This window comes from Lytechinus pictus, chromosome 17, assembly GCF_037042905.1.
Source record: "Lytechinus pictus isolate F3 Inbred chromosome 17, Lp3.0, whole genome shotgun sequence".
In the NCBI taxonomy this organism is placed as follows: Eukaryota; Metazoa; Echinodermata; class Echinoidea; order Temnopleuroida; family Toxopneustidae; genus Lytechinus; species Lytechinus pictus.
The window spans coordinates 19,579,197-19,651,285 of record NC_087261.1 but is presented as its reverse complement, the minus strand read 5'-3'; the positions used below and the strand labels follow the sequence as shown (position 1 = coordinate 19,651,285).

The 72,089-nt window shown below is 36.3% G+C and overlaps 2 protein-coding genes across 2 annotated transcripts in view; one reads left to right on the top strand and one right to left on the bottom strand.

The window, feature by feature from the left end:
• The first annotated feature begins 15,942 nt into the window (after positions 1–15,942).
• Positions 15,943–63,255, top strand: LOC129280711 (uncharacterized). Its single transcript, XM_064111755.1, has 4 exons — positions 15,943–16,082; positions 38,303–38,673; positions 46,750–50,737; positions 58,992–63,255. Exon 3 carries the CDS (start codon positions 46,791–46,793, stop codon positions 50,706–50,708), a length of 3,918 nt encoding a protein of 1,305 aa, XP_063967825.1. The 5' UTR covers positions 15,943–16,082; positions 38,303–38,673; positions 46,750–46,790; the 3' UTR covers positions 50,709–50,737; positions 58,992–63,255.
• Positions 63,256–67,909: 4,654 nt separating this feature from the next.
• Positions 67,910–72,089, bottom strand: part of LOC129279942 (small ribosomal subunit protein eS21-like) — a 9,591-nt gene continuing 5,411 nt past the window's right edge. The window contains exons 3-6 of the mRNA XM_054916003.2: positions 71,522–71,585; positions 70,363–70,434; positions 69,482–69,537; positions 67,910–68,090 (exon numbers count right to left, since the gene is read on the bottom strand). Coding sequence (XP_054771978.2) covers positions 68,081–68,090; positions 69,482–69,537; positions 70,363–70,434; positions 71,522–71,585 — 202 coding nt within the window. The 3' untranslated portion in view covers positions 67,910–68,080. The remainder of the gene's footprint in view (positions 68,091–69,481; positions 69,538–70,362; positions 70,435–71,521; positions 71,586–72,089) is intronic.

Below are 72,089 nucleotides of genomic sequence, written 5' to 3'. Positions count from 1 at the left end.
TCGAGGCTCGTAATGATAATGAGAGGTTAACGGATGGCTGAAGCTTATAACTCTACAGATTATGTGTATAAAATGAGAGTATAAAACACGAAGGTAAAATTGAATAGTTTGTCATAAAACACATATGACGAAAACACTGAAACTTATTTTTTTTAATATGGCGGGGGAATGTTAAGGTTCAAGATTCTTTTATTGGTCAATGTATACATACAAATGCATTTGTTTTCCAGTTGCTTTAATAATAAGTATACATAAAGATTAAAAAATACAGTATATCATAATACTGAAAATTGTACATACATGCAAACAAATTAAATTATGAATAACTCTCTGCAATTACTATTTTACACTCCGAAAATTTCATAATGCATGTGTATGATAGAAGGTCGGTATGCGGCTATAACACCAGAACACCGCAAGGCACCTTGAACACAATGCCATTAATCTCAACTGTCTATTTTATATGAAAAAGGGATGATTCAAACAACAATAGAATATTGCTATCAGTCCACAATGACATTTTGCAGTTGAGTTTAAACAAGCATAACATTGTCATTTTTCTCAAAATAAGATGTAGTATAAGAAAATTATTGCATTTTAAAGATTCGATTATTTTTGAAATACGGTGATATTCAAATGATGGGCAGTAGGTCTATATGAATAAAGAATTATTATAAAAAAAATGATCTTCTTTATGTTATTTTTTTTAAAGTCTTTGAATTAATTAACATGTCTATATCTATAATATCTACAATTATTTCACAACTTCAGGTATTGGCATCAATGAGTACAAAATAGTGGTGACAGTTACTGCGTCTTTGCCAATAAAACACTCATTAATCTCTAATTTTCGACGTCCTACTTCTTTGTCAGGATAGGTTTATTACGATATCCTGAAGTAGAAGCATAGCCTTTACATGTATTGGAAAATTCACCATTTTGAAGCCCCCATTGAAGCAAAAAGGAGTTTCTACTATGTCGAAAATTTGAGATCAATAAAATGTGTTATTGGCAAGACACATATACTGTCACCTCTATTTCATAAATTACAATTATGTACATTTGAATGGCGGTTCGGTTGTTTCATAGCAGCTTGGATTCGTTGGTGTGACTGCATCAATAGCGATTTTTCGCAACTGTAACGGAGACGGATTCAAGAACACAGTAAATGTATTGAAAATGCTCTCAAAATTCAATGAACAGCTGTGAGGACTTTGTCGAAAATTTATAAAACAGAACAACACTTCCGTCCTAAATTTCGGAGCTGACGAAAAATTGCAAATACGTCAGAGTTCAGGATGAAATTGCTGTTTCACCAATTTTCGACAAAGGCTTATTGGTGGTGCTTTATCATGAAGGGAATTGGCAATACATATTCTATGTTCTCTGAGGCGTCCTTGAAGCGAAAATCGCCTACTGCTTTGATTGTTTAAACAGTGAAATTGATAGCAGTTATCAATTTTACTCTAAATCACGTGACTTACCTGGTCTGGTACAAGCATAATATGTCCCTCCCCCTGCCCCTTCGGGAACAACAAAATTTGCCAGCATCTCAGGGACGAAGGTGGTCAATTTCGCGACGTACTGTATGACGTTGCCATTGACTTCAACACTTGGGCAGGACGGTGTTAGGTGCGGGCATGACCCTAGTCTCTCCGATGCACCTGTCGTGATTAAATAAATAAATAAATAAAAACATCACTAAATGATAAACAAATTAATTAAAAAAAAACGTTTGGTAACTTTTATCGAATACAAAACTCTACTCTCTCCTTTTGAGCCAATTAAAGAGGAATAATTATGCAAACGAGGGTAAATGTACGTTAAAAAATGTTTCATTATGATGTTATATATTATGTGTACTTTTGTGTAGTATATTTCTATGTTATTTCCCATTTTTTGTTATTGAATTGCCTTGCTATCATATATATTAAGTGCATTAGATTCGTACTTTATCTTTCTCTTGCTGATGATTTATTCTTGTTATTGAGACAGTTTACAAACGATATGTAACTTTGGAGAGCAATTGTTTTCATCAAGACCATATATGATCACCTTTATGACTTTTATCACACAGGCGATTAGCATCATGATCATTATGATGATGATCCACAGTAGTTATATTGCGCCATATTTCTGCTAAAATATTAATAGGCTCATCCAATATTAAGTTAATTACTACCCATCTCGTGGGTGTTTCAGGAAGCTTTTAGCAAGTTATGAGCGACTTTACGTACAACTAGTGATCCTTTCTTTGGCGCTAAATCAACATCAATAAAGTTTGGTGTATAGGATAACCATGTCGTTCGTTAAGTTCGCTCACAACTTACGAGCACCTGAATGCAATTCCCACCTGCTGGAATAAATGAGATTTGAGGGAATGTTTAAAGAGTTCAATGCTGTCAATTTCACGGAGCAAAGAAGGGAGGAAATTCCGAACTTATCACCACCATCATCATAATCAACATCATTATCATCATCTTCAATGTTATCATTTTGGTATCCCCAGCACCAACACCACCATCATTATCATCATCATCACCATATTTTCATACATTTATATATATTATTACACCCTACCTGTTACATGTGGCGTGCTGCAGATGAACACAATGATATAGAAAAACATCTGCAGAAAAAACATGCGAGACAAAAAAAAAACAATGCTAGTAATAGATCATAAACATTATAAACGAGCTGATATGAACTACTTGATGTATGTACATTATCATGTTTATGTAAGATAAGTTATTTTCATGGACCATTATATAAGAGAAAGATCTCACCAGTCATTAATAATTTAAGCACAAATTGAATTTCAACATAAATCTGATATTATTCTTCGACCATTATTATCGATTGCAATGTCTTTAGACTGTTTATATTTCTCATAGTGATTGCATGTCTTTTTCACTTCCTTGGCATGACTGGGGAAAGTAATTTTATAAAACTTTATTTTGTAAATCAAAAGTGCACGAATATGGGTTTTGTAGATAACAAAAATTGGCATTTTCTATTTCCATGAGACGAATCGAAAATCATCATCATTATCATTCTTCTTTTTCTTCTTCTTCTCCTTCTTCTTCTACTTCTACTTCTTCTTCATCATCATTTTCTTCTTCTTTTTCTTCTTCTTCTTCTTTTTTTTCTTCTTCTTCTTCTTTTCTTCTTCTTCTTCTCTTTCTTCTTCTCCTTCTTCTTTTTTTTTCTCCTCTTCTTCTTTTTTTTTTCATTTTCTTCTTCTTCTTTGTCTTCTACTCCGTCTTCTTCTTTTTCTTCTTCTTCTTCTTTTCTTCTTCTTCTTCTCTTTCTTCTTCTTCTTCTTCTTCTTTTTTTTTTCCTCTTCTTCTTCTTCTTTTTATTTTCTTCTACTCCGTCTTCTTCTTTTTCTTCTTTTTCTTTGCATTGACGCCATCAATGGCGACAATGCCTTGTCATGCTTGTTGTTCCGTATTCCCATTCCGTCGTCTTCTTCTTCTTCTTCCACAAATTCCCATTTCGTTTAACACGTGGTGTGAGTCATGCCCAGGCTCCGTCCCTTATCTAAATTCTCCCAAATTTGGTACACATGTTGTCCATGACCGATTGTAGTGCACCTCTTATTTCATTTTCCAAAATCACTCATGCATGACCGTGCAGGCGCCGTTTTGTCCATTTCAAGTCCATTTGCTTACCATTTTTTATTCTTTCATATCTCCGTTATCCTGCATGCTACAGACTTCTAACAAATTGCTATAGACAGGCAAATTCATGCCCTAAATTCAAATCCGAAATAGTTTTCCTTCAAAAACTTCATATTTATTGAAATGTAAAGTCAGAAAAACGTAAAATGGCCATAAATTTCATGTGTTTATTCATTTCGATCTCATATTTACAGGAATTGTTCATTGCATTATCATACATGCTAGTCAGTTTTTACGCATCAATGATTTTCCGTTATTGAGATAGCGCCCTCTAATATTTATTTGATTAGTCGTCATTGCGTTATAGATGGTCAAATCCGTACCCTTTCTTGGATTTAGGTACTTCAAGATATGCCCTTTCAAGCCATTAAAAAATATATACCTTACTGCTGACAAAATATCTGAAAAATGCTCGCGAATATCACCAAAATTATTGAAGCTAATTCTTTCCAACTTGGCAAATATCAGTATTGATATATACTACAATCGTTCATCAACCGAGCTGAATTTTTTTTGTATACTGACCTGAAAGCAGGAAAAAGTAGCTGTTAATTGTTTGTAGTAACTCATGAGGAGGATACATATCCCACTACACAGATAATGCGAGTGCCGAGAGCGAGCTGAAATTTCATTATGTTCTGACCTGAAAGCTTGATATTTTAAGCATTTTTGGTACCAATGGTTAAGATGGGTATTTAAAAGAACAACAGATGCCAGCGCGAAGCGCGAGCTGAAAATTTGATATTTCGGTCTGAAAATTTTTGAGTTTAATGGACTTTTTAATAAAGAACAAGATATATAAAAAGTTTATTGCAAATCGCAGCGGGATTTCTTTTGAGGTTTAGAACTGAAAACGGGACATTATATTCACCTATTTAATCGTGAAAAGTATGGGTTTTTGCTACAGAAATGATGCGAGCGCGAAGCGCGAGTTAAAAGATTTTAAATAAAGAACGAGTTGTGTATTTCAATCTCGCTTGCTGATTTCTGTGTAACATTACAATCTTATTTTATTTTTGCACATGCGGAATTATTGGGGGGGGGGGGGGGGAAACGATATGTTTGCTTCCCCCCCCCCCCCCAATATTTTCATTGGTGGGGCGATCCTTATAGTTGATCCCTAACCAGGCCTAGAACTTTTGTATATTCTTTTGTAAAAAAAAACGAAAGAGAAAAAAAAAACATACAAGAATTACATGTGTATTGCACTTGGTATAGCCTATGAACATAATTATGAATAATTTATAAAAGGATGTGGGAGTAAGAGTAAAAAAGCATGATTATCTTACCCTTTGTCGATGGCCATCCATTCTGTAGATATTGTTACAACATATGACAGTACATGTTAAAATTAATTTTCTGTCTGTGTAGCCCCAGAGCGGATCCCTGTCGCTGCTGAGTTGAATCTATAACACCATGAATGTTTCATGCACTTAAAAAAATGAAGTGTACTATAGTAATTACAATCACCATGGATTAAGTCACGTGCGTGGCAGACTTTGCGCAGTAAACGGCCCGTCCATTATTTTTTTTCAATTTTATTAAAGCATTCCCATGTATATTCCTATATTTTTGTCAAAGTTTATTTCAAAATGTCATGAAAAATTAGATTGATTAATTTTTTAATGTCTCGAGAGGAAGAATACGTTTTATGATATAGAACACAATGATAAGTTGCGGCCAAGAATACAAAACGTATACCTTTCAGTTCTATGGATCCCAAAGGATCTGATCTGGTTTCGATGTTGTTAAAGGGATGGTCCGGGCTGAAAATATTTATATCTTAATACATAAAGTAGAATTCACTGAGCAAAATGCCAAAAATTTCATCAAAATCGGATAACAAATTATAAAATTATAAAAGTTTAAAGTTTGGCAATATTTTGTGAAAACAGTCGCCATGTATATTCATTAGGTGGGCTGATGATGTCACATCTCCACTTTCCGTTTTCTTATGTTATTACATAAAATCATGTTTTTTTATTATTTCATACTCGTGTGAATAATATGTCTCCCTTATAATGAAATAAGTTGCAGCAATAAATATCCAATGCACTAAATCAGTTGTCAATCCAATTTTTCTAGTTCTTGGAGGAAAAAATTTGAATAAACCTAATTTCATATAATGAAATACAAAAGAACAAGTGGAGATGTGACATCCTCAGCCCACCTAATTAATATTCATGACGACTGTTTTCACAAAATATTGCTAAACTTTAAAATTCAATAACTTTGTTATTTGTTATCCGATTTTGATGAAATTTTTCGACATTTTGCTCAGTGAATTCTACTCTATTTATTAAGATATAAATAGTTTCAGCCCGGACCATCCCTTTAATATTGTTCTAGTTTGCCTATTAAGTTTATCGGTCAAATAACATATGCCGATGTCATTGTTTTAACTTATTTGCAGACATGCATGTCCAGAAAGAATTAAAGGAAAATCAAACCTTTGGAACAAGATAGCTTGTGTGAAAACAGAAAAATCAAAGAAACAAATCAACGAAAGTTTGAGAAAAATCGGACAAATAAAATGAGAAAGTTATGAGCTTTTGAATATTGCGATCACTAATGGTATGGAGATCCTCCTATTGGCAATGCGACAAAGATGTGTGATGTCACTTGTGAACAACTCTACTTTAGTGTATATTCCACTTAAGGACGTTCCACAGTTGAAATGAAGTCCATGTCATTTTCACCAAATTTTGCAGAGAGTTACTTTGGTATCTATGCATTATGAAAATGCAAAAAATAATATAGCTTCATGTGCTTATTTTTTTTATACGGGTCTTCAAAGTTGCCGTATTTGAATGATATGCAATCTTCCGCAATCAAAAGAATTTTGCCTCTCTTAGACCTCACGAATTCGCCAAATGAGTTTAAATCATCTTTACTCAGTGGATATCGCATCAAGCTTCATCAAATTTTCAAGATATATAACAAAGTGTATACCAAAGTAAAAGAAAGCCTTTTAATCAGTAAAACTATATCTATTTGGAGTCAGCAGCGCCCTCATTTGGCAAGAATGGTGCAAAAACTCGGAAAAAGCAAATCTTCAAAGACGTGAATCTACTCAAAAATTAAAAAAGTATTTTGTAAGATGCACTTTTTTCAAAATCCATGTCATTTTCATCAAATTCTGCTAATTTGTAGAGGAATGCATATCGAAGTTGTAGGGAAGTTAAAAATATGGGGTCCATGTGCTCGTTTTTTAACTATGAGTGTCCAAAGTGATGCGAGTTGGCATGAAAATCGCCGAAAATGCGCCCAAAACGTGCAAAAGTCTAATCGTCTAAAATGCGAATGAACCGTAGTTTTGCCCCCGAACATTCAAAATCCATGTCATTTTTTATCATACACTCTAGATTTGTAGAAGAATATATTCTAGAGACATTAAAGTATTAAAAATATGGGGTCCATGTGCTCGTTTTTTAACTATCGGTGTCCCAAATGTTGCAAGTTGGCTTGAAAATCGCCTAAAAAGCGCCGAAAGCATGCATGCAAAAGTCTCTTAATACCCTCTAAAATGCAAATGGTTCCATATTTCGCTCCCAAACATTCAAAATCCATGTCATATTCATCATACTCTCTAGATTTGTAGAGGAATATATTCTAAAGGCATTAAAATATTAAAAATATGGGGTTCATATGCTCGTTTTTAAACTATCAGTGTCCAAAGTGTTGCAAGTTGGCTTGAAAATATGAAATCCACCTAAAATGCACCGAAAACGTGCAAAAGTCTATACCCTCTAAAATGCAAATGATTCCGTAGTTTTGCTCCCTAACATTCAAAATCCATGTCATTTTCATCATACTCTCTAGATTTGTAGAGGAATATATTCTAAAGGCATTAGAATATTAAATATATGGGGTCCATGTGCTCCTTTTTAAACTATCAGTGTCCAAAGCGTTGCGAGTTGACTTGAAAATATTGAAATCCACCTAAAATGCGCCGAAAACGTGCAGAAGTCTATATACCCTCTAAAATGCAAATGGTTCCGTAATTTTGCTCCCTAACATTCAAAATCCATGTCATTTTCACCATACTCTCTAGATTTGTAGAGGAATATATTTTAAAGGCATTGAAATATCAAAAAATATGGGGTCCATGTGCTCCTTTTTAAACTATCAGTGTCCAAAGCGTTGCGAGTTGACTTGAAAATATTGAAATCCACCTAAAATGCGCCGAAAACGTGCAGAAGTCTATATACCCTCTAAAATGCAAATGGTTCCGTAATTTTGCTCCCTAACATTCAAAATCCCTTTCATTTTCATCATACTCTCTAGATTTTTAGAGGAATATATTCTAAAGACATTAAGATATTTAAACTATGGGGTCCATGTGCTCATTTTCAAATTATCAGTGTCCAAAGCATTGCGGGTTGGTTTGAAACAGCCCAAAATGCGCCGAAAACAAGCAAAAGTCTGTAAATACCGTCTAAAATGCGAATGGTTCCGTAGTTTTGCTCCCAAACATTGAAAATCCATGTCATTTTCATCATACTCTCTAGATTTTTAGAGGAATATATTCTAAAGGCATTAAAATATTAAATATATGGGGTCCATGTGCTCCTTTTTAAACTATCAGTGTCCAAAGCGTTGCGAGTTGACTTGAAAATATTGAAATCCACCTAAAATGCGCCGAAAACGTGCAGAAGTCTATATACCCTCTAAAATGCAAATGGTTCCGTAATTTTGCTCCCTAACATTCAAAATCCCTTTCATTTTCACCATACTCTCTAGATTTGTAGAGGAATATATTTTAAAGGCATTGAAATATAAAAAAATATGGGGTCCATGTGCTCGTTTTTAAACTATCAGTGTCCAAAGTGTTGCAAGTTGGCTTGAAAATATTGAAATGCACCTAAAATTCGCCGAAAATGTGCAGAAGTCTATACCCTCCAAAATGCAAATGGTTCCGTAGTTTTGCTCCCTAACATTCAAAATCCATGTCATTTTCATCATACTCTCTAGATTTTTAGAGGAATATATTCTAAAGACATTAGAATATTAAAAATATGGGGTCCATGTGCTCGTTTTTAAACTATCGGTGTCCAAATTGTTGCAAGTTGGCTTGAAAATCGCCTAAAATGCGCCGAAAACGTGCAAAAGTCTAATAATATCGTCTAAAATGCAAATGGTTCCGTAGTTTTGCTCCCTAACATTCAAAATCCCTTTCATTTTCATCATACTCTCTAGATTTGTATAGGAATATATTCTAAAGACATTAAGACATTTAAACTATGGGGTCCATGTGCTCATTTTCAAATTATCAGTGTCCAAAGCATTGCGGGTTGGTTTGAAACAGCCCAAAATGCGCCGAAAACAAGCAAAAGTCTGTAAATACCGTCTAAAATGCGAATGGTTCCGTAGTTTTGCTCCCAAACATTGAAAATCCATGTCATTTTTATCATACTTTGCACATAGATACTTTAGCACCTGAATATTTCAAATATACAAAAATTTACATGGGCCCATGTGCTTGATTTTTTGCTATAGAGCTTCAAAGGTAACCCAAAATGGATGATGTTCTTAAGAATTGCGCATCCAAAAGAATTTGGCATTTTTAGACCTCACAAGATCACAACAATGAGTTTAAAGCTCTATTAATCAGTCAAAATCTATAAAGATTTCATCAAATTTTGCAATATGATTAATAATAGTATCCGTAAGATGGATAATTGATTTATATTGCTGTCAGTTGTTTGCTCATTGAAGTCTAACAACACTCTCAGTTCTTAGAAATTGTGGGAAAGATACTCAACCTCAAAAATTTCAAATTTCAATAACAAACTTTAGAAGTAAAAGAAACGCTGCACTTTAGTCATAACCCATGTCATTTTCACCAAACTTTGCAAAGTTGTAGAGGAAGGTATACCTAAGAGGTGCAAACATTAAAATATATGGGTTCATGTGCTTGTTTTCAAACTATCAACACTCTTATTAGAGCAAATTTGCTTCTTAAAACAACCGAAAACGCGCCAAAAGCTTTGTATCTATGTGAGGAAAAATTCCGAACCACTTTTCCATTTATTCAAACTCAGGGTCATATTCATCATACTTTGCGGCACTACAGAGAAACTATTTTGAAATTGTAGAGGAATAAAAAAATGGTCCATGGAAAAATTCAAGTTTATTAGCTTCAAAAATAATACATCGGATCTGTAGTTAGTGCAGATAAGGAGAAAAATCAGCTCATAATTATTACCTACAGCTGATTAATCACCGGGGTTCATCCATTGTGACGTCAGCGCGCAGAGTGTAAAATATGCGCAGATCATGATGCGCACAAACATAACTGTGGAACATCCTTAAGGCATGCTTACATAATATCTTGCTTTGAAATCTGCCTATCATAATGAAAGAATTAAATGAAAGGTCATTTGACCAAAATTGTCCATGAAGTAACTACGAACTGGTCTATCAAAGGTAAACGAGATGTTTAGCTTTAAGGACGTTCCACAGTTAAAGTGAAATCCATGTCATTTTCACCAAACTTTGCACATAGATACTTTAGAACCTTAATATTCGAAATATGCAAAAATTAACATAAGTCCATGTGCTTGATTTTTTGCTATAGAGCTTCAAAGTTCACCCAAATTGATGTTCTTAAGAATTGCGCATTCAAAAGAATTTGGCATTTTTAGACCGCCCAAGATTACTACAATGAGTTTAAACCTCTATTACTCAGTCAAAATACATGAAAAAGTCATCAAACTTCGCAAGAGAGTTAATAATTGTATCGTTAGAATGGAGAATCTATTTGTAGTGCTATTTGTTCGCAATTTTAAGTTTAACAGCACTGTTAGTTCTTAAAAATGGCGTAAAAGCCATACAAAATCCCAATCTACAAAATGTAAAATTTCAGTAACAAACTACAAACGTACAATAAATGCTGCACTTTATTCAAAATCCATGTCATTTTCACCAAAATTTGCAGAGTTGTAGAGGAAGGTATACCTAAGAGGTACAAACATTAAAAAAAAGGGGTTCATGTGCTTGTTTTTAAACTATCAGCATTTTTATTAGAGCAAATGTGCTTTTTAAAACACCAAAAATGCGCCAAATGCTTAGTATCTATGTGAAGAAAAAATCAAAACCACTCTACCATTTATTCAAACTCGGGGTAATATTCGTGATTCTTGGCAGCACTGCAAAGTAAAGTATTTTGAAATTGTAGAGAATATTTTTTTGAATGGTCCATGGAATAATTCAATTTTTTAGCTTCATGAAATAACGCATCGGATCTGTAGTTAAAGTGCAGAAGATGAGAAAAATCAGCTCATACCCGCAGCTAATTAATCACCTGTTCATCCATTGTGACGTCAGCGCGCAGAGTGTAAACTATGCGCAGATCATAATGCGCACAAACATAACTGTGGAACGTCCTTAAACTGCCTCTTTTATCACATCTATCAGTAGACTATAGGAGGGCATGTAATACAGATTTTTAAAGAATACATCATGGATAAAGAGTTTGTATCACCATGAGAAAAAGCAAAAAGATACATTTTGGGGGTATTTTATAGTCCATCAAAGGAAAAGTTGTTCTCATGTGACATCAAACATCTTTGTCGCATTGTCAATGAATATGAGGATCTCCATGGCATTAGTGATTGCAATATTGAAATGCTCAAACTACTTTTTCATTTTTTGTCCGATTTTTCTCAAACTTTCTTTGTTCTTATATTCTTTGATTTTTCTGTTTCGACACAAGCCTACTTTTTCCAAAGGTTTCATTCCCCTTTAATGATCATTAGTAGGCCTAAATCAGGGCATGGACTAAGTCTGGACATTCAACTGTTTAACCCGATTCTCTCTTTGATCGAACGAGATCCGCCGCCTAACATGCCTAATGAGGTGCTTTGACAATAGCGACTATATACCAAGGCGTATATTATTTACAAAAAGAACAGTTTTCATGGGCCTATGATTGATCCGATCAACCTCAAGTATATGGACATCGATCCATCAACATGATCAACACCATAATTTTTTCTTCAGGAAATTTGCTCAATGTCTTGATTAAACAAAGAGGAGCACAGTGAAGTTTCAAGAAAACTATGAATGTATGAATATACAATCTAGGAAATATTTTGAACAAACACGTACTTTAGATGTTGACGTCACTGGCTTTCCATAGTTGTGGTCGATTGGATCAATCGTAACTCTTTAAAGAAAGGGCCCTGCTGGGCCCCGTTGTACAAAGAGTTACGATTGATCCGATCAATCGTAACTCTATGGAAATCCATCAGTGTCATAATTTTTTCTACAGGAAATTTGCAAAATGTCCTTTGTAATCAAAGGAGAACACCCCAAATTGTCAAGAAATCAATGAATTTATGGATATGCATTCATATCTAGATTTTTTTTTGAACAAACATGCATTTCGTATGTTGACTTTGCTGGCTTGCCTTACGATTGATCGGATCAATCGTAACTCTTTGTACAACGGGGCCCTGGTATTTATATCATGTTGGATGATGGCCGTGTATCAGGATATGCCTTGCAATCAACATGAAATGCTTCAAATTTGGAGCAGCAAAATTGATAAGTAGACGCTTTTTACGATATGAAATAGTTTAATATTCTATCCATATACTTCTGCACACATAACGCTTTTAAATTTTTTTAAGCATGTTGTTTGAGCCTATCACTCTAATAACTATTGTTTAAACGTTTTAAACAACTGTTTAAACACGTTTAACAAGTTGTTTAAAAGTTTGAACAATTACAAACGTTTAAACAACTTGTTGTTAGAGTGACAGGCTTAAACCATGTTTTTTTCTGTGCATGACCTCAATAGAGCCTATTGAAAGATACACGAATCTCTTTCACTCTAAAAACACTGAGTAAAATTCTACCCAATATTAGGTAGAAAGGGAACATGCATGTTTGCTGGGTATCTTTTTACCCCATATTGGGCTATTCAACGCAACATTGCGTAAAATTTACAAAATATTGGGTATCTTTTTACCCAACCAACATGCATGTTCCCATTTTATCCAATATTGGGTAAACCTTTTTTAGAGTGTATACACTGTTAGAAATAATTTAAACAACACTATTTACTATGTGAATCGCACAGTAGTTGTTTTAACAGTTCAAACAAGTCTTTGAAATTTTAAACAACCATTATATGCTTATATTATTAATAATTTAACATTTGAATTTAAACTTTGTTGTTTAAGATTTTAAACACTAACCATTGTTTAAAATGCTTAAACAACTACTGTGCGATTCACATAGTAAACAGCGTTGTTTGAATTATTTTTAACAGTGTACACGCAATGTGCCATTTCTGGAAAATTAGGAGGAAACAAAAAGAAAATAATGCATGGGGGAAAAATAGTCTTAAATGCCTCTGGGCAACTGAGCCATGGCCAATGGATAACCGTTACTCCCCTCTTATATGAATTTGATTGTATTGTCGTGTTGGGATCGGTAATTAGGGAAGCGTAATGAAGAAACTTTGGAGAAAGTTATACAGTTCAAATCACTGGGTATTTAATCATCAATATTCAGCTACAGTTCGAAGTACATGAAGATTCAGAGTATATCAGGATTCAGGAGACGATGAATATAAAATAATTTAGAAGTATCAGGTTGAGATTCGAAGTGAAGTTAAATTAATACTGGATGGACATCTAAGTCTTGAAGTCAGTCAGTCAGGATTTGGTTGGTATTCTCTAACCTCAAATAATCAAGAAGTCTTATTGATATCATTAGTTTTGGGGGTGTAACAATTTAAGGTGGGAGTGATCTCTAAACTTGATCTGATTGGTCTACAGGTAACTGTCTATCAAACTTTCTCTGGTATAACGGGTGTGGTGATGCTCTATGCAAGTGACTGGGGCTGGAAGTGTGAGTCATACTTCTTCCTTGAAGTTAGCTGACGTCACTGAGGGTTGGTCTTTTTATGGTCAGGGTTTAAAAGTTAAATGGTATTGGGGGTTTAGGAATTCTTAGATGACATTGGGGGAGTTTGTAAACAAGTGAAGGTGAATGACTGAAAGGATAACAGGAAGTTAAATACATACTACATAACAGTATTGCTCCGTAGGCCTACATTTTATTGTTTGTGTATTAGTGGAATAAGTGTTATAACTGATAATAACAAAACAGAATATTATGATAAATGACCAGAATTATTTTAATATGAAAGCCCTACACCTGAATATGCCGATATTTATCCACCATTGACTTAGGAGGAAATTCGGTATGCATCCACTATACAACGACCATGCCATTGTGAATTTAGATTTTAAAGGACAAGTCCACCCCATCCAACAAAAAGTTGATTTGAATAAAATGAGAAAAAAATCAAACAAGCATAACACCGAAGATTTAATGAAAATCGGATGTAAAATAAGAAAGTTATGACGTTTTAAAGTTTCGCTTAATTTCACAAAACAGTTATATGCACATCCTGGTCGGTATGCAAATGAGGATACTAATGACGTCATCCACTCACTATTTATTTCGTATATTATTATATGAAATATGAAATATTTTGATTTTCTCGTCATTGTCAATTAAGTGAAACAACGATTAATTCCTCCCTGAACATTTGAAATCAGTATTGTTTAATACTATATGGTTCAGTCAAGTTGGTCCTTATTGTCAAATCTGTAAAAAGTGAAATATTGTATAATTCAAACAATAAAAAACAAAATAAATTGTGAGTGAGGGACCTCATCAACCGTTTCATTTGCATGTCACTGAGTTAGAGTTATGCATATAACTGTTTTGTGAAAAATAATCAAAACTTTAAAATGTCATAACTTTCTTATTTTACATCCGATTTGGATGAAATTTTCAGCATTATGCTGAAAATTTGATTTTTCTCTATTTATTCAAATTAACATTTTTCTGGGGTGGACTTGATCTTTAATATAAGGTTTTTTAGAACAGAGGGCACCATTCGTTTTTAATGGAAAGACGCCGGACAAAAAAGAAAACGTTTGAGGCCTACACACGTCCCACGGGGACCGCCATGATTTTTCAAGTTATTAAAAGAATAGGCCGAAGAAAAGAAGGAAAGGGATAGGGAAGAATACGGTGAAGAAAAGGAAATAGATGTCTGGACCGTGTACTCAATAATTAAAGTAACAGTAAAATCTTCCCCATAGAGAAAAAAAATCAACGCCATTTACATGACATAGGACGGTGGCATGTTGCTCGCCCCTACCCCTTGATCATTATCTTGAAGGACACAGCTAATACCTTTTAATATTTTTGGAGATGTCCGTCATTTTGGGTGTTTTTATGCTTAGAGCATTTTTTTTACCCCATAAGCCAACTGAAAATAATTATTATAGCGTAGGTTACTATAGGCAAACACAACAAAATATTAAAATGATAGGTAAAAAAAGTGATTTTGACCATTATCTCACAAAATCTTTGAAATATATATATATATATGCTTGTATCTATATATATATTCCCTCTCTTCAGTCTTCCCCCTCTTCTCCAAACGATGAAATAAAGAATAGTAAATAGGAAAGAGATGTGGCGCAATATGTCGATCAAAAAGGTCGTAGAACTGTTTTTTTTTTTTGGGGGGGGGGGGACCAGTAAAAAAGAGTTTTGTTGTATCAATGGTAATTTGCAGATTCACACGTTTTTGCCGGGGTATATATGTGCTCAAATGAGGCTGTTTTTTGTAAGAATAGGTTGGAAGGTATTTTTTCCTTCTGATCCTGATTTCTTCTTCTTCTTTTTCCTCTTCTTCTCCTCTTTCTTCTGGCTTGCATGGCCTTCTCCTTCTTAATTCTTTTTCTTCACCAGTTTTCTCCAAGTTTCTCCTCTCCTTCTTCCCCCTTCTTCTTCTCTTCTCCGTCTTCTTCTTTAATTTTTTCTTCTTCAATTTTTCTTCTCCTTCTTCTTCTCGGCTTCTTCTTCAATTTCTTCTCCTCCTCCTCCCCCTTCTTCTTCTCCTCCTCCTATTCCCCTGTTTTTCTTCTTTTTCAATCAATCAATCAATCAATCAATCAATCAATCAATCAATCAATCAATCAATCAATCAATCAATCAATCAATCAATCAATCAATCAGTCAGTCAGTCAGTCAGTCAGTCAGTCAGTCAGTCAATCAATCAATCAATCAATCAATCAATCAATCAATCAATCAATCAATCAATCAATCAATCAATCAATCAATCAATCAATCAATGAACTGCCTGCGGATTCGCAAGTATTTTTGCTGTCCCATCTGACAAACAGCATTTCAGAACTCCTCAGATATAACGTTAGAGGGCGCAGCTACATCACCGAAAACAGCTGGAGAGATCTTATATCGAGACTGATAATGATTTTCTTTCTTGTGCAAAGTCACGAAACGAAGATGTTTTGATTTCGACTGCCGTTATGATTTGTCGATCATCTTGTGCTATTTTATGTGAGTGATGCCAGTGAGGTGAGAAATAATTCATCATTCAATCCAGTAGATTAGATTATGTTAATTAGATGCATCTGAGACCGAGTCTTTGCTTTTTACTCCGACCATGCCATGGCAGTATCAACACTAACCCAGAGAGCTCCCGCCCGCGCAGCGGGCGGGAGCTCTCTGGGTTATATCAACACGAACTCGAGTGGTGGAGGACCTCTCCCGCCGAAGTAACCCAGGGAGCTCCGGCCCGCGAAGGCGAAGCGGGCCGGATCCCAGGCCCAGGGGTGGTATTCTGAGATCCATTTTATCTCAGATAAATAAAATGTTTTATCTCCGTTAAAATCAGTGAGATAAAATATCCTTAAAATCTCTCCGAATTGGTATTCTGAGAACAATTTTATCTCTGTAAGACCTAACCCAGGCCAGGGAGCTCCTGCCCGCGCAGCGGGCGGGAACCCAGGGCCGGGGCTTACCGTGTATTTTACCATACTCACGGGACTAGGGTGATTTATGGTCTAAATATTTCTCCAAATGAGTTATGAAAACAGAAATTATGCACTTACCACGATTATATGGATGAAGGTCTAACGAGTGGCAGTTTCCTGACAGCTGGGCACAAACTGGAACCTCAAAAAAACCGAAAAGTTCTCTCCTACCCCAGTCTCGATCGGCCATTTTGTTACAATTCATAACAAAAATGGCCGATCGAGACGGGGGTAGGAGAGAACTTTTCGTTTTTTGAGGTTCCAGTCTGTGCCCAGATGTCAGGAAACTGCCACTCATTAGACCTTCATCCATATAATCATGGTAAGTGCACAATTTCTGTTTTCACAATTCATTTGGAGAAATATTTAGACCATAATTCACCCTAGTCCCGTGAGTATGGTAATATACACGGTAAGCCCCTGGGCTCCCGCCCGCTGCGGGCGGGAGCTCCCTTGGTTATGTAAGACCATGAAGACACACCTATTTTTTAATCAATATCCAATTAGAAATGCACTTTTAAAAATAGCTCTCTCGTAAGACTAAGAGTCGTAACAACATATCACTCAACCAATAGAAATCCATTCCGCCAGGAGGTGTGGCAAAGGAGTGAGATTGCGTCAATTTATTGATTTCAAATACGCTTGCACTATACGCTTGCGCGTCTTTACAGAGATTTCTTTTAAAAGAAATGACAATATTACTCTAATCTTTTTTTGAAGTCTATATCGCATCTTTTCAAGCATCATTTCAAAGACAATATTAGTCAAGAAAAGTCTTATGTCCTGATTGTACAGGAATAACGTTAAGGTGTTATTCTCAATAAATATATAATTTTTCTTCATGTTCATGTCAACATTTGGAGTTAATTCACCTAGAAAATAATGATGAAATCAACGTCGCGGATATAAAATAGCCCCTACCCTCTTTAAGTTTATTTTATCTGACTTTAAAGTAATATGGGCGCAAGCACATCATCCGCGTTGCAATGGCCAGATACGCGATGGGTATGTCTACGCAGGCACTGCTCTGTTGCGTATCATCTGATACGCAAGATAACATTTAAAATTTTATCTGAGAGATAAAATGTAATCTCAGAATACCAATTTCATTTTAAGAGATAAAATAAAATGTTTTAAAGATAAAATGACCTCAGAATACCGCCCCTGGACTCGTTCGTGATTATTATATTAGGCAGAGAGTAAAGTGAGACCACCTCTTTTGAAACCGACCACCTTGCGCGCATTAAAATTATTGTGTATTACAAACGATACGCGCAGGAGAGTAGGCGCAGTGTTGATAGGAACGGTAAGAATATAAGAAAAAGAAGGGGAAAAAGGTAAAAATTTAGTAGAATTTATTGAAATTGTTTTGACTAGATCTAGACCCGAACCCTGCCGAAAAGCAGTTGTTCATATAAAGAAATTCTATAGGAAACTGCTTTAGAACAAATATCCGTCGTCAATCGTCGAATCATGTGCCTGAGCTCGCAGTGGAAGTAGTGAGACGATCATTTTATAGCATGTTGACATCATGGAACTCATTTGGAAGAGTCAAAATATTTCGCCATCGCGACAAGAATCGACCGTATTAACTTAGTGTATCGTGGGTGGTCGGTTTCAAAAGAAGGGTGCAAATGTAAAATCGTCGTATTCGTTGTTCGCTGATATATACGGGAATTGAATCGGAGTCGCCGATTGAAACATGGGAATCTGATTTGCTCAAATTTCTGCACAAATGAGACAAAAACTAGGTAAAACTGATTAATATTTTCGCAGATACGATGCTTAGAAAATTAGGTGGTCGATAAGGGGTAGTTCCAACCATACTTTCCAAAATAGCACCCCAAATAAAATAGGAAAAAATAAATTATGCGCTTACCTCGATTACATGGATGAAGGACTATCGTGACACAGAATCCTGACAAGTGACATCAAGGCACAAACTGGACCCTCAAAAAAAGGAAAAGTTTGTTTTCCTTTCAAAATTGAAAACAAAATGGCCGAACGATACCGAGAACGAACGCGACAGAGGTCTAACTTTTCCTTCTTTTTTTTTGAGCTTTGATGTCTGTTTTTGTTGTTGTTTAGAGCCTCGATATCTGTTTTTTTTCTGGTTTTTTGTTTTGTTTTGAAAGATACAGACCACTCTTTTCCTTTTCTTTTGTCTTCAATTAATACTTTGGTGCCTTTAAGTTTATCAATGGGGAGATTGGTGAGTTTCGATTGTGAAGTTCTTTTCCACGAAATCTTGCTAATTTTGTTGTTTTGTTTCATAATAATATCAAAGTATATGTGCAGTGATTTTACTCGAGAATCTGAATTTATTTAAAAAAAGAGAGCTCAAACAGGGCTTTCATAATATGTATACAAATCTAAGAAATGCATTGAAAAGTTATACAAATATATTAAATCCTAATTTTTGTCTTTTTAATACCTGCGTAGCAGAGTGAGACTAAAGGCGCCGCTTTTCCGACGGCGGCGGCGGCGTCAACACCAAATCTTATAAACCGAAGGTTAAGTTTTTGAAATGACAGCATAACTTAGAAAGTATATGGACCTAGTTCATGATACTTGGCCATAAGGTTAATCAAGTATTACTGAATATCCTGCCTGAGTTTCATGTCACATGAACAAGGTCAAAGGTCATTTAGGGTCAATGAACTTAGACCATGTTGGGGGAATCAACATCAAAATCTTAACCTAAGGTTAAGTTTTTGAAATGTCATCATAACTTAGAAAATATATGGACCTAGTTCATGAAATTTGGACATAAGGTTAATCAAGCATCACTGAACATCCTGCATAAGTTTCACGTCACATGATCAAGGTTAAAGGTCATTTAGGGTCAATGAACTTTGGCCGAATTAGGGTTATCTGTTGAATTACCATCATAACTTTGAAAGTTTATGGATCTGATTCATGAAACTTGGACATAATAGTAATCAAGTATCACTGAACATCCTGTGCAAGTTTTAGGTCACATGATTAAGGTCAAAGGTCATTTAGGGTCATTGAACTTTGGCTAAATTGGGGGTATTTGTTGAATTACCATCATAACTTTGAAAGTTTATTGGTCTAGTTCATAAATCTTGGACATAAGAGTAATCAAGTATCACTGAACATCCTGTGCGCATTTCAGGTCACATGACCAAGGTCAAAGGTCAATGAACTTTGGCCATAATGGGGGTATCTGTTGAATTACCATCATAAGTTTGAAAGTTTATGGATCTGACTCATGAAACTTGGACATAAGAGTAATCAAGTATCACTGAACATCCTGTGCGAGTTTTAGGTCACATGTTCAAGGTCAAAGGTCATGTAAGGTCAATGAACTTTGGCCATGTTGGGGGTATTTGTTGAATTACCATCATATCTCTGTAAGTGATATTGGTCTAGTTCATAAAACGTGGACATAAGAGTAACCAAGTATCACTGAACATCTTGTGCGAGTTATAGTAGTTTTCAAAGTCAGCACTGCTGCTATTGTAGCACGGGACCGTTTTGGGTGGGGGAGGATCTTTTACTTTACAATAACAACAGCGCAGCGGAAGGATTTTTTATACCCTCGCAAATTTTACCCTAAATACGTAGCTTTCCTGGGGAAAATAGATACCCTTTTTTCATTATTTTAGTGTTTTTGACACCCTTATTACGTTACGTACGTAACGTGCCCTATCTTGAAAAAGACATCCTTTTTAGGTGTTCTTTGGTCGCGCATGGTATCCACTCATCAATGTAAGTGGCCCCCCCCCCCCCCCGGGAATGAATTGCATACAATGCAATGCTACATACATATTTAACACTCAGCTGCTCATCCCTCCTAAAAAAATTGTAATCAAATGCCCAGGGTCTCTAAAATCAAAAGCTACATATTATATGTACAGTATAACAAATTGTTGAACAATAAAATACATTTAAGGAATTGGTGAAACAATCAAATACATCAGAAAATAGCACACTTGTATTTTTATACCATACAAAGTACAAAAGGAATGATAATTTCATACATCAAAAAAGACCCTGTACATACATGTATACAATACTATTTAAAGTTGAAAAAAGCTTGTAATTTATATAAGAAAAACAAAGAAATACATTAGAAATTACAAAAACAATACTTCAAACAAATTCATTATCTACCACATGATGCTGTTTTGATGTCAACTAAATTATATAAATTATCTATCATGATCACCTTCATTTGGCAAAAAGAGGAACCAGAACCACCCTGCCTGTGGCTGTGCGGGGAATATAATGTACCGGTACCGTATGTCTAACTAGTTTTATGTCATGTGGTATGCCAAATGCAGTACACAGCACACACTTAAAAAGTTCATTAAAATATCACATTTGTATTCCAAAAAGACCAATTTCCGTACAGTTGCAATTTCTTTTTCATTAGAGCGCTAAAAACTTGAATTTTGAGCATATTTTGAGTAAAATGTCAAGAAAATTTTCATTTTTCAATCTCTATTTTTAATTTAGAAAAAATAATTAAAAGATTCAAATTTACTTTATAAGAGCCCAGTTATATGATGAATAGCTTTAATGGAAACTGACAGTGTCAAAAAATCAAGCATTTGTCCCAAAGATAAAGAGAAAACAAGCCAAACATTGCCAACCTTATTTCACCACACAGGGAGTAGTACATGTATTAAACAGAAAACAAGGGCATATCATAATCTTGTTCATTGAATGAGTGGTTCATGAGTTTCAGGGTGGAAAAAGTAGACTCTAAAGAAGTCTAAAGCAGCTGCTCACTGGTGCAGATGCAGTACTAGATCTATACTAGCCAGGAGGCTCCTAACGTTAGACCGAAAAATCAGTCTATTTCTGTCAGGGATATGCCCTGCTGAGACTTTGTTTGGCTCTGCAGCACCCTCTCCTTCAAATATACTATAGACCGAAGTCTCCCATACGACTCGTGCCGGTGCTTTGCGCAACGCTTAACTACAGTCTACACTTCGGCATCTATGGAGAAATGGGTGAGGTACTGCACACACATGACGCACCCTCCCCCATCACTGCTTAATTCCCCCTTTTGGTGGGGGAAACAGAGCGCAAAAAAGCAAAGTTGTTTTAAATGAATAATGTAATCAACTAATACCAGCTTCTTGAAATATAGAGTCTTTGCGATTTAATATCCAAACTTTTAATTCGAAAGAGTTGGTGTGCGTGTTAGTTTCCAATGATCGATCGTCATCATGTTTCTTTTGCAGCTTGAGCCAACGAATGCGCTAGCCAATCACGTTCGTGTTAGCATTATCAGTTTATGATAAACAGAAAATGCTAACATGCTTTATAGGGGTATAAAGAGTCAGTTGCGAGATCTATTTCAATTAAAATCAATTTAATCTACTTTTGAAAATAAACCTCCCTGACTCTTCATTTGATTAAAAAAAAAACATGTTGTTTTTTAATAAAATGAAGAGTCAGAGAGGTTCTTCATTTTATTATTAAAAAAAAATAAAATGAGGAGTCAGAGAGGTTTATTTTCAAAAGTAGATTAAATTGATTTTGATTGAAATGATTAGATCTCGCAACTGACTCTATACCTATCTGCAATAGGAAATTTTCAAACCCTTTTAAAGAGTTATGGCTGAGATGTGTTCATGACTGGCTGAAACACTGATGATTGCTGGGCCCTGTCTTACAAAGAGTTACGATTGATCCAATCAACTCCATGGAAATCCATCAGTGTCATGATTTTTTCTACAGGAAATTTGTAAAATGTCCTTGTAAACAAAGGAAAACACACCAAATTGTCAAGAAGTCAATGACTATTGGATATACATGTAAATTCATATAGAATTTTTTTAAACAAAGATGCATTTCATATGTTGACTTTGCTGGCTTTCCATAGTTGCGATTGATCGGATCAATCGCAACTCTTTGTAAGACGGGGCCCCTGGTGTGCTGCTCAGGACTCATTGATGTTGGTGAAATAAGATATTTTCTAGTTGTTTTTATTGTATACCAGGGCTCCACACTAACCCTTTTTTTCTACTGGTCCAACCTATTCATGTCGGACCAGTAGATACCCAGTTTTTCAATTTTTTACTGGTCCGAACCTAAAATCTACTGGTCCCAAAAAATAAAGAAAACATTAAAAAAAGGCATGAGTTTATTTTGCTTTCCTTTCTTGTTACCCCCCCCCCCCCCAAAAAAAAAAAAAAAATGAAGGAATGAATGAATGAAAGACAAAAAGAAAGAAAGGAAGAAAGAATAAAAGAAAGGAAGGAAGGAAGAAAAAAGCAAAGGTAAAGAAAGGATAGATGTGAAGGAAGGAAAAAAAGAAAGAACTAAAGAAAGAAAGAAGGAAAGGAAGGAAAGAAAGAACAAAAATAAGAAAGAAAGAACTAAAGAAAAAAAGGAAGGAAAGAAAGAAAGAAAGAAAAAAAAAAGAAGGAAAGAAATGATGCAAGCAATAAAGAAAGAAAAAAGACAGAAAGTAATGAAAAAAGAAAAAGAAAGAAGGAAAGAAGCAATAAAACAAGAAAGAAAGGGTAAAAGGAGAGATGGAAAGAAGGAAAAAAGAAAGAATAAAAGAAACGAAGGAAGAAAAAAGTAAAGAAAAAATGTGAAGGAAGGAAAAAAAAACCAAAGAAGGAAAGGAAGGAAAGAAAGAACAAAAGAAAAAAAGAATGAAAGAAATGAAGCAAGCAATATAGAAAGAAAGAACAAAAGACAAAGTAATGAAAGAAAGAAGGAAAGAAGGAATAAAAAAAAGAAAGAAAGGATAAAAGGAGAGATGGAAAGAAGGAAAACAGAAAGAAAGGATTGAAAGAAGGAAGAAATCAAGAAAAGGGAAAATGATAGAAGGAAAAAAAGAATGTTGGGAAGGAATAAAGAAGGAAGGAAGCAAGCAAGCAATATAAAAAAAGAAAGAAAATGTAAAAGAATAAATGAAAGGAAGAACAAAAAAGAAAGACCAAACTTCAAAGAAAGAAAGGAAAGGAAGCAAGCAGTAAATAAAAGGAAGAAAGAAATGGTAAAAGGATAGATGGAACAAAGGGGAAAAAGAAAGAACAAAAGACAAAGAAGAAAGGAAGGAATGAAAGAATGAAAGAGAGAAAGGGCTGAAAGAAGGAATAAAAACAAGAAAGGGTAAAGAAAGGATGGATGAAATGAGGAAAGAAAGAAAGTTACAAAGAATGAAGGAAAGAAAGGGGAAAAGAAGGAAGGAAATGAAGAAAGAAAGAAGAGATAAATATAGGATGGATGGACTCAAGAATTAAAGAAAGAAGGAAATCAAAAAAGAAAGAAAAAGAAAGAGCATTAGAAATAGAGAAAATATTAACAGGACAGAAAGAATGAAAGAACGAAAGACAAAGAAAAAGGGAAAATTGAAAAAGAAAGACAGTAAAAGAAGAGAGGGAAGAAACAAAGAAAGATTAAAAAGAAAGAAGGAAAGAAAGATTGAAAGAAAACAAAGGAAGAAAGCTAAAACTATCATCATAAATAAATTATCAGTTTCTTTTTGGCTCAATTAAAATATACTAGTACTAGCTACGAAAGAAACCAAGTGTATCAACACACACACAAATGCATATGTGGGGCTATCATGTATTCAGACGATATCACTCGAAACCCGATCTCTTTGAACTAAAACAGAAGTGAAAATTTCTCCTTTTACTGCTTACAAATGACAGAGTTACCCCAATTTTGGCAAATTTTTAGGAAATATGGACATTATAAGAGCTTTTCATTAGTGTGAAATGTGAATTTTGACAGTTCTGTGAGAGATTTCTGCCAGAGGTTAGCCAAGCTTCGTTCGTGCAGCCAGTAGGAAATTTACCATGTGGGCTGTGTGGCTGGCTAGCCATATGTACACTGTATGTTACCCTATTAAAAATTGCATGCGATTCATTCTGTGTGTGTTCTGTGTGTGAATGCCAGAATTTAACGGGAGGAAAATGGTTCGCAATTTGAGTCGTGGAATATTTTTCATGTTTATGTTGGACTAGCGAATTTGACCATTTCTGAAAAAGTTACTGGCCCAACAATAGTTTTTATTACTGTTTATGTCGGACCCATAAATCTTGCTATTTTTGGAAAAATTACTGGCCCGACAATGATATTTTTTACTGGTCATGTCGGACCAGTAAATCTTGCTATTTCTGAAAATCTACTGGCCCGACAGTGATTTTTACCGGTCTGGGACCGTGGACCGGCGCTAGTGTCGAGCCCTGTGTATACATTCAAATACTGTGAGTACTTTATATACTCATTGTCAATGTCTTCTTTTCAATTTAAGAAACCTTCAGTCAATACTCACTGTTTATTACAATGCAAAGGGTTTTGTTGCATAGCATCTCACAAATACACACTGACATATTACATTACAATGTTGGATTTTGCTCAATTATAATGAAATTACTTTGAATACAGAATTGTGATCCCCAGTATAATTTACATTAACGAGTGGATACCATGCGCGACCAAAAAAACATGTAAAAAGGATGTCTTTTTTGAGATAGGGCAAATTACGTACGTAACGAAATAAGGGTGTCAAAACACTAAAATAGTGAAAAAAGGGTATCTATTTCGCTAGGAAAATTTATGTGTTAGGGTCAAATTTGCGAGGGTGAAAAGACTAAAATGTTATATGTAGGATGGACTTTTTGCCCCAACAGTCATCACTACAGTACTTGTTTAGAGTCCGATTTGCGTGAGGTGTGGGAGGTGGGGCCGTACATGTAAAACCAAATGATGTAGGTTAAGGTAAAACCGACGTCCGTGACATATTAAAGGAGAATGAAACCATTGAAACCAGCTGAATCCATATCAAAGAGAAAAATCAAAGAAACATATTGTTGAAAGTTTGAGGAAGATTGAATGAATAATAAGAAATCCGATCCGATATCAAATCTCTGATGTCTCATGTACTAACAAAAAACAACTTCACATTCATGGGCAAGCACTACCTACAGATATTCGGTACAGCAATGGGCACCCGGATGGCTCCTTCATTCGCCTGTCTCTTCATGACGAAGCTGGAACAGCAGATGTTAGATTCAGCCCCCTGTCGCCCATGGATTTGGTGGCGTTACATAGACGACATTTTCTTCATCTGGACCAGGGATGAAGACAGCCTCCATACATTCATTGACCACATCAATTCCTTCCACAGGACCATCCAATTCACTTCTGATTTCTCCCAACAGGAAACCCACTTCCTTGATGTTACAGTCCAGAAAAAGTCTAATTGTATCACCACTACCCTATACTCTAAACCCACAGATACCCACCAGTACCTCCACTCATCCAGCTGCCACCCCCGTCACTGCAAAACCGGCATCGCTTACAGTCAAGCCCTCAGACTTCGCCGTATCTGCTCCGAGGACCCTGATTTTTCCTTCCATGCCAGGAATCTGCAGAAACATCTCTGTGCTAGGGGCCACGGGGCCAGGGCAGTCCAACTGGCAATTAACAAAGTTCGTTCTCTCCCCAGATCTGAAGTTCTCAAACCAAAAAGTGACAAGGAGAACACCGACAGAATACCGCTTGTGACCACCTTCCATCCCAATCTACCCCCTCTCCGCAAAATCCTGTTTGATAACCACCACATTTTACACACTTCTGATCGTCTCCAACAGGCCGTTCCCGATACTCCCCTTCTAGCATACCGACGCCCACCGAATCTCAGGGACCTCATTGTTCGTGCTGAAGTGCCCTCCCTCACTAACCATTCTTCTCCCATACAGCATGGCACCTTCAAATGCACCAGCAACAGGTGCATCATATGTGAAATACACCTTCACGAGGGCGATACTTTCACCAGCAACTCTACCAGCCTGTCTCACCAAATCAAGGGCAACATCACATGCACTACCACTAATGTTGTATATCTCATCACTTGCAGAGTTTGTAGGGTACAATACATAGGGGAAACCAAGACCACACTCAAGAAACGATTCTACGGGCACAGATCCACCGTCAACACAGCAAAGCTGGACACTCCAGTTGGCCGCCATTTTAACCTCCCCAACCACTCCATCACTGACATGATGCTACAGGGCATCGAATCTTTAGGTACCCGTCCTGACTCAGTCCGTACTAGCAGGGAGAAGCTCTGGATGAGACGACTTCGCACCACCCAACCTCATGGCCTGAACATCCAAGAGGGGAACGACTGATTTTTCTTTCCTATCCACTTTCAATTTATATATACATATATATTTTTTCCCCTCAGCTCTTTTGAATAGTTACATTATAGTTTCTTACTCTACTCTCCTCCCATATCTCATACAAGCTCAGCTCCAATTTTTCCTTCCTTATTCAGGCGATATAATAATTATTATATATATATATATATATATATTTGTTTTTTCTCCACTCACCTCTTTTAGATTTACCACATTTGCTTATTTACATGTATACTATGGTTTCTTCATAATACACCCCCTCTCTTCTATATTTGCTTTTACCTTTTTAGGCAATTTACTTCCTCTTTTTCACATATACAGATTTTTTTTCTTTCCTACTATATAGTCTTATGTTTTTTCCCGTCACACCTAGCGGATTACCATATCAGTTACACCATATGTGTATATATTTATATATTTTTTCATATACATTTCTTTTTTGGATATATTTATATACATATCACTTATAGATACATATTTACACTTACCTTCTTCTCTTAGTTTGTTTAATGCTTTATCATATATACTTATATGTCTTTTGCACATTATCAGTTGTTCCCCATTCTTTTTCTTCTTTTTCCCCCCACTCTTATGCACCAGTTTATTAAGCCTTTCTTTGTAACCTGTTTGACCCACCTCTCACTAATTCTCTAGTTATTCATCCCTTTATCACTGTTTTGTTCCAGATCCTGTTTGATGTTGCCTGCCTCATTATCTTAATCCCTCTTGGCCTTACTTACACTAACTTCCCTTTGTGTCTGCCTACTCCTTTTCTTTCATCCCCTTCACTAACCTGATTGGTCTTCTCTACTCACTAATGCCCCTTTTGTCTCCTTGTTTCTAGTGTTGCTGTAGCTTGTTTGTGGTCTATATTATGGTTGTTCCACTTTATATGTTTGTCATTTTGCCTCCGACGAAGATTCTGCTAGGATCGAAAGCTTAGGCCCCTTTTTGACTTTATAATAAGAAAGTTATGAGCATTTGAATATTGAGATCACTAATGCCATGTAGATCCTCCCATTGGCAATGCGACCAAGATCTGTGATGTCACACACGTACAACTCCCTCATTACTTTTGTACTTATTTCACTTATATTCTCACTTTTATAGAGTCTATCACAAGGTGAGGTGTTCTCTTTATGAGAGGACAAGTATAGAGGTTTCACAACATTATATCATTGATGAATCGTTTGTCATATGATTAGAATGAGCAAAAAGAGATGTTTTGGGGTATATTTTCAGTGTCCAAAAGGGGAGAGTTGTTCATCAGTGACATCATAGATCTTGGTCGCATTGCCAATGGGAGGATCTCCATAGCATTAGTGATCTCGACATTCAAATGCTCATAACTCTTCTATTGCTAGTCCTATTTTACTCAAACTTTTGTTGATCTTATTGTTTGATTTTTCTGCTTTCACAAAAGCTAACTTGCTCCAAGAGTAGATCCTTTGAAATATTGCTGTACTTGTTCAGGGGTTCAATTCAGGGAATGACTTGCCAAGGGTATTGTTTTGTTTCCAATACTTGTTAAGGTAGGATTTCACACGCCAATAGTTGTTAAGGGGTGCATTTTCAGAATATGGAAAATACTTGTTTAGGGTGCTTTTCGGAACCCAATGGTCGCGCATGGTATCCACTCATCAATGGAAGTGCCCCCCCCCCACATTTACATTGTAATTTAGACATGCATATGCCTCCTGTGTGCTGTGAAGTGGTGGATTTGGTATTAAATACTGTTTCTGTACAGTGTACTGTTTAAACCTTCTTGTTGTCATGATGACTATTCACCTAAATACAGGTTTTGATTCCAATTCCATTTCTGGTCACACATACATGTAATTCACTGTTCATTGCCGAAGCCTGGTTTTAATACACGTTCAGATCATTAGATACAGTACATACTTGTACATGGTTTGGAAAATCAGACAAAAGGACAATTTTCAACAGCCCCTGCATTGATAACTGCTGGAAGTTGCTGTGCGACTTTTATGTACAGCGACAAAGTCAAATGCCCCCCCCCTACGCCTTCACCGTAGGTAGTATACAGAAATTACAGTTTAGGTCTACATTAATTACATCATTCAGACTTTGTGAATTGAATGGGGGCAAACAGGATATTGAGGAAAGTTTTTTTTTGTTTGAATAAATGTGTCTGGCAGATCAAAAGGAAAACCAGGCCTTAAACAAATTTACCTAAAAAAATGGAAGGCCTTCACTTGTTGCTTTGTCACCAGTCACTAGGCTACAAGTACCTTAAATTGGAATAAGCTCAAAATGGAAATAGAATTGGCAGCCCTTTGTTTCATCATGTCATTCCCACCTAAATAATTGTTGACATTGAAGAGAGGCCTCAGTTTCAGTTTCTTGTTTGAAAAATATCTGCTCTTTTTTACACTGAAAGTGAAATTGCTACAGTGAGTATATGGAATAGTTGGAGAAAATTAGGCCTAAAATATTAAAATTCATAAATGTTCATACATGTATACTGTACCAAAAATATACAAGATGATATCACTGCCAATATATATGCATTATGGTTGGAATACATTAATTACAAATCATGAAAAAAATTGTTCCTTTCTCAATTCGAAATACATGAGGGGAGGGAGAGGTTTTTTTTTGTTAAATGCCTACATGTAGTTCAGAATGACAAATTGATCAATCACACAATTTAACAAATTCTTGGTTTGATGTTTGAAAGTGAGCGTGAGCTGGTCAGGATGAGAATAATGGACAAACTTAATGTCATGTACATGTATGACACTAGGTTTCATTTTTTATTTAGACCACACCCAATCACTCAACACATGCCTGTATAATGGGGATTAATTGAGATGTAACATTTTTCATTATCATTTGCCACCTATACATTTCCTCCTCTTCCAAAAAAGTTTATTCAGAAGAAATTTTTATTTTCGAATTGTTAATTATTAATGGAAATGATTGAATAACTTCTGTATGAAGATACAGTAAATTACATGAAATATGTATGAAAATAATGAATGGATTTTTAAATGAATAAATACCGGTACATGAATTGGTGGATTGATATCACAAGCAGTGAAAAATTGATTTGAATAAAAAGAGAGGGAGGAAAAAAGGCTTAACATTGGAAAAATTCATCAAAATGGGATGTAAAATATTAATATAGTAAACATTCACATAATGTAGTTTCAGTTAAGAGTTGATCATGTCACTCAGTCCTATCACACCCCCACCATGGACCATGGAGGTACATGTAGCATGGATCTATCCAGGCACAAATGCTCTAAAATATTGTGAGTTTATTGAACATTCGTATGAATACCTTTTTTTGTACAGATTATTTTACTACATATATACTGTATGCAGGGCTCCACACTTACCCTTTTTTTTCTACTGGTCCAACCTGTTCATGTCCGACCAGTAGATACCCAGTTTTTCCATTTTTTACTGGTCCAAACCTAAAATTCAACTTAAATAAAGACTTTATTTATTTTGCTGTCTTTTATTGCTTTTATTGCCCCCCCCCCAAACCCCCCCCCCCCAACTTTATAACAGTACACACACACAACATAATTCATGAGAACCATTTCTCAATTTTGGAAAGCCATTTTTTAAGATCTATTAGAGGAGATATCATTTATATTAATAGTTTGATATATTTTTTACTGGTCATGTCAGATCAGTAAATCTGGCTATTTCTGAAAAGTTCCTGGCCCGACAGCAATTTTTACTGGTCTGGGACCGTCGGACCAGTGCCAATGACGCGCGCTGCTGTATGTATATCCATTTGGAGTGACTGTCCTTGGCATCCTAATACAAGTTGATGTGGATGTGAAGCATTAATACAGGCTTAATGGAACTAGTTTACTGGAAACTAGTTTAATAGTGGAAGCGAGTTTAACGTTTTATGAGAACGGTCGAAGTGGTCTTGGAAGCGATCTTCCAAAACGGTTCCGAATATCACCTCGCGAGGTACATATACATGTACTTGTAGTTTTGAAGATCGCTTTGCCTTGTTAAACTGGTTTTTAGCATACTGAGGAAACAACCGTTCTTCGGGAAGCGATCTTCGCACATTTTGAGCGCGCTACTCCACACACTGTATGTGGAATGCCTACACTGCGGTTACAAGTTTCCCGCGAAACATGTCACCCCACTGAGAGTGTTCCCATGGCAACAAGACCGCTTTACGTGAAGTGGTTTTGAAAACCACTCTCGTGTGATCAAATTATGGGAATGCTAGCATGAAGCAATCTTCCAAACTGGTTTCCTGAACTGATTCCAGTGAACTAGTTTTAGAAAGTAATGAGAACGGTGTAGGTACACATTGTGAACCTGATCCATTGAGCCTGTATCGATGCAGTTTGAGTGGGCATATACATGTGGGTATACATATTGAATGCTTTTCACACTGCATTCCTTAACCCCATACTATCCTTAACCCCGGACTTAATCCCATACTATCTATTTTTCGATTCACTCTGTCTTTCTTAACCCCATACTATTTGCTTTATTTAGCCGGGGTTAACGCCTTAACCCCGGACTATCACACAGCTCATGAATATTGATGATTTTACCAGACAGAGTGCGATTAATATGCAATTTCGACTTCTGTGATTGGCTATGTTTAGTCCCACTTTTCCTTAGCCTTGTTTCGTTTCACACTGCATCTATTAGCACCGCTAGCACCACAATAAGCCGACAACCCTACTTTTTTGCAGGGCCAGATAATACCGTACTACATGTATTTACCGTGCTAGCCCACTTTGCTATAAAACGTAGTGTGAAAACGAAGTGGGCTAAAGCTTAACCCCGGGAAATTGGTGGGGCTAAGAACCCCGGGAAATTGGTGGGGCTAAGACCCCCCCATAGCCCCACCAATTTCCCGGGGTTAAGGAAAAAAGTGCAGTGTGAAAAGCATAATACATGTACTGTACATATGTAGACTTCCCTTTTGAGCTAGACCTGCCAAATTTTGCCAGCTGTCTACAGTGCACTGTGCCTGATGAGTTTGAAAAAATGTAGCATAAATTCTTTTTGCCTTTGGCAGTCAATCAATTGAGGATTATTGATGAATGTAATAATAACTGTCATTACGGTATTTGACAGGATGTCAGAGCTGAATAATACCCATTGCCAGGGTGTTCTTAAAAATACAATAACTTCATATCAAACCAAAATAATGAAAAAACAAAACAACATTGAGATTTAAAAAAAATGTGAGGAGAATTATAATTAGAGCCAAAATACCCCCCCCCCCCAAAAAAAAAAATGAATGCATTCAATTTCACTGTTGATAAGAAACGGCTGGAAAAGCAGACTAAAAAAAAAACGTGGGGTAGGTGGGCCTGGTTCAGTGTGTTTCTGTTTCAGGAACTCGGCAAAGTAGCTTTCTGCTGCATCAACGCCAAGCTGATCACCAATGAAACAATTTACGTCTAGATTATTATAGTGGCTGACCCTAATATACAGTGTGCATTTTTTTGTAGAGGACAGAAATTAATGTACTCTCTTTCCTTTTTTGGGTTAAAGGGGAGATATGTAGGCCCAATGGCAGAGCTGGGATTTGAACTCACAACTAAAAACCCAACCCTACATGTACATGTATGCGTGCAAATTTATTATTAACCTGATAGTGATTCAGTGATAAGATTCTAAAATAAACATAGATCTGAATATTTCTATGAAAAATAAACTGAGAAAAAAAGGAATTTAAATGGCATTTTGGAATGTCATTTTTTAAATGTTCATTATGATGAGAAAAGTATGTGCTTGTTTGGCCTCATTTCTTTCTAGCTCAAATAGATAGACGCACTCAGTGTGTGAGGTCTTAAATAACAAACTTTAGGCCTACTGTACTTGGCTTTTAAGTGGCACAATTATAAATATCAGAATGCATTTTACATTTCAATTTTATGAATACACATTTTAATATTAAGATGATTCATTTTCTATCTCTAATTTTAAAGTTTTCACCTTTTTATCTCTGTACATGTACATGTACATAGATGGCAGTGGTGCTTAGAAAAATTGAAAGATTTCTTATACGATCAGTTTGCCCTTAAACCTTCTGTTCAAAGGATATGCTGTCAGATCGCTAAAGCAGACATTTTATCAGTGCTGAAAGTTAATGCCTTTTCTTAAAAAGTAAAATCTTGTAATTTTCAAGCAGTTATGATTTCAACCCAATGCATTTTTTTTCATTCTGGAGCAGAACATGGAATGAAATGCTTAAAAAAATACAGGCAATCAAAGATACAACTATAAAAGATTGCCAATAAATTTAAGTACCGGTAGTAATACAAATAGGCAGACGACTAAATACACTTTGTCTATCATTCATTATCAGTGTTGTCATCCTAGTGTAGTTATCGATATCTTCAACAAATACATGCTGGATAAACTCTTCAGATGACTCATCCAGTCATGACTCAAATACCTGTAGGCCTAATTATAAACCCAATGATATCACACTTTACCATTTTGTGCTAGACTTGTTTTACCCCCGAAATATGCTTTTCACACTGCAAATATTTTCCTTAACCCCGGGAAATTGGTTGTGAGGAGAGGGGGAGGGGTCTTAGCCCCACCAATTTCCCGGGGTTAAGCTTTAACATGTAGCCCACTTCGGTTTCACACTGCGTTTAAATAGCAAAGTGAGCTAGCACGTTATTAGTACGGTACTATCTGGCCCTGCAAAACGCAGGGTTAGCCGGCTTATTTCGGTGCTAAGAGATGCAGTTTGAAACGAAACCGGGCTAAGGAAAAGTGGGGCTAAGCATTAGCCAATCACAGAAGTCAAAATTACATGTTAATCACGCTCTGTGTGGCAAAATCATCAATATTCATGAGCTGTGGCTGTGCCATAGTCTAGGGTTAGGGCGTTAACACCGGAGCTACATGTGTATGGGGTTAAGAAAGACAGTGAGGAATAAAAAAAAGAAGATAGTATGGGGTTATAAGGATAGTCAAGGTTAAGGATAGTATGGGGTTAAGGAAATGCAGTGTGAAAAGCATATAAGGGTGCCATGAGATGGAAGTTTTAACAATTCTTTCTCATTTTTAGATGATGTACTACCTACAGTATATGTATATAGAGTACGGTATATTTGAGATTGGATTGTATTCCAGGGACAATATTCTTTTCTGGGGCTATTTTCTTTCTTTTTAAATCTCACCACTCCAATTTTGCTACATTATATTACAGTTTGCCTGGGAGTTTCATTGGCTTTATATTTAATAGTTTTCTAAAGGTCATTTCTACTGCAAAGTCACCCTACATGTATATTTTTTCACCTGCTGCATTCCTACGGAATTGTTCTGTGGAAAGCACACGCTGTATGTGCTCCAGTCATGAGTCATTTTAACAAGTTTTTTTTTTTAAATACTAATTTAATTTGTACAGGACTACAGTGTTGTATTAGCTCTCTCAACTCCTTGATGGGTTGTACTCTGGCAATGCCTTGAGCCTGCTGTACTGGGCCAAACCCCCCCCCCCCTCCCCCACCCCTCCTCCAGTATTACATGTAACTCTTTGCAAGCTGATTTTTTTTTTTTTGGGGGGGGGAATAATAATGCAATTGTTTTTATGATATTTTCTTTGAATGTAGATTATTAAAGGTCAAGTCCAGCCCAGAAAAATGATGATTTGAATAAATAGAGAAAAATCCAACAAGCAAAACACAAAAAATTTCATCAAAATCGGATGTAAAATAAGAAAGTTATGACATTTTAAAGTTTCGCTTCTTTTTCACAAAACAGTTATATGCACATCTCAGTGGCATGCAAATGAGACAGTCGATGATGTCCATAACTCATTATTTCTTTTGTTTTTTATTGTTTGAATTATACAATATTTAATTTTTTACAGATTTGACAAAAAGGATCGACTTGACTGAACCATGTAGTATTAAAACAATGCTAATTCCACATGTTCAGGGAGGAATTTATCTTTGTTTCACTTGACAATGAGGAGAAAATTAGAATATTTCATATTTCATATAATGAAATACAAAAGAAATAGTGAGTGGATGACGTCATCAGTCTCCTCATTTGCATACTGACCAGGATGTACATATAACTGTTATGTGAAATTAAGCAAAACTTTAAAATGTCATAACTTTCTTATTTTACATCCAATTTCGATGAAATTTTCAGTGTTATGCTTGTTGGATTGTTCTCTTTTTATTCAAATCAACTAATGATTGGGGTGGACTTGTCCTTTAATGTACTGATAATATTATGGATACCCAAGAACTACTGGCTTCTCTAGCACTTGTATATGAGGCCTATTAGGGAGAAAATTATTGTTGTTTTTTAATCAGGGAATTTTCAAAATTGTGCAATAGCATGGAAAGGGTATGATATTAAAAGGAATTGTATTCAGCATTGTCAGCATGCACATTTGAAAACGCTCATACCTCCAACGTCTTAATGTATGAAAAACACAGTACCCTTTGAGCTGGTTGTTATTTGTTTGGGAAACACATTGACCCTACAGTACATGGTTGGAATAGGGGTCCATAAAAGATTCTCATCCACTGTACATGTACAGTATATTTTCAGATTTCCATTATTTGCAATATATATATGCCTGTGACATGACAAACAACCCCCTTCATCCTCTTTTGTTTACATTGTATTTGCATGACGTGTCACTGGTGAAGAATGAAAATAAATTTATGAATGTTTGTACAGTATGGGTATTGTGTTCTCGCATGACAGTGTCTTAATTGTCCTACTTCAACGGCTGGACGTGCATACATCTTCATACACATACATGTAGGCCCTACAATTTGATTTGATTTTTAAATTTGGTTTATTTGTTAACCAACAATATTCACATTTTGCATTAGTTACACATACATAAATGGTATAAAATGGGACCAGAAAATAGCACAAGTTCTAGTCAAGCCTGGCCCCACAAATATTACAACATGCACATTTAAGAAGGAAAAACAAAACAAAACAAAAATTTAAATTACAATACACTCCTTGTAAAGGGTTATAATCATTAACATTTTTTTTTAAATGCTGAGTAATTTCTTTTTCAAGTTCATGCTATAGATTTTGTACACATGCATGCAGAATGAATGAAAGTATACTTTTTATGTCATGTACCAGGCATGTAAATTATGCCAAACCTTGAAAACTTAAACTTTTCATAAAGGTTGCAAATTCCATGTCTGCATGAATGTGATCTATAGGCGGTGCTGCACCATCCCGAGTTTGCTCAATCTCGAGATTTTAGCCCGATCGGCCCTCTTCGCGATTAATCTCGAGATTCAAGAAACCCCGTCTCCACCATTGCTAGAAGAGCGATTCCTGCTCGAGCGAAGCATTGATGCATTATGGTCTAACGCCGTGAATAAATAATCCCGAGTGCGTCTGCACCTACGAATTAGCGCGACAATTCGTAAAATAGCGCGCTATTTTGCAAATAATCCCAAGTTGACTTGGGATTGCAATCTCGAGATTAATCCTACGAACTAGCGCGATAATTGCGTCTCCATTGCAAATAATCTCAAGATTGTTCAGATCGGGATAATTTGTCGGATCAGAAATAGCGCGCTAATTTGAAAACTCGGGATGGTGCAGACATCCCTTATGAGAGCACGCAGTATTTAATGCAATGCGCCTAGTCTTTAGAGGATTTTGTTGATTCGTTCATGGCTTTAATAGTCTGGATTTTCAGATAGGTACCTCCTTTTTTTCTAATAACTGAAATTTGTTTGTACATACGCAAGTTAAAGCTTGAGTTTTGATACAAGTTCCTGTACGATAACATTGATTGTAGTCCTGAGTTAAAAATTTTGCTCCAATTTAAACATTTAATATACAGTACCAATTCTGTAAAAGTGATTATACATGACATGTACTTTAGATTCTATGAAATAGTCATTCAAATTTTACGTACCATACATCGTATTTGGTTGTATGTATACATTTACGCATTCTGACAGCTATAATTTTATACACTGTATGTTCATGGCATGATTTATGATATATAGGAACCTTTGAACAATCAGCAGTGCATTGTATTTAATATAGGGCTACAATATAGTATAGCTTCATGGTTTGAGGGTAGGGGTAGTCTGCATGCACAGACCTTGTGTTCTCGCAATTCGCGTAGTGAATAATGCAGAGTCTGAAATGGTGAGACTAGATTCACTATGTACACTGTTCTGTGGCTGCCTCTGACTACATGTACTATGTAGATGTACAGTAAATTAACAATGTTCCTTTTGAAAGCTTTTCTATTTCATTTGCATCAAAGTTATCAATACCTTACAATTGTTTTTTCTTCTAATTTTGCATTCTTCAGAGGCACTCATATTATAGTACATTTTCTCCGGTGGCACAAGTGCCATTTTACCCAAGTACAATTAAATTTTGTAGTTTGTATGTTCATGCGCTCAATTACGACTAAAAAGAGTTCAATGTGAAAATGCATATTTCTAGTTGTAAAATGAGTTTTATTGAAGTTTGGAATACAGTGATCAGCTGATCAACCATCATTACCTTTAAACTTGGGATTTAATGCCTGGATTATTAAAGTCATATGATCAGCACAGCTAGCCTGTACTGTACATGTAGCAGTAGTCAGAGAAGAGCAACTCTGACGTGTTTGAAAATCACCCAAGAGAGATTTATTTATTAGTCCGGTTTCTCTAAAAGGAGGAGATTGGTGGGCGAGAGACCAGCCGATCTTTTGATACCAAGTTATCTGATGGTTTAAAATATTTAGGAAATTTAGAGCAATTTACTTCATTAAGCATGCCATATCCCACATAGCTAACGAGGGATCTTGCAGATTAAAATGTACCAAAGTGGAAAGGGTGGTTCCTCTCTGGAAAATGTGCTGAACTAGTTTGTTTTAAAGTGCAGACCTGTCCATCTTTCTGGCAAATTTCAACACCTTTCATGATCATCTAAACACTAAAGCTATATTCCACTGAAGTTAATTGATAGTTAAACAATATTGGTGATTTTCATATTTATTTGGGAAACACTGCATTGCAATTTGACTTAAATAATATTTTATTTGTTTTCTGTACACACTGTGCATGTACATGTATTTGGTCAATCATAAAGTCATTCAATAATCTATAAAGCTAACCCTACCCCTCTAGTTCATTAAAAAAAATAATAAAAAAAACCCAAAAACTTATTCTTGTAAAAAATCTATGACAATTCACCAACATGTACATGTATGAACAAGCTTTTAAATTTCTACATCTTAATACAATAAAAATCTTAACTCTATCTTCTTTCTCAAGGTGCTTCTTCAAGGAAGTAATTAGCAGAAACCCTCTCAGACGGGGTACAGTCATTAATCTCGTCAATCATTCATTGTGTCTATCAAACAACAGTTCATTCACCATGGCAATGAAACGAGTACAATTTCAGAGTATTTAGTGAGTAAGCAGCAATGAAAGACGTCCACATCAATCTATCAAGCGTAGGTAACAGGAACTTGATAGTTTCATGCCTCCTTCGTCCCTAATTCCCAGAGATCTGTAACAGATATACTGTCTGATCCTTTCCGAGGCATGCGTGGAAGTATCGCCAGAAATAACATTCGTGTCACTTCTTCTTGATTCCTCCCCAGATAGTTTGAGGATGAGTTAGCGGCAGTGCACACGAGGGAAAGAGCGTCGGAGCTGCTTGGATGTGCTCTAAAGCTTTTCTTTCTGCCATGCCGAGACGATGATGATAGCCATCACATGTAAACATTGGATGATACTGAGTCATCGGAGTTCTTGAGAGGGGACGGGCGGGCGCGACGGTTCTCTAATTGCCAGGAAAAGATTACACCTTGTCCTTGGATGGTCAGTTCCAGACTGGCCGGACAGCAGGATGGACTGTGCTCGCTGACCGCTGGAGCGGAGATGAGAGGTAGCACCTTCGGGAAATGCTCGTGGAGTGACCAAGAATTTTTGCCTGGAAATATGTAAAATTGGATATCAGCAAGTCTGACCAGTACGTATCTTTTTTTTGTCACTACTTGTTTTTTATATACAGGTTTGGTTCTCTTCTGTGAGTTTAATAGGAGATTGCACTGTTGTAATCTTTTTCAAGTTCCATTATTTTTTAGGAGATTATTTTTATTTTTAGGAGATTAATTATCACTAAACTTCAGGAACAGTATCAATATTTTTACTAAAACTGATTGATATCAATTATCAGAAATTAATTTAATCATGCTTATGATCAGGAAAGTATTGCTGACAATTTCCATTAAAAAAACAATAAAAAATCAAATAATCAAGAAACAAGAAATTTCAAGAACAGTATTAATTCATGAGATAAAAATATGATACAGGTTAAATCAGGCATTGTCCCACTGAAAGTCTCAATACCCCAACTTACCTATTATTATTTTGGGCTTTATTTTGAGATTTACATCCAAATTCTTATTTCATGCATGAATAGGCTTGATATAAAGTAAATTTGAACAATAATTCTATTTTGTAGATTATATCATGGTTTGCTTTTATTTTTTGTCGCAATCGTGCGATCAACAACCGAGATCTTGGAGGGGGGGGGGCACTAAAGGAATCACTGGTCTGTCTAGACTCCGAAATGTATGTACAGTACATACCGGTACATGTACTTCCTTTGCGAAATGAACCACATCCACTTTACATCAAAAATAAAACTAAACAACAATAAAAACAAAGAAAACAGCAGCAAAAGGACAAGAACCACCCAGGAAAGACTTAACTTTAATGTGAGTTTTGAAGCGATTTGATTTTGAGACATCTGCCCACAAAGCTGTGGCCTCTCAACTTTGCGGACTTTCCCTTCCAGCTGAAGGTGACAAAACAAAGGAAGGACAATAAAGATTGATCAGTCCCACAGTTGTTACTATTAAAAGCAGTACTTATTGGAAAGTACAGCCCCAAAAGGCCAAGGGCACAAAGGGTGTTGCCACATTTTTAGATTTCAAATGAATACATGTTTGTTATGTAGATCATTGGCAAGATTACTTGTACATGTAGCAACTGCACCTATAAAAAACACTGAAAGCTGTAGCCCTGGCCTACTTTTAAATGTATTCTACATAGGACAGTTAATTTTCTTATATTGCATTGCGATGTGCTCCACATGTTCTGTTTATAATACACAATGTTTTGTGTAGCATTTTTTTTTAATCATTATGTATTGTATTTGTAGGACACTGTAGGCTAAAGAGTTGGAAGCTTTTCTTTACATATATTGGGTTTCGGGTGTTCGGACACTTTTCAATTTTGAAACCTTTATTTTTCTTTGGATTGCACAAAGAAAAGTTTATAAATTAAAAAGTTGTATTTTCTTTTTCAGTTTTGTTCTCTATAATATGACCTAAGACTTTACACTATTAAAATGATGAAACTTTGCTTGTTTAATTTTTCAAATGGCTGTTAAAAATGGATTGTTTTGGCTGTTATTGTTTGCCCGGACTCATGTACACAAACTGTCCTGACACACAACATCTGGGTATACAACCAGAAAAGAAAATGAAAAGCAAAATTATTCCCTTTCGTACATGTAGGTCTACGACTCTACATACTGTTTAAATATATTTAGTTTCCCATAATCTGAGATGGGAAATTGATATTTAAGATATTATTTCAGGATAGGAGATATTTTTTAATCCACTTTTTGCTCTGTGTGTTTTAACACTACTCAAAATGCTTTACAGTTTGCAAGTAAAAGATTACTGAGTGTAACATTTAAAAGAAAAAAAAAATCCATATTGCTACCCCTTTGTATGATACTTGTACATGTACATGGATTGACTGGAATGAGGAATAAAAAACATGTCAATAAATAGAAGGAGAAACAGACATGGAAAACTGAACCAGCTCAGAGTGGCATAAAAAAAAATGTATTATTAAAAGTTGAATTGCAAATTTTTGCCTTTCACAATGTAGGCCTACATGTATACTGGATTTTGTTTTTAAATTGAAACTATTTATTTTATTTTTTTTCATTTATTTTAAGAAATTTACAATATATTAATATTTATATATTTATTTTTTTATTTATAATTATTTACTCATTTATTTATTACTACTTTATTATTTTTTAGGGGAATGGGGGACTATGCAGTTTATCCTGGGGAGAAAGAGTTTTCAAAATCCGCCAACCTGCAGTACAACATGTTCATAGAGTAGTGACATTTTTTCATTTGAACATTGACACATTGTGGTTTATTGGCCTACTACCACTTTATAATTTGCCATTATATATACATGTAGCATGTAGCTGGGTTAATAATAAGTTTGAATACTTTAGATTGATGGAAATTGAAACAAACTTCCTTCATAGTTGGTTAAAAATCAGTTTCAGATCAAGTGATTGAAACCTAGTATTAAAGATAAAATACCAGATGCTCATATATATTTTTGTGTGATTCGATCATAGTCTGCAGGCACAGACTCCTGGTTTTCGCAATTAGCGTAGTGCCTAATGCAGAGTCTGAAGAAGTGAGACTAGATTCACTACATGTATGTACTGTGGCTGGCTCTGACACAGACCGAGCCTTTGGCATCTAGAGATAGTCTTAACTCAGACTTCGGTTAAAGTGTCAAATATTAGTGTGTGCTAGCTTGCTGAAACTCGTTTGCTTGATTACAGTCATCCTGCTTTGACTGCACAGAAACGTTAGCGCCATCAAACAGAGGCCCTGTTACAATACAACCGGTAATGTGGCAGCGATGCCTAAAGTTTGTAGAACAATGCATTTTATAATACTAAACACTGTTTTAGCCCTCTGTTTTTTAGGCTAACAACATTTCTGTGCGGCTGGCACTGGTCATTAGCATGCATGCAAGCAAGGAAACAACATCCACCCTCTCAGGTTGATGAAGTATGACATACAAATTACATTGTACATATGATTAGTGAGGACAATGGCTGTAAGCAAACATTTTTCACCGGGGGGGGGGGGGGGCAGCATGCATAAACTTTTTCTAAAAAACTTGAAAGCGAGGGAGCAAAGCGATTGAGCTTCTTATTGGGGTGATTTTGCCTTTTTTAAAGTGGGATTAAAGGATTTCTTGCATACTTTTTGGGAATTTTGTGAAAATTGTCAGTGAAAAAAATTAAAGTTTTCAAAATTTCTGGGGGGGTGTGGCAACTGCCATGGTGAGGATCAAAGTTTGATTCCTCTCTGAACATCTAGAAATTTGCCAAATTTCCAAATGTGATTCAATGAAGGGTTTCCTTTTTAATATTGGCAAATATGTAATAAAATTCTCTATAGATAAAAATACAAAAGAAATGTTTAAATTGTGACATGAATTCTATCAATTTGCATAGTACATGTCACCCTTTTGTGCATAATTGAAACTTTCTTGTGTATTAAATCAGCAAGGTTCTGCAATGTCACTGATTTGACTCTTTTTGGTGAAATTTTAAGCATTGATTTTTTTTTTTTTTGGGGGGGGTAGGGGTTGATTTCCTCTTCCAAGTATTTGTCTACATGCCCTTCTATATTCATCAAGTGTAGGCCACTAGGCCTACACAAAAAGTTAGATTAAAATGTTCAACGCAATTTTCACGACCCTGTTCTCAACTTTGTTTGACTGGTTTAGGAAACCAGTGTAGAAGATCACTTGGCTAGCATTCCCATCATCATCATCTCCTGAACTGGTTTCCAGAACCACCTCAGAAAAGTGGTCTTGTCGCTGTATGGGAACGACCTTTGGTGTTTGAAATTAAAACCGTCGCATACATGTCAGGCAAACACATAACAATGGCAGGCCCAAGGTACATGCATGCACGCTTGTACTGTGTGTGCGAAGATCGTTTCCTGAATCTGCACTGTAATAAATAATCTGCAGTGTAACAAGGTTAGAGTGTTCTTCAAATTCACATCCTGCGAGGTGATCTTCCAAACTGGTTTGGAAGATCACTGTACGAGATCACATCCAAGACTGATTCGAGCATTCCCATTACACATTAAACTGGTGTCCGCTATAGAGCAAAAAGTAGATGAGAACAGGGTCATATTTAATATTGCAGTGTGAACTCTGCTTTCAGTCGTCCAGTCATTAAACACCTAGGGGAATAGCTTTAATTGATTTGGGCAGGATTCATTTTACGATTACGATTCATCGTTTGAGGGTTTAACAGTTGGCATCCATCTTTGACTTATTCAATAAGGAAATTGAATCAAGAGAGTGTGTCATTTGAAGAATCTCTCGGTCTAAATTTGGTTTGAAGGTATTAAAGGGACTGTCTGACCGGAAAATCAAAGTACGGTATTTACCTTTTTTTTTGTAATGGCTAATTAAAATGTTCAAGAAGTAAAGAATCTTCAGCTGTGTATGAGTGCACTGAACTACATGTGTTTATTCTTAAAGGACAAGTCCATCCCCCAAAAAAGTTGATTTGAATAAAAAGAGAAAAATCCAAAAAGCATGACACTGAAAATTTCATCAAAATCGGAAGTAAAATAAGAAAGTTATGACATTTTAAAGTTTCGCTTAATTTCACAAAACAGTTCTATTCACATCCTGGTCGGTATGCAAATGAGGAGACTGATTACGTCATCCACTCACTATTTCTTTTGTGTTTTATTATATGAAATATGAAATATTCTAATTTTCTCCTCATTGTCAAGTAAAACAATGATTAATTCCTCCCTGAACATGTGTAGATAGCATTGTTTTATACTATATGGTTCAGTCAAGTTGGTACTTATTTTCAAATTTGTAAAAAAATAAAAATTGTATAATTCAAACAATAAAAAACACAAGAAATAGTGAGTGATGGACATCATCGACTGACTCACCTAATTGTGCATATCACAGTTTTGTGAAAAATAAGAAAAACTTTAAAATTCCATAACTTTCTTATTTTACATCCGATTTTGATGAAATTTTCAGCGTTATACTTGTTTGATTTTTCTCTATTTATTCAAATCAACATTTTTCTGGGGTGGACTTGACCTTTAATAATAGGCAAAAAAATTATTTAAAACTTCAAAACTTGATCCATGCATAAGCCAGAAAGGGGGCAAAAATTATAAAAAATCGGTAAAAATACAAGATGGTTTTCAAAACTATATTTTTATGCATTATACGGTCCATTTCCCTATTGATCTCTAGACTATTGGTTCTCATAAAGCAGTGCATTGCGTTGCATTACATTTATAATAAGCCTTGCATGCATACTGGTCGCTACATGTACATGTATGCGAACAATATTAAAAAATATATATTATTTACTATATTTTATAAATATATATTGAATTTATATTCATGTTTATTGCAGTTAATCATAAAATCTTCAAATGGGGGCTCCACCCCCTTGACCCTAACCAAGGGCCAGCGTAAGGACTCTTTACACTCTACCCCATTCTGTGAAGCTTCACTCGCTACACATGTTGGATAGTTGCACAGTACAGTTTTCCGATGACAAATGTGCTCTTATACAAAATTAATTGACAACCCCTGGTCTATTTAAAGTTCTCATAATGCAATAAAACAACAGTTTTTATTGGTGATTGTACACCCTACAGTGCATGTTTAGTTTTCAATCTTCCATTCTTTATGGTGTGAAACGCAATACCCAAGTAGGTCATATGATTCATAATTTTTCAAAAACAATTATTGTTTGTCCTGACACAAACTGGATCAAGCCATTGAAGCCCAGCCCAGTTTATGGCTTTGGATTGAATTGATGTCCCAGTTTATTGTGTAATGAGGACACCCTGATCAAGCAAGGCTATTTTCAGATGCAGTTGAGTGGTTAGGTGTGTGACATTTAGTCATGCCTCTCCAGGTACAGTGTTATACCCGCGTACACAAAATGTTATTCACCCTGCTCGAAAAGTGCTCGCCTCCAGGAAAAAGGTTACCTGGGGGCTCAGGGTGATTTTGCCTCTCAAATGCTAAAAAGAGCCCTGGAAAACCCCCCAATAGAGCCCCAGAAAATCCCCATTCAGTGCAAGGAGGCACGAAGGCTCAGTCGGTAGAGCGGGGGTTTCGGATTACGTTGACAGGGTTCGATTCCCACTTGGTGCGCTAGTGCCCTTTGGTGAGGCATAGGAGACATATCATTCACACTTGTATGAAAAATGAATTTCATGTAATAACACATTAAAAGGAAATGGAAAGTGGGGATCTGACATCATTAGCTCACCTGAATGTTATGACGACGTGCATACATGTACATGTATAACTGTTTTCACAAAATATTGCTAACTTTTAAATTCGTTATCAGATTTTGATGAAATTTTCAGCAGTTTGCTCAATGAATTTACTCTATAGAAATGCTTTCAGCCCAGAGTACCCCTTTATTAGGATCTCTTTTTTTTTCATTCACACAACATTATGACCAAGGCTGGATTCCCCTTTATAAAAAGAAGAATAGAACCGTTGGAATAAATGCTTGTGTAAAAATGAAATATCAGAGAATAATTTGGAAGTTTAAGAAAATTAAACAAGCTTTAAAGTTATAAGCATTTTTATTATTATTTTTAGAGGGCTCATCTATGGAGATCCCTCCCCATTGGCAATGTGACCAAAGCGAGAAGTCTGACCCAGTGTTTCCACAGATCCAAAACAAATTTCCCTAAACTGAATCCCAAATTTCCCGAAATTCATAGACATTCCGTGAATTTTCAAGTTCGATTTTTAACGAAAATCAGGCAATAATATGTACAGCGAGCCTAAATTTGGCCCAAGTGACCAAAATCAAGGAATTTAACATTTTTTTGTTCACGTCCTCTTAAAGAATCTAGGAACAAAATTTCGAAATGCGAGTGCAAAGCGCGAGCAGAAAATTATGAGCTACGTATCGAGGTAAACAATTCTTTGAATATAACACAAATATTAAAAGTTGCTACTTTTAATTGTTGTTTAATTGTAATTTTATATCCTGGAATATCCTGGAATATTTTCATTTCCCGAACCTTTCCTGGAAAAAGTCAAATTTTCCTAAATTTCCCAAATTTCAGGAAGAGTGGAAACACTGATCTGACCTTCGTGGAAAAAATATATCTTTTGCCCATGATTGTCTGAGATATACAGGTATATATTTTTTTTCAAATATGTTCTCTTTCCCTCCAAAAAAACCCCACCTGATCTATAGACTTGATGAAAATAATACAGAAGTACATGTAATGGGGAAGGAATGTCCCTATTTCTCCATACTGTAGAAGGAATGAAAGTGCTTTTGAAGGAATTATAGGCACTTTCCCTATTTTTGGATTTGATCACAGTGGGTTAAAGTATTTTCTTACAACCTTGACATTTTTGTATAACCCCCCCCCCCAAGAAAAAGAGAGAAATGACCTTCATTCCTGAATCAGTTGTCTAATTCTGCCATTCTTTTTCTTTTTATTACTTCCTTGATATCTTGGAAGTACAGAACTTTGTGGTTTAATTTGATTTGTCTCGGCTGTGTATTCACAGTCACATGCTCAGTTGTTTTCATGCTTTATACCGTAAATGCTTAATCATTCATAATTCAGTTTCAACTTCTCCTCATGTACATTGTATGTACATGTAATAAACTCCTCTTTTGTCATTTGAAGCATCACCAATTAGATACTGTCAAGTTGCTTTTGATAGTGTCAGACCTTCATGCATTTATCCTATTCAACATATTTCATTAGCTCGCATACTGTAGTTATGCATGCTTAATTACCAATCAATTGTAATACTGGTTCACAACTTTCACTTTATTGCATCTGTTGAAGAGCTATAAAGTGGGATGTGGTTTCAACCGTTTCATTTTCAAAGTAAAACTGATCGAGACAAAGCAAAAACCTTTTCACTAGCTTGCTATCAAGTTCAGATCAAAATTGTATGGCTTGTGGGCTTTGTGCATTAGGAAAATGAAAAAAGAAATAGACAGCTTGTGTAAGTACATGTATTTTTGCTGTGATGTTTGGTGTTAAAGTTTAACTTTATGATCTAATTAATGCCTTGTTTTATTCAGCTGTGTCTAAAATCTCATCACATACTGTTTAATGCATAAACTTTACATGCTATCATTACTGTACATGTATATCTTATTATTTTTCTTTATTTCTGGTTTTTGTTTTGTCTTCTGCAGGATAAAGTAAGGACCAGTTGTCATAGGTCTTAGAGGACACCATGCCTATTGCAGATATGAAGCAAGCCCATAACGGCAAGAGCACCCCTCTTGGAATTTTGAACAAAGGTCCAGAGTTCTTTAGGCAGCAGGCCCTATGGAACCAGAGACATCATGGGAAGTCTGCGGCTGAGCAACTGGCAGAATCACGCTCTCAGTTCTTGAAATGGGACCCAGATGCACCTCGCAAGCAGTTGAACGACAATAGTAACAATCACAGTACAGACCGTCGACTTGATAGCAATAGGACCAATTCAAAACAATCGAGAGGCAGGACAGTGTCACCTGTGGCTCATAACGAACAAATCATTAAACAGGAGAGGATTGATGAGATTGAAAAGAGAGAAAGCCGGAGAGGGCGCGACAAGAACCGGGAAAACCGGAGATCAAGAAAGCGCATGAAAGACCATGCTAATGATGTAAATGGTAATAATAACAAAACAGTCGCTTTTGAGAAGGCTTCACTAGATTCACCTGAGCGTGATGAAAATTTGAAAGAAACTGAAGCTCATAAAGTGAGTGAAAGTGGAGGGGAAACTGGTGGGACCACGGATGGTGCAGAATTTCATGCTCAACATAGAAAGTTGATGGAAGGAAGATCCAAGGTTTCTCCTCGGCCTTCTGTCAAAGAAATGGTCTCTAAGATTGGAGGTGAGACATCAAGTGAAAGAACAGCTGATGAAACTCCTACCAGATTGTTGGATCACAGAGGGAGAGACAGACCAAAGAGAAATTTAACTTTTATGTCTAGCGAATCTAGTGAAACCAGCCCAGTCTTACCACGCAAGGGGGATTACTTCTCCCGCAACACAAGACCTCCTGCAGTTAGGGGGAGGGAGCGTGTGAGACCTCCCAATGTCTCAAAGCAAAGAAACAACATTGCTGATCCAAAGTCTCCAACAGGATCCCACATTCAAAATGTCCTCAATGTTTTGCATCAGCAAGCAAGTACATCATCTTCATCCCATGATGAAACGCCTAGAAGAAGTATCAGGAAATCTGGTGCAAAAGTCAGGGGAAAGTCCTGCCCACCAACGAGCCGATCAAAACCCTCCCTTGCTGATTTGCTGGCCAAAGATGCAAATGCCGGCAGACCAAGAAGTAAGGACTTGAATGACCTAGAAAATTTAACCAGCACAGAGAGTGACGATTCACACGTTGTCAAATCAAGGATCCGGTCTTTCCAATCGCCGGCAACTCAGGAAAAGCAAACTGTAGCAAAGACTCTATCAAAGAAGCCTTCTAATACATTGTGTGATCATACCAGCAATCATACATCATCTAAAGAGAAATATTCGGCTGAATGTCAAATTAGCCCAACAACTCGATCAAAACAATTTTCGGATAAAAACTCTGTCAACTCAGCCTCTCCCAGGGGTAATGAAAGAAAGGCAGCACCAAAGGGAAAGTCTGCAATACTACCCAATCCCTCAGATATTTATTCGCTTCCTCATAAACCAAAGAAAAATCACAAGAGACAGCCATCAACGTCGGATGCCAGCCATTGCTCTTCATCCAGCGACAGAGGTGGTGAAAAACCAGTTTTACATCCTAAACTGGTTTCTAACCATAACACCATAGCATTGTCAAAAAAGCCATTGGTCAAGTCTAAGTCTGCAGATGTTGGTCTGATGAAAGGCAAGGGAAATTCATCCCAGTCATTGGCCAAGACATCGACTTGTAAACCTGCACTTCCAAAGAAACCGGATGTTTCAATAATAAACAAGTACACAAGAATGTCATATCATTTTTACGAAGAAGTTACTGACCCAAATGGGGATCTGACACAAGGTGCTGCTGTTGACCAAAAGGAAAATATTTTTGAAAATCCTGCACACTTTAGCGACCCAGAAGAATCATTCGAGATCGTCTCAGATGTCACCAACCCTGATAATACTGCCCCGCCCAATATACCTGATAATGTAGCTGTGGTTGTTGAAGACAAGGAAGAAGGGGATGATGATCCAAAGCAAGGCTCAATGTTCTCTTCTTTAAGTACCCATATGAAGAGGTTAAAGGGTATGCTCCTACGGGAAAAAGATCCACAAGCGACTCGAAGAGGACATGACAACGTTAATGAGGAGCAAGCTACTGAAGAAAACAGAACGAAAATGTCAAACGATCAGTCAGGACTCTTTGCTAAACGAAGCAGAAGAATGAATTACCAGAGTCCAACACAAAGAAAGTTAGCGGCTCAGTTGGGTTTAGAGTGTAAGGAAAAGGCTGTTGAATTCGGATATCACAATGTGAAGGAAAAGAATGACGATGTACCCTTGAACCATGAAGGACAAACTCACAAAATATCCTCTGGAGAAACAGGACAGTGTAAAGACATGAATGATGATGACAGCAAGAATATTAGGTTAATGCTTCCTGTTCACTCCAAGTCCTGCAGTTGGGATGATTTCAACAGTAAGCAAAGATTGAAGACTTCTCTTTCCGATAATACTTCTCTGGCAACGTCTTTGAGTTGTAACAAAGCCGCCATTCGAAAGTCAGAAGAAAAAATAGCGTCTTGTGAGTCAGAAAAAGAAAAAACATCAAGTCACGCACCTTTCCAGATGCCCCATGAAAAACAGAAGCAGGATTTGAGTAAGAAACTTGAACTGTTTCTCAAAAAGAGCAAGGCATATGACAGTCCTGGAAGTTCCCCAACTAAAGGGTCATGTGAATCGGGGAAACTGAAAAAGAAAGTGAGTTTTGACGACTCTGGAATACCAGAGTCCGTAGAAAGGACATCAGAAAAACAAACCTTGATACGGAAGGTGTCAATTACACCTTTAAATCAAAATTACGATGAAGTGGAATATGATATGGATTCAAAGAAGGATTTAGTGGAGGAAACCATAATTATAGACAGTTCCAATTCCATTCGATTAGCTACACCAAGGACAACGCATGCATCATCTGCAACATCAGACACCCGAAATGCACTGAAGATTTCAGAAGAGCATGCTGTTTGTGCAGATAGCCAAGAGATTTCTGGTGCGGAAGAAGTTGAAATGTTGGTTGAATTGTATGATGATCCAGGACAAACAGCACCATCAAAAAAGTCTTTGGAAAGGGAACCATCTTCTGATGACAACCAAGTCAGTGCCACTGGAAAGTGCCAAAAGACGTCCAAACTTGTGGAATTAAGAAAAGCCTCAGTGAGTACAGACTTAGACACATCCCCAACCCATGATTACAGAGGTACACCTCACGAGGCTGATGTAGAAAAGAAGCACAAAAGTGGCACATGTACCTCTTCTTCAGGTTATGCGAGAGCAAAAGGGGAATATGACACATCATCAAGGTCAGATGACTGTGGTTTAGGAGCAACCAGAGGAAAAGTTAAACATTTGAAACCCTACAATGCAAGACCATTCCGTAACAAGAATTTCAGCAGTGATGAAGATGTTATACCTGAGGAACACACACGGAAGTCATTTTGGCAGACCAAGGCCCAACTAGATATACAAGTACAAAATACTAAACAGAAGACTGGTCAAGCTCGACTTGAGAGTTTTGAATCTTCAGGTGATGGGGATGTTTCTATTGAATCATCCAGTATACGACGTTCCAAGTCAGAACCAAGCAATGCCACATCAGCTGATGGACTTGATCAGTTCTTTGAAAGGATGGGTCTAGATGAAAGCCTCCTGAAGGTGGTTGGCGAACCACATGTCTATGATGAAGAAGAAGTCTTTCATGAGATGCATGTCTGGAGGCCACGGGCGCACCGGGGATCGGAGAGTGATGACTCCAACACGTCCTATGCCATGTCAGAGACGAGCAATGTCAGTGAGGAAGGCGTGATGAACCTGAGGAAGTTCACTAAGCAGCTTCCAGACCAGTCCATGTCCATTGTCACCAAGAATGCAAGGGTCATCAAGTGGATGTGCCAATGCAAGAAAGCCAGGAACCAAAGCATATCATGACATCTGCTGCTTCCCAACACATTACATGTGTGAGTATATACATGTATAACATAAAAAAATCAGATGTGCCCTGCCACTTGCATGCATCTGTCTTTGAGAATATCTATTCTGATGGGCATTCTGGGGAACTTCCAGTTTAGCCTAACCTAGGTGGAAGCTGCAGCTACATGTATTGTCCTTACTGTTACAAGTTGAATGCTTTTTCGTGAAACATAGGCAGTATACAGATGTTGGGTGTTGCAATACTACAAACAGTGGCTGCAGAGCAGAGACAGCATATACATACCCTCCATTCTCACACTTTAGTCTTTTTCTTGTTCTTGACAAATGTCTGTTGGCAGATGTTGGTACAAAAAATGGAATTAATCCTAGTTAAAACAGAAAAAAAATGACTACAGTGTAAAAAAGAGATATGAAAAGGTATAGCCGGCGGGTGCTTTGTACGCACTGTTTTGTAGTCTTGCCATGTCAGACGCATCGATCACGTTAGTGTATAAACTGCAAAGTTATAGCTCCCGCCTCTGCGAAGATTGTAGGCTACCATTGGAGTAGAAAATCTTTTCAATTTGAGCATTCACTTTCATGATATTTAAGAATCTCATTTTAGTGAGAAGTTCCAGTGGGATAGTTTGTTCTTCAGATATCATGCACTTCATATTTTATTTGCATTCTCAAAATCCCCTCAATGACAAAAAACAGGACTGTAAATTTGTATTTTTCTTTCAGCCAACAACTATGATATTGCAATATGTTGGCAGCCTTGTTGATATAGATGTTGGCTTGCACAGCACATTCTCCTCCCCCTCCTCTATCTATTAAACTGTATCTGTGACCTTGCAAGTCTTGACAAGATACTCAAACCGACTTCACAAAGCATATAATAGCAGGTGAATCTGTCTGCTATAGATAGATCCACTTGATACCCTGATATCCATTGACAGGATGACTAAGGGTCCCTTAAAATAGACGTCATGTATATATCCAGCAGAAGAAAACAACAAACTGTTGTCAGGTCTGAAAACCACACTCACGCATGCCGATACCCCTGGCGGTGCCTGCAGGGAAAGATTACACAAAGGCCAGGGGTATTTCGCCCCCGAATTGCTCAAAAGAGCCCTGGAAATTGAGAAAAAAAGAGAGGAAAAGACCCCCTGAAAATCCTCATTCGCTGCAATGTTCACGTTTATCCAAGGTAGCATGTTTAGGCAGTAGGTTGCAAAAAGTAGTCCCCATAAATTTTTTGCCTGTGTGCATAACATACAGTATGTACAGTGTATTTCACGATTGCAACTTTGAATGGTGATATTATCAGCTTAAGATTGTATTGACTTTGATCATTTCTAAAACAAGGAAACTGAATTTGAAAAAAAAATCAAAAATCCATATTTTATTGTTCAAAACAGAAATCAGAAACAGAAATCCTCTGAAAAAATTGTTATTCCCAATAAATCGTGGGCCCAGCAACCACTGTGCAGTGCCAGATATAGCTCTATCCCTTGTATTGTTGAACAACAAACAGAGTAGCATCAACTCCCATAAAAATATTTTGGTCTGATGCCGCCAGGGTTGATTTTGAATGAAAATTTAAAACATTGAGAGGGGGCTAGATGCCAAATTTTAATGGCTGAAAATGTGCTTATTTAAAAGTATTGGCTGAAAACACTTTCAATGACAACTAAAATGCTTGCAATATCAGAAATGTTCTCATTCACATTATTCTAGACCCTTTACCAAACTCTAAAGGGCCTTATACTTTACAATGCCCATGTGTGAAACCAGGTATTGTCTGACCTTTCCATTTCCTTGTACTCTATAGGTATGACATTAACATTCTGCAATGTGTTGACATGACATTAAACATGAATGCCCAGGGTGAATGAAATTCTTTGATATATTACTAGTCTTGTAATGCAGACCTCCCATATGGGGGCACTCAGATTTGTCTATAAAGCTATTGTGAGCTAAACCATCCCAAGCATGTTTATTTTTTGAAAGGACAAGTCCATCCCCCCCAAAATTGATTTGAATAAAAAGAGAAAAATCCAACAAGCATAACACTGAAAATTTCATTAAAATCGGATGTAAAATAAGAAAGTTGTGACATCTTAAAGTTTTGCTTAATTTCACAAAACAGTTATATGCACATCCTGGTCGGTATGCAAATGAGGAGAGTAATGATATTATCCACTCACTACTTCTTTTGCATTTTATTTTATGAAATATTCTAATTTCTCCTCATTGTCAAGTGAAACAATGATTAATTCCTCCCCGAACTTATGGAATTAGCATTGTTTAATACTATATGATTAATTCAAATTGGTCCTTTTTGTCAAATATGTAAAAAATTAAATATATAATTCAAACAATAGAAAACAAAAGAAATAGTGAGTGAGGGACATCATCGACTGTCTCATTTGCATGTCACTGAGTTCTGCATATCACTGTTTTGTGAAAAGTAAGCGAAACTTTAAAATCATAACTTTCTTATTTTACATTCAATTTTGATGAAATTTTCAGCATTTAATATGCTAGTTTGATTTTCTCTATTTATTAAAATCAACATTTTTTTTGGGATGGACTTGACCTTTTAAGATAAACTCCAGTTGTGGGGACGATCTCAAAATGACTTTTTACAGAATTTAATATAATGATCACCAAAGTGTCTGTTTGTATGAATAAAAAATATGTGCCAAAGGATTCTGGAAGAAATTGTGTAATTGCTGAGAAATAAGCAAAATAAGCGCGGATTCTGTCACTTCCGTCGGGTCTTTATTCCAGCAATAATAATACACTGTCCCACATGTGCCTATCTGTGTTGGCGATCTTCAGTGTGATCGTTTTTTAGCTTAGATATTATGATTTCACAAAGTTCAGTTTATGTAACTGTACCAGATCTAGATCCACAATGATATAGTAATACTTAACCTTGGTTTTACAGACTTTCTCACGAAATCAGTATTTTACTGCAACTACTGTCATTTAGCTTTAAGTCAAATAAATAATACTTTACAGTTGCAAATGTTTTCTTGTTAATTGGAGGCCTCTTCAGACCAAATTTGGGGAAAGATTCTGTACCCTGTAATACATGATATTTAATACATATACTCAGAATGATACCACCCTTTTCTTCGACTGTTTTTCTTTCAATTTCAAGAAAACATTCACTTTTTCTGAATTTTTAATTAGAAAAAAATATATATATCCTCATGCATGTACACTGGGACTCTTTTCTTTATTTATTCCAATATTAAAATCAACCTCATTGTAAATCCTGTGGCCTTCATATTAATGGATCCAGTGAATATGTCTAGACGGAGACTACCCGGTACTCATTCATTTTTGTTTTTCCTCACATTGCTTCTCGATGGAACGTAGCCACTAGCGTACCTACGGGGGGGGGGGGGGGGGGGGGGGGCAGAGGGGGCAGATTGCCCCCCTGACGAGTCACAACCCATGCAAGGGAAATATCCCTGTCCCCCCTGACGAATCTTGAAGACCTTTATTTTATTTTTTAATTTTTATTTTTTTGCTTGTCAAATATTTTTCTGGTACGAAATCCTTTATTAGTGGTTAAAAACTTTTTTTTTGGGGGGGGGGGCTTGTCAAATTTTTTTCTGTTACGAAATCCTTTTTTTTTTTTTGCTTGTCAAATTTTTTGGCGGACGAATTTGCCCCCCCTGTGGAAAATCCTAGGTACGCCACTGAACGTAGCTCCATGTAGGCCTCCCTAAATGACATTGACCTCCTTACAAACCAAAAGTATGAAATCAATGAAATTCAACTCCCATCTCAAAGTGTGAAAGAATTCCAAGAATGAAATAAAGTTGTATACATCTGTATGGTATTACATGTAGGATCATGTTGCTGCCCTCCCTTGATAATTTTTTTTAGTTGAATATAAAGTAAAAATAATGCATAAAAGTATTGCTGAATGTAATCTGTCAAAGAATACCGTAATAAAATCATGAGTTTTTAAAAGTTTTGATATGTCATCGGTATGTAAACAACTCCTCCGTATGTTGAGTGATAAAAATTCCCCAAATGCCATTTTTGAGAAAAAAAAATAAAGAAATAAAGTGATCTTATCTGTGCAGTGGAAATATCATCAGACTCGTCATTTTATTCCTTCTAAAAGAAAGCTATTTGAATCAATCGTATTCCATTCAAAAGTTGGATGGGGAAGATGCTAGCATATGTCACAAAGAGAAAACTTTCAAAATTCATATTAACTCACTCATTTGGATTTTCACCAAACCATCACCAATATTTTTTGTTGTTGCTTATATAACTTATCATCAGTGGGAACTTTCCCTTCAAGGCAAACTTTACATGTCCCTCCTATGAATCTGTTTTATATTAATATGGGGATAATCAAAGAAAAGAAAGTGATATTTGAAAGAAAAAAAGTTCAATCTTAAACTGGAATATTTTAATAGAAGATGCACTTTGAATTTCATTTCTGATTAAACTGCTGTCTGGGTACACACATACACATACAGAACACACAGTTCAAAGTCTTGTCATTTATTTACTTATTTTCTATCTCTTCTATTATTAGTAGAAAATTGTGTACTGAGTGAGGGGTAAAAAGCAAATACCCCCCCCCCCCCCCGTGGTTTCCTATGTTATAAAATGTGCCATGTGAGTGGTGTGGAAGGGTTCTTCAAAATGGGGGTTACATGATTGTATGGTTTGTACATGTATATGCATGAATTGTATTTGTAAAACAATGTCTATTTATCAAATCAATCATAAAATCATATCATAATGTACATGTATGTACAATGTACATGTATACATGTATACACGTACAGTGTACATGTACTGTAGATGGTGTGCTTGAAAAACATTTAGGTCCCAATTTTTTGCGAGAAAGCAGAAATCCCACTCTAATTAGGCTCTTTCACAGCCCCTTTAATTTCCTTGCATTCTCTATTATTTTGTTAACAATTCGATGAAATGTGAGTGTGCAGCATTGCAAGGAGGCTTCCCAAGGGCCTAAGGACACAGTTCTAACTTTTAGTTTAGGACGTGAGGTGTCTACATGTAAAGTGTTATTCATCATCTACTGTACATTTAACAGATTCTTCAAAATATTTTTATCCAAGACAGGGGCGGATCCAGGAGGGGGCCGAGCCGGCCCCGGCCCCCCCCCTATTTTTTGACAACCTGCAGAAAAAGTGTACTATAGGAAAAACACTAAAGAAAAGTAGGAAAGAGGTATCATACCCAGGATGTGTAATTTACAACCTCGTAACGGCCGGCCCGACCCCGAAAGGAAACAAGAAAAGGGTGAGGGGAAGAATTGGAAAAAGAACTTTATATAAAAAATTTCGCTCGCGCTTCGCGCTCGCATTGCCTGTGCCAATGAATCCCATTCAAGAGGATTAAATGACACTTATATATCCAGATCTGAAATCAATTTGCACACAATATTTTAGCTCGCACATCAAGCTATAATTATTTTGTTTGTTTTACACAAAATGTTTATATCAATATTTTCAGCTCGCGCTGCGCGCTCGCATTGTTTGATTTGTGAGTTACCTATCCTCTTTGGAAATACTTACCAAAATTTGTCAAAATGCTCCTTTATCATGTCAGTATATAAAAAAATTGAGCTTGTGCTTCGCGCTCGCATTTAATTGTTTGAGACACACAGCTTTTTCTGTATTTAAATAAAAACGCGCTTAGACTGTCCAGTTTTCAGGTCGGAATATCAAAAATTTTGAGCTCACGCTTCGCACTCTCATTATTTAATTGGTGATACTTGTATCCTCTTCATTAATCACTAAAAACAGTCCTAATTGAGTCCCTTTTCACGTTACTATGATAAAATTTCAGCTCGCGCTTCGCGCTCGCATTGTTCAGTTGGATACTTATCTTTTTCATGATTATAAAATCTCCTCAGAATCTTCAGGTCTAAGGACATAAAATATCAAAGAATTTGAGCTCGCGCTTCGCGCTCGCATTATATATTAAGACCACATGAGATACCTTATCTTGTTTATAACAATAAAAACTAACATATACTTAAAACTTCAGTCTCTAGTTAGGACTACCCCCTGAACCCCCCCCCCCCCAAAAAAAAATCAGATTATAGCGGCCAATCGAGAAAAATGTTGATGAAAATATATTTCGGCCCCCCCTATTGGCGAAAGCTGGATCCGCCCCTTCAGGATGTACGGCAACATTGCCAATAATCCAACTTCCATTTGACCAACCCTAATTGGATTTCTTCAGCCCTTCATTGATTCAATTTAAGTTTGCTTGGCATACATATCGTCTACTACTAGATTAGTCTACTTTTGGCAGCAAAACAGACAAAGTTGTCAAAACTTTTCTAAGGTTTTGGTGATGAACTTGACAACAGTCTGGCTCTTCTCATTCTTGCCAAAATATGTGGGTTGCCCTTGTACTTCATTGTGTCTCATCTAGAGACACAACTCTTTATGCATTTACCCCAAAACAAAACTTACATGTACATGTATTAAAGCCCATTCTATAAAAAAAAAAATTATCAGTTGAAAGATTTCTAAAAGATGTTTTTTATTTGAACTGATAATTACACAACCTTTCTATTGATACAAAATCTGTTTCTGACTTGAAAAACAAAAGAAAACGATACAAAAGTGAAAAGGAAAGGAAATATTGTAAAAATAACAGAAAAAAAATGATTAAAAAACATTGGCAAAGATTTCAGGAAAATCCATCTAAGAATAAGAAAGTTATTAGAATGTTAATTATTCGAGTGGTGACGTCATATGCGAGCAGCTTTTCTACAGTACGTATTGTATGGTACAGAATCAATGAAATGTCATTTTCTCGGAAAATTAAGAATGTTTTTATCCCTTCATTATATCAATACACAAATCATTTCACAAGCTCTACCAAAAATAAAATAAAAAAGAAGTCATCACGAAGACACGAACAATTAAAAAGTGACATTTATTCATTTTATAAGACATACCTTAGGGGCAGCTGCTCGTTTATGACGTCACCAATCAAAAACTTGAAATTATAACAACTTTCTTAATATTTGATGGATTTTCCTCAAATCTTCCCTAATATTTTTTATTATTTTTCCTGCCATTTTAATATAGAAACCTTTTAGTTTGAATTAGCGCAACGTTCTGTAACAATACTTGCGTGAAGCTTTAATATCAGATGCAGATCCAGAGTCGGACTTTCAAAGGGGTATGAATTTGTCAGAAACAATTGACCAGGAAAAAGAACAAGTTATCGTTCATTTTATGGAGGGCGCAATAAAGGCATTATAAGGAGTGTACCATTATATTTTCAATTCTTTGTGAGTGCGCCCGCACCAGCCTTCCTCCACCCTCCTGGATCTGCGCCAGCTTATCATAAAATAGAGGTCCATCAATGAGTCTGCCAGAACTCGATCATCAGTCCAGGAAGTGGGGTTTATGAACCAGAGGGTTCCTGTGTAGGAGATCTATTCAGATTGATCATAGTCGATTAGCTGAAACTAATTTTAATCACTACTTCAGGAAGTGGGGCTTAGATTCGGTGTGAATGTGCGAAGAAGACGTGTACATCCGGATATTTACACATGCCCATCAGCAAATTATATCAGTCTGTGGTGCTAATGTGCATAAACTTGCCGTCTCACAGGTACTTGTACTGGGCGTATAAGGAGTGGGAATTAGAGCTTTCAGTTGTCATAAGGATACAGATCACCTAAAAATCTAGCATACATGTAGGCAGGTATTGATATAAAGGGCCCAAGACTGATGAGAATGACATTTTCGAGGGGAGTTTGTTCTGTAAGACCAGTATATCAATGACAAACATATGTGATATCTGTATTTTTTTTCAGGAACATATATATGTACAGTTTAGGCCTCCACAGTTGTGGTTAGAGAACAAAACTCCAAGAAAAAAATTTTGATTAAAAATACACGTAAAGGGATCAGCCTCTGAGATGACGAGATATGAAAAGCTACTTCTCTTCTGTATACATGGAATCTGACTCGTAAAATGCTATGATAAATTGACTAGAAGCAAATTTCTGACAATGTGGACCCCTTCCAAAGCTTGTACAGTTTTGAAACGTAGAAGCCTACCCGTCCCCAACAACAAAGCATAGTTTCAGGTGTACAGGAAACACCCAATGTCAATGAGCCGGATTATTATGTTCATCACCGGACTGAAAGAGCATTCACCTCCGTCGGCAGTGTAGCTTTAGATTAGTACGCACTACCCAGAGATTTCATTCCTTAATCTACTCTTTCCTCATCTTCTCTTCCCATGTTCCTTATACAGATCTACATGTATGTAATTGATGTGATGGACTCCAGCCGGACGACACTAACAACCAAGCTAGCTCTCAGTTCAGAGGAGGTGACTGGTTAATCGATGTGGAGGGCTGGACTCGCTCGCAGGGAATGGACCGTATGCATCGATGTCATCGTGCCGCCATCTTAGAGGCTGTAGCCATTGCCTTGCATGCATTGGGATCGACAGCTGGTGCATCTCTGACAACTTTGTTTATGCGTTTTCCTATGTCCTCTGAGGGAGGGCGATATGAGGTTATGACATCATTTGCATATTGGTCTTTGAGAAGGAGTGCTCTTTTCACTGCTCTGATTTGACATCAATATATTCAAAACAGTAAAGTACTGGGAAATGTGTCATTATAAAGCCGTTTCTAATTTACAAACAAAACGCACTACTGTTATAACAATTGAATTTGATGATTGAACCGTCTGCACACATGTGTCAACTCGAGGTATTTTACAAATATTTAGGGGGTGAGTTGTAGTGTGTTGCTGAACATTATATGACCAGAGAGGTTCGGCCATGTGATATATCTCTGATGCGTTACACTGAGTATGTCCTCATCCAAAAAATCCCTGAGCAATTTACTTGCAGGACCAAAATGCCCAAACACCCAGCGGCACAGGTATGGACGTCAACTGTCACAGCAGCATCCGCCGTCCAAGGTGAAAGCTCCTTATTGTTACATCTGCACCAGATACAGTGTTTAGATCCCGTCTCCAGATCCTGCGATATCTATATACCACCTTCCATCAGCATTTCCAGAAACAGCAGTGTCTTCATTCGTTATACATGGATAACGTCCTGGGTGTCACAAGCATATTTTTATTGTGGGAGTGAAGGTGGGGGCGAGGATGGTGTACACAATAACAGGCACCTTGTCAAACGCCATAGTCGCTACTTTTGGCGCAGGAATCCTTTCAACAATTACCAACCCGTATTTCATCATAGACTGAAAGAATGGAGGATGCAGGAAAGATGCTAAAGCTGGTGGGTGTTTCAGAAAGTTTTTTGTAAAGTTAGTTACGTACAACTTTACGCACGACTGGAACATTAACTTAGGTGCTAAGTGAGCTACATAGAGATAGTGTGGCACGAGAAAGGTCATCAGTAGTGCGTAAAGTCTTGCGTAACTTTACGAACAGCTTTATGAAACACCCACTTGGACTTCTGCTAAAAGATGCAGCATAGACTTTTTGACAAGTTGCCTTTAACAATTCACCGCTCTCCAGGAATTAACATTCATTCCACATAAGAAAGAAGCCCTTGCGCAATATGATTTTTTTAACTGTTGCATGTATTACCTAAAATGGATGATCATATTTTCAACTGGGAAGGGTTATAGGAATCCAAATTTTACCTGTTGCATACTTTCCAACGTTTCAAACTGGAATTACTTTGCTCAAAATAAGAGAGAAACTGCATGGGAATGGTATTGTCTGTTGCCGGTTTGTGAAGGGTTTGAAAGACAGTATTGGTTATGGTTTTATTTTCCTAGTGTGATAAGGATGTGTGTCATACAATATGCATGCCCTGCTTTTGTTCTGCTTTCATTATACCAAACTCTTTACATTAAATTGCTCTATTTGGTAATTTTATTGTTCATGTACGCCATGTAGGCGTAAAATGTACCTTGCATATAAAACGCCGTACTTGGATTTGCAAATGGTTCAAATTCAGGTTAAAAATAATGTAGGCTCGGGGAATTTTCACCCCCAATAGTCTCAAAAGACACCTAGAAAAAAAAGAAGCCCTGAAAAATCCCCACTCACTGCTACATGTATGTGAACAGTGTTGCACATTAGGCAGTGGGTTGTTAAAAGTAGCCCAAAAATGAAAAAAATTGTTGCCTATTATTATTCATTGATTACCATTTCTAATTGAGTTACTATCTTCAATGAAAAGTCAACTGTCCAATGCTAATTTATTCCGCTTTGCTTGCCTATGGGAATGGTTCAAATCTGTTCAAATTTACATGCCTTCTTGAGTCCCTGCGTCAATTGAATATTCACTGCTCATTGATGGTATATATCTGCTTCGCTTGCCACTCCTTTTTTCTATGCCCCAAAACAATATTCATGAACACTGAAAACGATCAGATTCTTGTCCATTCAACCATTGCGCTGAAAAACCATGCTTTCATAGTTTCAGTGATAGCATTATTATTGTTGCAATATCTCCTCTTCTATCCCTATTAATCTGTGCCCATTTGAGAAATGGATTTATGTGTTCAACATTTTTGTCGCATACATAATTTTGTATTACACATAATATTTGTCATGTCAGATGCATTTGTAGTGTTATACATGCAAATACTGTATAGATGAAACCAGTGCCAGGGAAAAGGGTGAATGCTGCCCTCTATAGATGTAGAGATTGAGTTACACAGAGCTTTTGCTATGAAAATGTCCAATTATATATGCTGGGAAAGCGTTAGGTCACTATCATCCAATGCATAATTACTGCAGCAGTCAAGTATAAACCAATTGCTTTAAACCATCATTCCTTTTGAATTGGGTTCAATATTTTTACTCCTTTATATTCATGAAAGAAGCTTACGAAAAATACCATATTGTGATACAGAAGAAATCGGGTTGAAGACAGGCCCTATACGCCGTTATTCATTTATTTTTGTATTCATTGTTTCTAATTGTTTAGTATTCAAGTGTACCAATTATTCCCAGAACACTGATGCATGTTGATGCATGCACTGGCGGATCCAGGGGGAGGGAGGGGGGGTACAGGCGGCCCGTGCCCTCCCTTTTGAGAATCAGAATTAAAATTTGTAATGTAAAAATGCCATTAAAACAGAAGTGTGCGCCCCCTGTTGAAAGTGAAGACCTTTATTTTGTTATTTTTTATTTTTTTGCTTGTGAAATTTTTCCTCGGAAAAATGTGCCCCCCTATTGGAAAATCCTAGATCCGCCCCTGGATGTATGGTAAAAAACACTATTGAAGTACGTGACTGTACACTGTATGTATTCAAATTCTGCTGAGGTTCATGTATGATTGCAGATTTAATACTTTTCTCAGGAAAAGAAATGAAAGTGAGGTTTTTTTTTTTATACACCTGGTAAAGTTTGCATTATTTGAATGAGTGCCTATTCAAGTCGAAGCATTTCAAAGGCTGGGGGCCCGTAACCACTGCAGAAAGGGTACTGTAACAGTGCAAGTCCCAATTTCTAGAGTTATGTTTGATCACAGCTCTTTCTGCAAAGAGCTCCCAGATTGAGTATCAAAAAGAAATCCAGTGACTTCTTTTTAGTTGAATTTATCTCAAATCCTAAAAATCTGGTTTAAAAAACGTAGTTTACCCCTGCATTGATGGATTTCTATGGATTCCAAGAATTTTTTTGTGGTCTTCGGGAGAATTGATGCAGACAGATTTAATGTACCAGTTCATTGTTAATAGAATGTTCTATGATACATTCATTAATTGCCTACACTTGTCTCTTGTTTGTATTAAATTAGTAATATGAAGTAAAGTAAATGCTTTAATTATGTCCATGGTTCTCAAGATCAGGTGCAAAACAAGTTATGGTGTCACTTTTTATGCAGAACAATTGTTTTGTGTGCAGTTATGGTGCGTACTGTAGTATTTGTTTTTGTCTTAATTTTCTATAAAGATAATAATCTCCCATTGTATATGGACAGTAATTATTTATCTCCTTTGAGAGTAGTTTTGTATTCTATTTATTTTCTTTTGATGCATATTATTTATCTCTGATTTGCTACATATGAGTCTTTTATGTAGGGATAGAAAATACACTGTAATTTGGCAATTGTAAAATCCTGCAATTTTTTCATAGAATATCTTTCACTTGTAGATGCTTTCATTGGCTGCCGTCTTGTAATTATGATACTCTAGGAAATCTTGAAATTATCATTGCATATTCAGTTTCATGTAAAAGGGAATTTTTCAGGCAAATATTTTTGACAAACACATTGGTACTAGGGCTAAGCATAAGAAATGCCTTCTAACCAGAATCTGTTCTTTAGTGGGCCTTGTATCATTGAAGCTTAGCAGTTGATTGAGGGGCTGACTTTTATAAAATAAATCATACGCTGTAATCGGTGCAATCATTCGAGAGCAGCTCCATGATCGATTACTAAGCTATATGTCACAGGTTCCTTTTGTTCCCCTCTTTATTGACTATTGTATACAAAGGATTGGTCGTTCGAAATTTTAGAAAAGTAGTGTTTATCACGATTTGAATGCTTGGGGTTGTTTTCATGAGCTTTATTAACCAAAATGAATAAAAAAAAAAAAAAGGTTTTGTTTTAGCTTGACATTGTACTTAGAATTTTGAAAAAGAGTACCATTTTTTCCTGGTTGCAATTTTGTGTCTTTGGCGTGGTAAAACTGTCTTCAAAATGGGATTTAATGGAGTCTATATGTGACGTTACAAAATCAAAATGTAAAAAATCTGTTTATCTGATATTAAAGCTTTGATGGACTTTTGCCAATATGTTTCTATTGTTGGGGGTGAACTTACCTGTGTAAAGTACTGGAGGGCTGGTGTTCTGTTAGGGATCTGCAATGTACATGTAATGCTCCACCTTATTTCTAGTCTTGTACATGTACAGTATATATATATTGTTGTGTATTCTTTTTTTCCTTATATTTCTAATAAAAATTGTTAAAAACATGAGTGTACATAATCCTATTCAAGTTCAGAAAATTTACATATGTACAAAATCAAGTATGTGATGTACAGAGAAGTATTAATATATCTGTGGAATGTTGCCATTGATATTAACAATGATATGCTATATTTGTAATGTGTAACTCAAGGGTTCTGGGAACCAATATGATGTTTGTCAAATGTTCTTGCTTATGCCATATAATTTATGATATATACATATATAAGTATGAAATATTAGAATTGTATTAACAGGTCAAAGTGCAGAAATTTTGATTGATATTCAACCCATTTCTAAACGGCCTGATAGTACATGTTCATGATTGTGCAAAGATACCATACCACTTTGAAAAAGAATTTTCACAACTACTACGCAGATGCTTGCTGCAACGTTGAGAATCTATTGAAAATGCCCGTCTCAGAGGTCATTGTCGAAAATTGGTGAACCAGACAGCAGATCGTCCTAAGCTTCGGAGCTGATGAAAACTTGCAAATATGTTGTTTGTACAGACTCCAGGACGACACTACTGTTTTGATTCAACACTTTTCGACAAAGGCTGCTTTGTAATGAAGGGCTTTTGACAATAGATTCACTAAGTTCCAGAAAGTGTCTGCGTAGTGATTGCATAATTCCGTTCTCTCAGATGGACGCTTGAGATTTAAATGCACGTTATACAAGGTGTATTTGGTTTAGAAGGGCAGCCAAAATGGGAAGAGGAAGAAAATGTTGGAGGCTGAAATTGGTACTTTTGGGGAAACTAAGGCATTTTCAAAATTAATATCAATCGTCTGCATATGTTTTTTATGGAGGATTTCAATCAACATAAACTTACAAAATATTCGTTTAAGTAATGTCATATTTTTTTAACAGATAGCTTTGACTTCATTCAGGTTGAAACTTTTTTTTCTACATGTATATGTGTACATTTTGCAACTGACAAATTTCTCCTCTTCATTGTTAGGAAGCAGCTCGTGTGTTCAAAGGAACAGGAATTTCCCATTGATGCTCCAAAGAGTAGAGTAGTTTGGGGCACTGTACGAGATTACACCAAGCATTCATAAAGAAATCAATTATTTTCCAGGAAACAAGTCACCTTATTGACAAGGACCAAATTACATACTTAGTACCTGGAATCTGGTGTACATGCATTATTTGCTATAAAATGGTGATAATTCCTAACCAACCAATTGGCTGAAATGTATCACATGACCAATCATTTTAAAGAGAGAGAGCTTCTTGTTATGACTGGTAGGCCCAGTAGAGTACTCTAGATCTATTACCCAGTCTTGGTTTTGAGATGTGGTGGTTTATCATGAACTATACAAGGATCCATATCACTACCTTATAAAACATAATACAAATTTTTTGGGATGGGCAGTGGAATAATCGGATGCACTTTGACACAGTTGAAACATATTTGGCTATGCCTTGGGTGTGGTAGCACTGTTCCAAAGGTGCCTTGTGTGTGTTATTCTCACGTTATATTAGGTCCTGTATGATGTTTATATTTTTGTATACTTAGAAGAATAATTACTATTTGAAAAACCGATGAAATTCAAGTTGTTCCAAGAGCACAAGTATTTATCCAGACTGATTACATTACCCCGAGCAAGAATGGAAACGTCCGCCGACAGTATTGCCACATACAGGATTTAATAGAGAATGCCCAGTCTTTTGGTCAACCAGGGGCCTGTTTTACAAAGAGTTGCGATTGATCCGATCAATCGCAACTATATAAAGCCAGCAATTGCAACTATAGAAAGTCAACATATAAAATGCATGTTTGTTCAATAAAATTTCTAGATATGAATGTATATCCAAAAATTCATTGATTTCTTGACAATTTGGTGTATTCTCCTTTGCTTACAAAAGAAATTTTGCAAATTTTCTGTATAAAAAATTATGACACTGATGGATTTCCATAGAGTTGCGGTACGATTGATTGGATCAATCGTAAATCATTGTAAGATGGGGGCCAGGAATCCCTCTGAAAAGCAGTGGATTAAGATTGTTTAGGTACATAAATCGGTGTATTAGAGATGGACAGTGGTAAGTGTCACTCCCATGTGATGTTCTGCTGCTGCAGTTCTTGACCATTCCAAATGCTGCTTCGAAGTACATCTATGTAAAATATTCAAGACCAAACCTTTGCTCGCTTTGTGGTTATTTTTCTCCTGTCCTCCATGTACATGTATTAGGAAAATCAGTATCTGTTGGACAAGCACTGAAACCCTTTTTTTTTTTTTGGGGGGGGGGCTCTAGAAGAAGGGGATTTTTCATCTTCAGAATGTAGAACTGTGTGTATTACAGTCATGTACATGTCAATTCCGTCATCACATTGTTCCAGTCTTTGCCATTTCAATGAGAAAATGTATTTATCCAGCAAACACTTCATGATTTTTTTTATGTGTGAACATTACAATGGCCCCTTGCAGTAAGTCCCCTATAGGTGCATTTAATCTTCAGAATGTAGAACTGTGTTAATTACCTGACATGTTGATTCTTTTATCACATTATTCCAGTCTTTGCCATTGTGATGAGAAAACAAAATGTATCTTAATACCAAGCATGCACTTCATCCTTTTATATGTGTGAACATTACCATGGCCCCTTGCAGGAAGTCCCCAGTAGGCACATTTCATTGGTTCGAAATTATGGATTTGTGATATTTTGAAAAAAAGTTTTGATTTCATTTGAGTCGATTATATTGCATATGCTGTAGAGCTTTCAGAGTGTAGAGCGAAAAGTTTTGCACCCGTACAGTACTTGTATAATTTGTCTGTTAGAAACGAGTAAAATTGTGCAAAGAATCAGATGTTAAACACATGTAAATTGCTCAATAAACAAGTATTGAACATAATGAATTGGTATGCTCTGTATTGTGTTATGTCGTTCTTTGATATAGTGATCAACATTTTTTTATAACTTTCATATCTTTCTTATATTTTGGCTGATATTGTTCAAACTTTCACCTTTCTCATTCACTGATCTTTCATTTTTTCTCAGTAAGCAACTTTTTTATTGGGGTACTTTTCCCCTGTAGTCTGCAACGCAAGATTCTCCGATAGTGACATTGCATTACCTCAGTGTTGTATATCATTTTAGACAGTGGCAAATGAACAACAGAATTAGGGGAAAACATGTCTAGGACAACAAAGAGTGAAGTCAGCGAAAAACATGTTGACCCAATTAAAAAAGAAAATCTGATTTTATGATAGATTTTGAAATAATATTCAGAAAAGATCACATCCCACACATTCCTTCTCTGTCTGTTTCGGAACTTTTCTAAGCCCCCCCCCCCCCCCTCCCTCTGTGATGCTCTGATGTGTTGTGTTTGCCATACCAATCAAAATCAATTACTTACATCCACAAATATGATCAGCCTCAATACCCCCAGCTTTTTAAAAGGGGAAGTTTAGAGTTATATTTATTTGGATCCATGTGCAAATCACTGAACCGAAGACATCACCCCCTCCCTATTTCTTTAGCATCCACTATAGCATCTGATTTTTGTCCTCAAAGACTAAGTTTGAGTATCAAACGAGAATAACAATGAAAATTTCATTAAAATCAGATGTCAAATCAGTTATATTTCAAAGTTTCACTTAATTTCACAAAAACAATTACCTTCACATCATGTTCGGTATGCAAATAAGGGGACTGATGACATCACCAACTTACTATTTCTTTTGTATTTCATTATACGAAATGCCGAACATTTTAATTTTCTTGTCATGAAACTGTATTTTTCCTCCCTGAACATCTGGAACTACCATTGTTATAACATTTTGTGGTTCTGTCAGTGTATCATTAATTTCATATCTGTGAAAATTTTAGTATAGTATAATCCAAACGATAAAAACAAAAGAAACAGTGAGTAAAAAACATCATCAGCTCTCATTTCATTATCACCGAGGTGTGCAAACTATTATGTAAAAAAGAAACGAAACTTGAAAATGTAACTTCCTTATTTCACATCCGATTTCGATGACATTTTCAGCATTATGCTGGCTCGATTGATTTAGCCTTTAGATTCAGATCAACATTTTTCTAGGGTGGACTTCACCTCCAAAATGTTTTTACCTTTAACTGATTTTGCTGGAATTGACAGCATGATGCAAAACCAATATTCATATCAACTTTTTTGTTGGGTGGACCCCCCCCCCCCCTCCGCTCTTTTTTTAAAGAGTACACACTATGGTTGAAAGCAAAAATAGACCGTTGAAGCAATAAATAAAATTTCTCAATAAAACATAGTATTTTTTTTTAGAAGACAATCATTTATTTCTCAACTAAGTTAGACCACTAAATCAGTTCTTATACCAGATCCCTGTAGTGCAGTTGTTTGTTGACATGGATTTTGGACAAGTCTGCTATTAATGGTGCTACCATTGACGAAAAGATGACATCTTCCACTGCATACAATTTTCTTAGAAGTTGCTGCAGCAAGAGAGAGAGAAAAAGAAAAGAGAAAACAAAGAAAAATGAAATCCTGGGTACAAATTGGAAATGAGAATCATCAAAACATATGCAAAATTCTATCAAAAATATGTTGCAAAATAAGTTATTGAAAAGACATATTTTTCATGTGACACCAGTCACTAGCTGTATCATTGGGGCACTCTGGTTTGACTTGGCACTACATATTACTTTTTATCATTTATGTTCTCAAAATCATTCCTGCAACTCTCCATACCAGAAAAAAATCAGCTCCCAGCAGTTACGATATCTTATTAGATTACAGCAGATTCTACAGGAGTCGACCCTTGCCTATATGCAATTCCCTCTTAAACTTGAAGCACTATTTCAGACCAGTGAATGCAAAACATCCAAGTCGAAATGCCAAAGTCAAACAGGCAACTTGTCAAATACCCGTGTGTCTTTATCAGGAATCCCGCTATGAATATGCTCTGTGTCTTTTGAATGCATTTTCCTGCAGCCCCCCCCCCCATTGTTTTGTCCCAAGGCAATTGTGATGATTTGTAAGGGAGAGCTTCTTGCAAGATTCCTGCGTGACAGTCGCAGATCTGGGTCCCCATCTTACAAAGAGATGGAAATCCATCAGTGTCATAATTTTTTAAACAGGAAATTTGCAAAACGTCCTTTGTAACCAAAGGAGAACACACCAAATTGTCAAGAAATCAATGAATTTATGGATATACATTCATATCTAGAAATTTTTTTGAGCAAACATGCATTTTATATGTTGACTTTGCTGGCTTTCCATAGTTGCCATTGATGGGATCGATCACAACTCTTTGTAAGATGGGGCCCTGACTTTTGGCAAGGTGCATTAGGCAGAGTCCCTCGTATCTCGTACTGCTACAAGTGACTCAATAAGAGTACAGAAGCGATGACGTCAGTTGCCATGGTGTCATGGCGGTTTTAAACAAATGAACCCGCCGAATGAAAGCGTGTTTCTCATAGGAGAAAATGGCTGCTATCGAAATTTGATCGCTTGCAACCTATTTTTCAGAGGAGCCAAAGTCATTTGTGTACGGACAATCGTCAGCTGTGACTCTGTTTAGAACCAGCCTGCCATGACACCACGGCAACTGACGTCATACTTTGGTACTCTATATATGTGGCAGAAATAATGCTTATCACATTTGATCAGCAATTTTGGTCATGAGAAAAGCTTTCAACTTAATTATGCCGTCCTACGTAAAAATCTGCAACACAAAAGATTTTCTGTGCAGCAGTCTTTTAAAAACGTGGAGTAAATTGCGATAGAGATGCCAGGAAAATTATTCCAAGAATGCTATTGTGTGGTAGAAGTCACACAGCATAGCATTCACAGTAGTAGAAGTTCATCAAACTGAAACACCAACCTTGCAATGTAGCCGTCTCTCTTGGCTAACCTGTTGATGCTGTCATCTGATTCTCCCTACAAATAAGAAAAAAAATTGACACAGATCAATCATGCATTCAATCAATCATATAATAAACACAATGTCAACATGCGTAGGGACAGTGAATTTTCATTTGTAAACGGGCAAATCAAAATAGAAAATGATTCTTTTAAATGAAAATTCAATTTACTATTGCCAAACACAATTCAGACTTTACTGTTTACATTTTTAATTTAGGGTTTACTTCAGTTGTTAAATGGTCTGTAATAATTTTACATTGAAAAAAAAACAATGAAAAACAAAAGATGAAAAAAACATAAAAATATATAAGAAATTCTAAAAACAAAGAAATACATAAGGAAAATATTGGCTTTCGCAATATTTCTTTGTGGACACCTTTAAATTACATTACAAAGATGACATCTGCAAAAAATGATATTGAATAATATTTTTCATGAATAAATTTGCATATTTTATTCATAATAAATTAAAAATAATTATTTTCAGAGTTTTTTTATATACTTCCTTGTAGTGCATGTGGTAAAAAATGAGCGCTTCAAATTTCAGCACCATCGCGCGAACGGCGTCCGAGATCAGTCCTCAATACATCTCAAATAGCCCAGTCCTTTTAGGGTTATGACTACCTTGCGATTCATCTCCCCTCACTCAGTCGCAGACCAGTCGGGTCGCAAGGTGTGCTGTGGCCTTATTACTCTTTCTTTTTGAATACCCGGTATATGTAAAATGTGCTTGTAATTCTACTTCAAATTTTGACTTGGGCATATAAACCTGTACATCCAGAGGCGATAAGTCTGAAAGATCCCATACATGTCACACCATAGGCTAGCTATTGTACTTACCATTCCACGGATGGGTCCACAGATGGCGTATGTCTTGAAGCTCCGTGTGTAGATACCAGTTACAGCATCAACCTGTTCAAAATACAACAGAACATATTAACTTATTTAAAGTCCTATCTCACCCCTATTCTCCGAACTCCCATGAACGCATTGCCGAGATCCACATGATAATGTTAAAATGCTGCACTAAAAATGCATTTGCAATTCATGTTCACACATACATTAAATTTCAATTAAATAGCTCATGAAAACTGTTAAAACATCTTAAACAAAGTTGTCACATCCTCAACCTCGCAAGTTCCAAAGGACTCGCCCCTCAAAAAAGATGAAAGAAACTGGAAGGCTACATGTAATTCCTGCCCAGCCTAATTTTAATACCCTTTATTTCAGTGGGGAGTGCTCACTCAAGCACGAATACTTGAATAGTTTTCCAACTTTTTTGGTGACATTTGGAAGTTGACTTTACTGGCTTTTTATAAGCCTTTCCACCCAAAGTGACATATATTTTTTTTTATTTGGCAGCCATTTCAAAAGTGTATAGTTTTTTAAAAAGGTACTGTTTTGTATGTTATAAAGTGGATTTTGTCACCAAAATACACATTGGACAGTACAGTATACTTTCTCCCGCCATTTTACACACTAATGCATGAATCCTAGATGTGCATTAACAATAAGATGAAAGCAGAGGCGGGCTTAGAAGCCAAAAGGTTGTACAACAGCGTAGAAAATTCATATAACAGAAAAAACATGAGGGCGCCACCGCGACGGGCCATTTTTCCCTAACGAACATTTTGCCCAAACAGGACAATTCAACCCTAAAATTTCCAAAATGGCATCGTTTAAGGCAACCATCTCCCCCCCCCCCCCCCCCCGTCACCCTACATTTGCCACAAACACTATTCAAGAATATTTAGAGAAACAATTAAGGCAGAAAAATGATATTTGCATTTACTGCATAATTGCTCCCTACCCCCCAAAGGAGCCCTTAAAATTAAAGGGTGGGCCTGACTCACACATTAGGCAATCTATGTGGAAAAAATAGCCCCCGCCCCCCAAAAATAAATAAAAATCAATGAATAAAAAAAAAATGAAAACAAAATTTAAAAAAGTTATAAATTGTCTTTTAAAAAAAGTTATAAATTGATAAAAGTGCCCTTACCTCTCCAACATTAATCTGGATAGATGCATGGTCCTTGGCACCAATAACCCTGTTGCTCTCAGAACTGTAAAGAAAATACACAAAACTTGTAAACTATTAGGTGAAAAACTTGGGCGTTTGAAAATGGCATTTGAGTGATTCTTCTCTGGGTCATTTTTTACTTTCTCTTCTGAGATGTTTTTCACTTTTCATAGCAATTTATCGGGATTCCAGAGTCCACACACAAATGGACTTTTGGCCCTAGTAAGAGAGAATTTGGATTTGGAAATATTAACTTGTTAAATGTTTAATTCTTTTTCCTTTTACTATAAAACAAGTGTCCAATTTATTGGGATCTTGAATATTGTCGCCCATATATTTAATAGAGATATTGGTCTGAAAATGAGAACAAAACAAGATCTAGACTTAAACCAATGCAATTAGTCTAATTATGTCCTGATATGAGGGCAAATTTGTCTACTCTCACTTCGCCCAAGCAGGTAGACCTCTATTTATTGAGAATGCTAAAACAGATCTATTTGGTATTCCACAGACTTTTCATAGCCTGTTTATATTTTACATGTATATC

Bases quoted from the DNA above. Each gene is read 5' to 3' on its own strand.
- LOC129280711 (XM_064111755.1), top strand. From the start codon at position 46,791: ATGCCTATTGCAGATATGAAGCAAGCCCATAACGGCAAGAGCACCCCT.